This window comes from Coregonus clupeaformis, unplaced genomic scaffold, assembly GCF_020615455.1.
Source record: "Coregonus clupeaformis isolate EN_2021a unplaced genomic scaffold, ASM2061545v1 scaf0411, whole genome shotgun sequence".
Lineage (NCBI taxonomy): Eukaryota > Metazoa > Chordata > Actinopteri > Salmoniformes > Salmonidae > Coregonus > Coregonus clupeaformis.
Window position 1 is genome coordinate 96,639 of NW_025533866.1, and position 62,538 is coordinate 159,176.

Consider the following 62,538-nt stretch of genomic DNA (forward strand, 5'->3'; position numbering starts at 1 on the left):
TAGTAATCCTTTAACTAAAGTAGTGTTAGAAAGTAGTGTTAGAAAAACTAATGGCAGAAGTTAGTACACCTTTCTCACATACGGATTCAGCAAAAAGGAGAGCTTAGGGATGTTTATCCTCAGCTTTCAGTGATCATCCAGCAGGGTGATTGTTACATCAGAGATGAAGACGAATAATAGATAGAGGACAAGCAGAAACGACGATAAAGGTGAATCCAAAACTCCAGAAGGAAGAAAATGAGATGTCTGGAAGAGAAGAGTGAGGTTAAAGAAGACGAGGATGATGAAGATGAGAGTGATGATGAAGAGGTCATGCATGGGTGGATATGACTCTGTGATCAGATGGAAGTTGAAGGAAGAAGGATACACGAGATTTGATCTCTGATGGAAGTTGAAGATGAAGAAAGCAATGAAGATTTGGAGATTAAAGGTGCTTTATGTTCAAGAGGATTTTATCCTACAATGACTAGCAAAGAAGAAAGGAGATATAGACCGATGCTTATCATGCCTGGATAAAGCAAATAGTTTAGAAGTAACACAGCTGAAGATACAGAAGAGGAGAAACTGCTGAGAAAAGGATCCCAAGAATTGGAGAAGAAGAAAGAACAGGACGAAGGGATGCATTGTTTGGAGAAAACTCAATCATACAACTGGTGGAGAAGAGAAGCTTTGGTTATGAAGAATCAGAGTGAACCAAATCAACAATCACTGTTACAGCTTCAACTGAACAATATCAAATGCAACAAGTCGGGAGAAAACAACAGAGGAAGATAAAGGAGCAAGTGAAGATCACCTGTTAGTGCCTAGAAGATCCGGAAGGGGGGTATCAGCTGAGAGCATCGATTAGAGAAGAAGAGAAAATAGCTAACAGTTGAAACAACCGACCATTAGAAGTGATAGTGAATAGGGGAAAACTTATCTGGGTTCAGCCTAAAGAGGTTAAACATCTCACTAATTGATAACTAATTAGGATAGGGATTTGAGGTAGTAAAACAGTTAATTACTCTTAAGGTACTAATATTAGAAGATACTGTTATTGCAGTGTTGGGAAGAGATGCATTGTTTAAATTGAATTGTACAATAAGATGTACACTAGACGACTGTCTATTAGACAATCTGTCTGAAAAGTTAAAAGGGGTGACTGTTTATTCTGGGTTACATTCTTACACTAAGGGATTTCAGGCTAGGCTAAAAGGTGTTTAGTCGTTTTGCCAAGTCTGTGTGTAATGAGTCAGAAGCAGGTGGGGAACTTTCCCAATCACATATTCTAAAATTTGGTGGTAAAGGGATGTGTGAATAAATCAGGGGAAAATGTTTTTAAAAGGTTAGGAGAGAAAAGATTACATTAAAATAAGTTAGGAGGACTAGGTTGAAGGAACTCTAAGACAGTAAGCTAAGTTTCAAAGTTAGTAGTAAGAGAGAGAGAGAACAGTAGTGAATGACACTTTAGAGTAGGAAGATCAAGGTAATTATAGGTGTATTTTGTGTAATCAAAAGTTTGAAAGTCAGGGATTATAGAGAGGACTGAGATTTGGGGAAAAAAAGTGAGCACTAGTGGTGATAGATGGAAGTACAAGCAAAGACAACTTTTTTCTTTGGGGAAAAACTAGGAGTAACTAAGGACATTAACACTTCAGTCTATTATAACAACAGTGAGAAGCAAGTTAACTCTTTCAACATTGATAGTTATGAAAGCCATAAATATATCGCATTTGATTATAAGGGAACCAATAGCTCCAGTGCCAATTTTAGGGTTAGGATGGGGACGTTTCTTCCATATGGAGAGATAATTATGGCGAATAAGTATTGTTATCAGGACCAGAAGTAGAAGCTGTTGCACCTAGTTAAAGGAGGTATAGTTTGGAAGAGGTTAGGAGTGACTGTTCACTTATTTGGCGTAATGTTACAGAGAAAGGTCAGGGAGAATATATGTATACTTATCTAGTGCAAGCATTAGAAGATGTTCCGGGTAAGAATTATGGGTTAAAGGGCTATGTAATTCGTAAAGTGACGCTTATAATGGAAGATTTGAGGTCTGTTGACGTTTCCACAGTCATTGAGGGAGTTCAGGAGGAGTAGATTACAGTAGTCACTCCAACAGTAGATAATACACAGAGGATAATGGGAACTTTTGCACTAGAAGTAATTAGGGTTGATACAGCAATTAAGTCAACTACTTTAATGGTAACTTTGGAAGGGATTAATGATACGATGGCAATAAGCAAATGTAGGAAGTATGACACCGACAACAACTTTTCTGAAATTAAAGGGGGTAGCAAGACGAATAGGGTTAAAATAGGAGAACAGATAGTGGTAGAGAGAATATAGATCCATCATGGAGGACAGGATGAGGTCTTTGATTTTAATGACAGACAAGGAGAGGTATCTGATCAGTACCGCTCGTTCTTCTGTTGTGGAAATTAGAGATAGATTAACTCATTCTGTAAGATCAGTGAGGAATCTTGAGGGTCCATGTCTGTTGAGAATTCCAGCACCAAACGTGTTAGACGGTCGCGCGGCCTCTATCACGTATGGGTCAGTCTTATGCTTTGTCATGACTGTGGTATCAGCAACAGTCATTGACAGATAAAATAATGTCGTTGTCAGAACAGTGGTTTAAGCCTAGGGTTAAGTGTTCTTGGTTAAGTGAATTAACTTGTGTGAATTTGTTAGATGTGAAGTAAAATCAGGTAACAGCGAATCCTGGAGCATTTGAGGTGTAACCATTGAGGGTTAAAAGTTGTTTTTGTTCTAATAAAACATATGGTAAGGGGTATGTTTATGGGAATATCAGATTGTGATGTTATATGATGACTTTGGATAAGCACGGACAAAAGGTTAGAGAGGACAAATATGATGTTACTTTTTATGTTTCAGGTAGTAGGAACAGCAGGACTTTGATGGTTAAAAGATTAGCTTTTGCCTGACAATGTGACTATGGGGAATTTTAGAGATATTTGGAGGGGTTGTGGTGATAAAGCATATATATTCTTACATTATGGATGGATAGGATTTTGTTACATGTCAACGTTGAAGCTTCCATATGAGGTTTTTACCATTATAAGAGGGATAGCACCGGACACAGCTAAATCTAGGGTTAAAAGGGTGACATGGCGACATGTCATAGTCTTCAAGCCTATCATTGAAGGATGAATCTAAGGGAGAAGGGGGGACTTTTTCCATGGTATGGTGTAACATTTGGGAAGATCATATTGATAATAGTAGACACTTTGAGTCCAGAGAGTTCAGATATTATCACTAGGGTTATATATGCATTATAAGGGATGCGTTTGGGAGATCTGAGAGGATTTGGTTGCAATATCAATTAGGCCAGTAGGGGCAGTGATGGGTTACATTTTAATGGCAGCTTTGATAACACTGTGTGATGTTTGTAATATGTTACTGACTTTTGAGAAAGCTATGATATTGAGATAGGTTGGAGAGTGATGTCTGGTGACAAAACTCAGATGCCGGTGTTGACTGTTCCTGATCTGGAGGAAGATGGATGGACTACTGATGGATAAATATCATTTTTTTATGAGTTGATTATTTTTCATTTTTTTTCCAATATTAGGGTGATTTGTAGTATGATTTATGAATCAAAGGGGGGAATAGGTTTATGTGATTCATACATCATTTATATATCATTTTTAAATTCTTAGGTGAAATTGAGGTTTAATTTGAAAATGTTGTTTTGCAAAAGATACTGTTTGGTCGTTTCTTTTCTTTTCTTCCAGAAGCATTTGGGGGAACATGTGACTCAAACAAGGACAATATGAAGGGACAATATGAAACAATATGACTGGAGGAGATGAAACAAGGAGGGTGTGGCTGATTCCATCATCAACAAGTCCATTGGAAGAGGAGACTACAGGGAGATGAAGTGTAGTGGACTACATTCCAGTGTTTGCAATGAAATATAGACATGTGTAATACATAATTGTGTCATATTCTTAGGGATTAATTTTTGTAGAATGATGTTTGATGTTATTGAATACATGTGAGGATTTTAGATGTTTTTGTTTATTTCGTGAATGTTTAGGGACAGAGAGGCTAGGAAGGGAGAGTTTCACTGTACGGTCCAATGGGTTGACCAGCCTTACAATGGATGTTATTGGATAGGATTTTGTTTGCAGGGGCTTACATGTGTATTTAATTGCATCATACTTTCAAATGCATTTACATGGGTTATGAGTTTATCTGGAGTACCGAAGGTGGTTGCCTGGGGCAGAGGGACCGTGAGAGAATTTTACTGTCTTGATTGATGGATGGATATCTGAAAAGATGGCTGCCGGACAGTTTTTCGCTCTTACACTCCATAGAGATTTCTTCATATTTCATAGTAATGTATTCACACTTCATAAACAGTTATTCATATTTCATAGAAAGGTATTTACACTCTAGAGGAGAATGTGTTTGGTTTAATGTTAAAGATACTCAATAAGATAAATTGTTACTAGTCATAATCCTATTCTGTTTGTTTTCGAGACTGTTCGTCTCGAAGGGGGGAATATCGTATCTGAAGATTATGCCTTTGTTAAATGTTTTTCATGAAGAAATAGAATGTTGTTTGTGTTAGTATCAAGAGGGAATGTTTTGGGTGTGACGTCACATACAACAGACCGGAAGTGTGTTGTAGACAGGGAGACTGGTGATTGGCCAGAAGAGGGAGCTTCATTGTTTATAAATAGGGGGTTAAACGAAGAAGAAAGGAAGAACGAGCAGCCATTCTGAGGCGTCGCTCTCCGGGTGTCATGTCACCTGTCATTTATGCTGTAACCTCGTGATTTTAATAAAAGCCTCTAACACGATGCAGCATAGACGGACTCTTTGTTGACAGCAATAATGGCCACCATTCACCCGATACGACAATAGTTTTAATACACATCGCTGCATCCTGTATCAAAAGGTTGGCTGGTCCTCACTAAAATCCCATAGATCACTTCATTACTCCCTTCTTGTTTACAGAGCTCTTGTCCACAAGCTTCCAACATACCTCACTTCCCTGTTGAAATATAACAACATGAGATACCAAACCCGTTCGCAAGGTTGGTTAACTCTTGGGGTCCCGCTTGTCTCGACACATTTTTTGGTAAATCTGCCTTTAGTTTTAACGCACCACAGTTATGGAATACAAAACGAATCACCAATTCGATGATTCGAATCCATCTGGATTCCCAGGTGCTGATAGGGCAGTTTAAAACTCTGTTGTTAAATGAGTCCCACTGAAGTATGCAATTGTTTCAATTGACTATTCTAACTTGTAATCACCTGATGTCATGTATTTATAGCTGTCTGGTAGTTTCTCTTTGTCTTTTGTTGTTGTGTTGATGGAATTTTTGTCCTCAAGACACCATTACAAATGAGACACTGGTTTCAGTTGGGCTCCCCTGATTTTAAATTCAGGTAAATAAAGAAATAAACCATAAACAAGTAATTTCCATAACTTACCCATGAAGCGGCAGCCGCGGAGATGGACAGTGCATGGGTGCTGAAAGTAGGCTAATTCAAGAAGGCTTCATTCACTTAAACAACCTTCATTTTAATGTCGCTTTAGGCTACTAACAACGAGGGATTTGTGTTGCATATAGAATATCATTGGTTTGTCTCTATGACATTCAGAGGCTGTGCTACAACTTTCTATATTTTTACATTTTTAGTCATTTAGCAGACGCTCTTATTCAGAGCGACTTACAGGAGCAATTAGGGTTAAGTGCCTTGCTCAAGGGCACAGCGACAGATTTTTCACCTAGTCGGCTCGGGGATTAGAACCAGCAACCTCTCGGTTACTGGCACAACGCTCTTAACCACTAAGCTACCTGCCGCCCCATCCGGTGAGACAAAGGAAACAAAACATTGACTTTGCAAATTCATTGATGATCAAATACTTCAGTTGTAACTGGTTCTGTTGCACTTAATTTTTTACAGTTGAAATACAACTTTAGCACTGTTCCAAAACTTAGACTATCCTCTTTCTTAACAACAGCCTGAATAGAAATCAAAACGTCTCCGGTGCTGCAGCGTGCGCTCATTCGTTGTCATGCTCTGTTGTGGTATTAAAATAGATTTCTGCTTGTCTCCAGTCATGTAAAATGACAAAGAATTGCATGAAATGCCTTTTATAAAAGCTATCTTTTCTTCACCCCTACCATTGTCCGTGGTGGTCTGCGAATCCACAACCTTCTGGCTACTTTGCCATGTAATGGTTACAAAACAAAGAACAGTTTCTAAAACTCCATATCTAAAGGCTGTGGTCTGTCCTAGGAGTGAGGGTAATTTGGGGTATAGGGGAGGATCACTTTTTCCCCCTCATGTTTTACAAATTCACAGACACATAGATACATTCCATTCCTTTTAATTTAATCTATGACATGTATTTGACAGGGATACTGCACATCAATCAACATTTCAGTAAAGGTGTCAGATTTAGCCAGCTAGCTAGTTTTCAACTGTAGTCCCTGGGCAGGTAGATACAAAATAAAATCGCCCTAGCACTAACACACCTGATACAAAAAAATCAAGGGCTTGATGATAAAGTTTTAATTAGTTGAATCTAAGGTGTTAGTTCTAGGACCAAAAACTAAAACATGCACCTCCTGGGGGCCCTGGAGGAGAGCTTTGAAAAAGGCTGAGCCAGAATAACGTCATTCAAATGAAGTCATTATTTGTTAATGAACTAACTGACACGTTGTGTAGTCCTACATCAGTTGTACAACTTCAGTGTGGACTTTACAGGTCCCTATGGCTGTGTTTACACAGGCTGACCAATTCTGGGTTCTTTTCTTTCATTAATTGGCTTTTGACCAATCAGATCAGCTTATTTTGCCAATTAACAGGAAAAATATCAGAATTGGGCTGCCTGTGTAAAACGCAGGTGATCTGCCTTCTCAATGAGACAGTCTGTTATCCTCATCACATGACCATGAGGCATTTATAAGTTAGATTTTGGGTTCTGATGGGGTATGACAGTTGAACTGAGCTCATGAGGCATTTATAAGTTAGATTCTGGGTTCTGATGGGGTATGACAGTTGAACTGAGCTCATGAGGCATTTATAAGTTATATTCTGGGTTCTGATGGGGTATGACAGTTGAACTGAGCTCATGAGGCATTTATAAGTTAGATTCTGGGTTCTGATGGGGTATGACAGTTGAACTGAGCTCATGAGGCATTTATAAGTTAGATGATGGGTTCTGATGGGGTATGACAGTTGAACTGAGTTCATGAGGCATTTATAAGTTAGATTCTGGGTTCTGATGGGGTATGACAGTTGAACTGAGCTCATGAGGCATTTATAAGTTAGATGATGGGTTCTGATGGGGTATGACAGTTGAACTGAGCTCATGAGGCATTTATAAGTTAGATGATGGGTTCTGATGGGGTATGACAGTTGAACTGAGTTCATGAGGCATTTATAAGTTAGATTCTGGGTTCTGATGGGGTATGACAGTTGAACTGAGCTCATGAGGCATTTATAAGTTAAATTCTGTGTTCTGATGGGGTATGACAGTTGAACTGAGCTCATGAGGCATTTATAAGTTAGATTCTGGGTTCTGATGGGGTATGACAGTTGAACTGAGCTCATGAGGCATTTATAAGTTAAATTCTGTGTTCTGATGGGGTATGACAGTTGAACTGAGCTCATGAGGCATTTATAAGTTAGATTCTTCAAGAATCAATGGGTACACACTGTATCATTAATTTATAAGTCAAAAAATTGATTTAGCAACTGCCGATTACCTCATTAAGTTTCGTTTTGGCATCTTTTTACTTTCTGTTTTGTCACCAGCTTCAAACGGTTATTTCTCAGCGGTTAAGATGGTACCATGTTTTGTCACACAAACTGAAATTAGACAAACTATCAGCATTTTTGCAACCAGGCAAATGTCTCATAAAACTTTCCAGTAATCCAGTCTACTAGTTTCCCCACTGAACCTTTTAACATTTCCAACATCCAAGACACCCAGGTAGATTGACTTCTCAATGAGATAATCTGGGATTCTCATCATCATTTGGACTGAATCTATCTCCATGAAGGCCAACAGGACACACACACACACACACACACACACACACACACACACACACACACACACACACACACACATAGATGAAAACATTACAGGATAATAAACACAATATTTAACTTTTACTAAAAATATATTTTCATAGCGACTATGTACATGGTTTGGGTCAATTTCATTTGAATTCCAGTTAATTCAGAAAGTTAACCAAATTCCAAATCCAAATTGTCTTAATTGAAAAGCATTGAGGAGAATTGGAATTAGAATTTCAGTCTGCTTCCTGAATTGACTGACATTTTAATGGAATTGACCCCAACCCTGACTATGTATTGGTTTACCAACCTTTCTCAATATATTTTTCAATGATGAATTCTCACACACAGGGGCCATTTTGAGGCAGAACCATTCTGTGTCAGTTTTGAGCCACAGCACTTGTCAGTTGCACTGCAGAGACTGGGTTAAGATGTCAACAAACCTGTCTTGGGGTTGATGAACATGGCAGGTGGCATGTTGAGACAGTCAACCTGTCTCTTAAAGTCGTCCAGTTCAGCAGTGGTGAGCTCCCTTCACTTACCTGGAACATTAAGTCATTATAGTGAATACACATGACTTCATTTAGTGAATTACATGACTCATTTCTTTATTTTATTCAGTTCAATCCAATTCAATTAAACTGAATCCAATCCATTCAATTCAATTCAACAGAGTCCAATCAATTAAATTCAATTCCAATCCATTCAATATGATTCAATTCAGTTGTCCATGGATGGTGGTTGTAGTCTGGGTCAGATATTATTTCGGTTAGTAGGAGTCTGAGGAGGAGGAGGAGGAGGAGGAGGAGGAGGAGGAGGAGGGGTCTGAGCAGGAGGAGGAGGAGTCTGAGCAGGAGGAGGAGGAGAACGAAAAGAGGTTAGTTCAATACCTGCTGGCGTCCAGAAAGAAAACAAATACTATTTCGGTTAGGTCTGGCAAACACACGTCCAAAACACACACGTATGTAAATACCAACACAGCCTGTATCCGCAAAATCATCACACACAGGCAAGTCGATTAGTATTTAGTGTAAATGGAGAATATGATGGACAAGCTTATTCATAACAATAAAAAGGTTGATTACAAGATGCAATCATTTTCCGTTAGAGATAAAATATATTTCGTTTCTATGCATTTTAAAATAATTACAAATAGACATCTATTTCCTAGGCTATTATTTATTTCGTTTCCATGATCATTGCATAATAAATTCCTCACCTTTTCTGTGATGGTTTCATACTCACGTGGTAGCATATAGACCTACAACAAGGTTACTGTTCCAACCATCTCTCGTTTAATTGGACCCACTTCACAGCAGTAAATAGATCAGCTATTTCAAGTATTTTGCTCTATAATACCAGGGGTCTCATTTATAAACGTTGCCTACACACAAAATATGCAAGTGCCACTTTTCACGCAAAATGTTGTCATTTATAAAAACTGAACTTGAACTGAGAATTTGCTGCAAACTTTAGACCATGCGTGCGCACAGTTTCTAGTGGTTGAAGTCTTGCATATTAATAAGGCGAAAGTAGTCTAGTAAATTTTTGTGCAAATAGGGAATATATGACGAGACTCTTATTCATAACAAAACAACCGGTAGGCCTAGCTAAATACAATAACAAGATGCAATCATTTGCTGCTAGTGAAAATCCATTTATCTTTACATTCTAAAATAATTAGAAATAGGCATATATTTCCTGTTATTGCAGAATAAAGCCTATACTCGCCAAATAGCCTATAGGCCTACAATAAGTTCGGATTGACTACCATTCGTCCCATCTCTCATTTAATAGGACCCACTTCACAGTAGTAAATAGATCAGATACAGTATTTCAAGCAGCCTATTTTGCTCTATGCGATCCGATCCGAAGCGCAGTTTAACGTTAGAACAGACGTTTCACCTTTTCCATTGACGTTTGTAGGCGACGTCTGAATGATGTAATGTGACATTTCTTGCGTAGACAATATTTCATTTATAAACATAATACATTATCATAATCATTGCATAATACATTCCTCACCTTTTCTGGCCATGATGAGTTCATATTCCCGATGTAGCCATACAACAAATTACCATGCGCATTTCTCATTTAATTGGGCCTATTAGATAGGTCAGAAAGGCCTACAGCAAATGTCACTGTAAAAGAAAACATTCTGCCAACACCTCCAAAGACATTTGATCAAGTTCGCCATGGATATTTCCTTTAGATATACTGTCTGGGCCTAAGTCCAATCCCTCCAAAGTATACAGCAAATAAGGGCGTTATTGTCACCATAAAAGATTGATGATGGGTGTATTTCATAACGCTAGTTCATGCAGGCACCGTTTTACAACAGGTCTGATTTATAACTGCAAACATGAATGCGCCAAGTTTATACATCTCAATGCTTTTGTGCACATTTATCAATTTATAAATATTGTGTAGAAACTATCCTAAAATACTATTTATAAACGCTATTTTAAACGTTGGTATGCATAGAAAAAGTGTGATGTATCAACCAATCCTATGACGCAAACGTAGGAGGTCGCCATTGATAAATACCAGTTGTTCTCAGCCTCAGTTCTTGTGTATTACTTTGGCTATTTAGCATTTAGAAACGCCCCTAATTAACCAGATAAGGTAAAAATCATCCATTTAAAGCCCGTGGGGAATGTACAAAGCCTTACAATGAAATGAAACAACAAAAGCTAAGAAAAAACTTTTCCTAGACTGAAATAGAGGTGCTAGTGTCAGATATTTAATACAACCAAAAGGTTCTGCTGAATGAACAAGTCGTGCTTTCCACCTGGCCACCACATTCAGTAGCGTCTTTTGCACATAACATCACCTATCACCTGCTCATTAAGAGTAGAAGCCTTCTCTGTTCACATAGCCTAGTTGAACTCGTTTTGGGATGGTGCTTTTATGGCGATGTGGGGGCCGTCTATTTCTCCGTTCGTATTTGGGAACCCATTGATGGCAAAGAAACCCCTCTTAACCTGTTGCGCGATGGTGGGAATTGTATGTTACAGTACGTTTTGCTGATGATTGCATCCAAAACATTGGCTCATCGAGGGATGTGAGATGCCGCTGGCCGATCAGAAAGCTCCGGCTGAAAAGTGCCCGTTGCCAAAAACCCGAGGATGGATAACACTTTGACGCGCACCCGAATGGCATGGGTTTGCCTTTCTAAAGTAGGTCTTAAATCCTCGCAAAGATCCTATAAGATTGGTTTTGGGAAACGATATCTGATGAGCCAATCTGTACTTTCTGCTAAAAAGTCCCACCTGTCTCTAAAAACGTGCTATCTGTGAAATGCAGCGGTGCCAGATCTTCCAACAGAGCAGATCAGCCATCTCTCATTGGATTTCCATTATCTCAGTCTTTTATAGTATGTACACAATATTTTCACTTTCACACGTACCTCTAATTTAACAAATTACTGTACTTTATATGGATTATTATCGTAACAAATGCACTGATGTGGTCAAAATACACTGCTCCAAAAAATAAAGGGAACACTTAAACAACACAATGTAACTCCAAGTCAATCACACTTCTGTGAAATCAAACTGTCCACTTAGGAAGCAATACTGATTGACAATACATTTCACATGCTGTTGTGCAAATGGAATAGAGAACAGGTGGAAATTATAGGCAATTAGCAAGGCACCCCCAATAAAGGACTGGTTTTGCAGGTGGTGACCACAGACCACTTCTCAGTTCCTATGCTTCCTGGCTGATGTTTTGGTCACTTTTGAATGCTGGCGGTGCTTTCACTCTAGTGGTAGCATGAGACGAAGTCTACAACCCACACAAGTGGCTCAGGTAGTGCAGCTCATCCAGGATGGCACATCAATGCGAGCTGTGGCAAGAAGGTTTGCTGTGTCTGTCAGCGTAGTGTCCAGAGCATGGAGGCGCTACCAGGAGACAGGCCAGTACATCAGGAGACGTGGAGGAGGCCGTGGGAGGGCAACAACCCAGCAGCAGGACTGCTACCTCCGCCTTTGTGCAAGGAGGAGCAGGAGGAGCACTGCCAGAGCCCTGCAAAATGACCTCCAGCAGGCCACAAATGTGCATGTGTCTGCTCAAACGGTCAGAAACAGACTCCATGAGGGTGGTATGAGGGCCCGACATCCACAGGTGGGGGTTGTGCTTACAGCCCAACACCGTGCAGGACGTTTGGCATTTGCCAGAGAACACCAAGATTGGCAAATTCGCCACTGGCGCCCTGTGCTCTTCACAAATGAAAGCAGGTTCACACTGAGCACGTGACAGACGTGACAGAGTCTGGAGACGCTGTGGAGAACGTTCTGCTGCCTGCAACATCCTCCAGCATGACCAGTTTAGCGGTGGGTCAGTCATGGTGTGGGGTGGCATTTCTTTGGGGGGCCGCACAGCCCTCCATGTGCTCGCCAGAGGTAGCCTGACTGCCATTAGGTACCGAGATGAGATCCTCAGACCCCTTGTGAGACCATATGCTGGTGCGGTTGGCCCTGGGTTCCTCCTAATGCAAGACAATGCTAGACCTCATGTGGCTGGTCAGCAGTTCCTGCAAGAGGAAGGCATTGATGCTATGGACTGGCCCGCCCGTTCCCCAGACCTGAATCCAATTGAGCACATCAGGGACATCATGTCTCGCTCCATCCACCAACGCCACGTTGCACCACAGACTGTCCAGGAGTTGGCGGATGCTTTAGTCCAGGTCTGGGAGGAGATCCCTCAGGAGACCATCCGCCACCTCATCAGGAGCATGCCCAGGCATTGTAGGGAGGTCATACAGGCACGTGGAGGCCACACACACTACTGAGCCTCATTTTGACTTGTTTTAAGGACATTACATCAAAGTTGGATCAGCCTGTAGTGTGGTTTTCCACTTTAATTTTGAGGGTGACTCCAAATCCAGACCTCCATGGGTTGATAAATTTGATTTCCATTGATAATTTTTGTGTGATTTTGTTGTCAGCACATTCAACTATGTAAAGAAAAAAGTATTTAATAAGATTATTTAATTCATTCAGATCTAGGACGTGTTATTTTAGTGTTCCCTTTATTTTTTTGAGCAGTGTATATAGCCTGTCAAGACATGTTGCATGAATTCACAATGTCAATATAATTACATAATTTTTTTTCATTATTACTCTCACAATTTCACACATTTTCAACATACAGTATATACCCTGCCCCCACCACCCAACAGACTCTTACCCTGCCCCCACCACCCAACAGACTCTTACCCTAACCCCACCACCCAACAGACTCTTACCCTGCCCCCACCACCCAACAGACTCTTACCCTGCCCCCACCACCACCCAACAGACTCTTACCCTGCCCCCACCACCACCCAACGGACTCTTACCCTTCCCCACCACCACCCAACAGACTCTTACCCTGCCCCACCACCCAACAGACTCTTACCCTGCCCCCCCGCCACCCCCCAACGGACTCTTACCCTGCCCCCGCCACCCCCCAACGGACTCTTACCCTGCCCCCGCCACCCCCCAACGGACTCTTACCCTGCCCCCGCCACCCCCAACGGACTCTTACCCTGCCCCCGCCACCCCCCAACGGACTCTTACCCTGCCCCCCACCACCCAACAGACTCTTACCCTGCCCCCCCCACCACCCAACAGACTCTTACCCTGCCCCCACCACCCAACAGACTCTTACCCTGCCCCCACCACCACCCAACAGACTCTTACCCTGCCCCCACCACCACCCAACAGACTCTTACCCTGCCCCCACCTGCGCTGTTGGAGCCCAGAGCACAAGATTTTGCGTCCCTCTCCATGTGACTAATAAACTCATCTAATCTAATTAACGATGGGATTTTAAAGTGTTTTCTAAAATTGATTATTATAATATTATTATAATTATTATAATTAATAGTAGCATCATAAATAATGTTATTTGTATTACTGCTGTTACCATGACAACTGTCTAGTAATCATTACTTTCAATGCTGTTAACAAATGTCAGTGCTATAATATTATTTGTGCTATAAAGGCGGTTGACTTTATTGCTTTTTTCCATATTGTTAAACAACATTCTAAGTCACAATACATTCCTTTTAATTGACATGTACAACATGTATTTGACAGGGATACTGCACATCAATCAACATTTCTGTAAATGTGCCAGATTTAGCCAGCTAGCTAGTTTAACTGTAGTCCCTGGGCAGGTAGATACACATAGAAAAATACAACGTTATAAAACATTTAGTAAAACATTGTGTATAGATGGGGGCTGATTGGTCCTTCAGCCACTCTCAAGTCATTGGTAAAGGGGAGAGAGGTTGAACAGCTCCTTATATGTCCTTCAGCCACTCTCAAGTCATTGGTAAAGGGGTGAGAGGTTGAACAGCTCCTTATATGTCCTTCAGCCACTCTCAAGTCATTGGTAAAGGGGTGAGAGGTTGAGCAGCTCCTTATGTCTGTCAATGGTCAATGTGCTCTCACTGAGAAAACTGCTGATAGACTGAGGTGGTTGTGTTGATATCCAGCCCCTCTCATTAACCTCTATCAGGCCAACACTGTACAATATATTCATAAAATACATTTCTGTGGTTTTAAGTTGAATGCCAAATTCTCAGAGCCATTTTCCAGGACACATTCACAGTGAGTATGCAAATACAGTAAGTAAATTCCAATAACATCACAATACATGTTTACAATGCGTATACAATGAAGTTTAAAATACACAGACATCAGGTAGGTAGGTGTGTTGGTGTGAGAGAGAGACAGAGTTGTATCAACATGTTCTGCTAGATAGGGGTCCAGCTAGGTACCTAGTGGAGGACTAACTGATCCTCCTGCTAGATAGGGGTCCAGCTAGGTACCTAGTGGAGGACTAACTGACCCTCCTGCTAGAAAGGGGTCCAGCTAGGTACCTAGTGGAGGACTAACTGACCCTCCTGCTAGATAGGGGTCCAGCTAGGTACCTAGTGGAGGACTAACTGACCCTCCTGCTAGATAGGGGTCCAGCTAGGTACCTAGTGGAGGACTAACTGACCCTCCTGCTAGATAGGGGTCCAGCTAGGTACCTAGTGGAGGACTAACTGACCCTCCTGCTAGATAGGGGTCCAGCTAGGTACCTAGTGGAGGACTAACTTACCCTCCTGCTAGATAGGGGTCCAGCTAGGTACCTAGTGGAGGACTAACTGACCCTCCTGCTAGATAGGGGTCCAGCTAGGTACCTAGTGGAGGACTAACTGACCCTCCTGCTAGATAGGGGTCCAGCTAGGTACCTAGTGGAGGACTAACTGACCCTCCTGCTAGATAGGGGTCCATACCTAGGTACCTAGTGGAGGACTAACTGACCCTCCTGCTAGATAGGGGTCCAGCTAGGTACCTAGTGGAGGACTAACTGATCATCCTGCTAGATAGGGGTCCAGCTAGGTACCTAGTGGAGGACTAACTGACCCTCCTGCTAGATAGGGGTCCATACCTAGGTACCTAGTGGAGGACTAACTGACCCTCCTGCTAGATAGGGGTCCAGCTAGGTACCTAGTGGAGGACTAACTGACCCTCCTGCTAGAAGATCCACACCTCCAGGAGGCTGCAGAAGGAGAGAGGCTGTGTGGCTGGACCTTTGGTTAGTTTATTGCTATTATAGTGGTCATGTTTGATTGACATTTTCTGTACATTTTCGGGAGCCTGAATTAAAGCAACAGACACCAAGACAATGTTGAACCACCCTGGCTGTCTATTCTGCCTGGTCTCCCCACACCCAGGGGTTGGCTACAACTGTAGATCTGAAGCTGTGTACAAAGACAGAGAGTCCAGCTTCCCAAGAAGGTTGATCATCCTGGAACATGACTCAGTTCCTTTTCTCAACACCATGTCGATGAGGTCACGTGCCTTCTCTGCCCTCTCAGGTATCCCCTTTAGTGAGGCCATTTCCTCCCTTCCTTCCTTCAGACAGAGTGAGTTGCAATCCCATAAAGGATCTAAGAAGGTCAAGATGTCAACGTGGTGGTGTGTCTTTGACTAGCCAGCTTTATGCTTTAGCACTGGCTTGACGAGGTGAAGAAGTGTCTTTGTCTAGCCAGCTTCATGCCGTAGCACTGGCTTCACGAGGTGAAGAAGTGTCTTTGTCTAGCCAGCTTCATGCTGTAGCACTGGCTTGATGAGGTGAAGAAGTGTTTTTGTCTACCCAGCTTAATGCTGTAGCACTGGCTTGACGAGGTGAAGAAGTGTCTTTGTCTAGCCAGCTTCATGCTGTAGCACTGGCTTCACGAGGTGAAGAAGTGTCTTTGACTAGCCAGCTTCATGCTGTAGCACTGGCTTGACGAGGTGAAGAAGTGTCTTTGTCTAGCCAGCTTCATGCTGTAGCACTGGCTTGACGAGGTGAAGAAGTGTCTTTGTCTAGCCAGCTTCATGCCGTAGCACTGGCTTGACGAGGTGAAGAAGTGTCTTTGTCTAGCCAGCTTCATGCTGTAGCATATTCAGATCAGGTGAAGAAGTGTCTTAGTCCACAGACTAGGAGACAGGCCTCAGCATCTTCAGATCAGGTTCTACAAGAAAGAGGATGGAGGAGAAGGGAAGAGAGAGATCAGAAAGTATGGAGGAGAAGGGAAGAGAGAGATCAGAAAGTATGGAGGAGAAGGGAAGAGAGAGATCAGAAAGTAGGGAGGAGAAGGGAAGAGAGAGAGATCAGAAAGTAGGGAGGAGAAGGGAAGAGAGAGATCAGAAAGTAGGGAGGAGAAGAGAAGAGAGACATCAGAACGTAGGGAGGAGAAGGGAAGAGAGAGATCAGAAAGTAGGGAGGAGAAGGGAAGAGAGAGATCAGAAAGTAGGGAGGAGGAGGGAAGAGAGAGATCAGAAAGTAGGGAGGAGGAGGGAAGAGAGAGATCAGAAAGTATGGAGGAGAAGGGAAGAGAGAGATCAGAAAGTATGGAGGAGAAGGGAAGAGAGAGATCAGAAAGTAGGGAGGAGAAGAGAAGAGAGACATCAGAACGTAGGGAGGAGAAGGGAAGAGAGAGATCAGAAAGTATGGAGGAGAAGGGAAGAGAGAGATCAGAAAGTAGGGAGGAGAAGGGAAAAGAGAGATCAGAAAGTAGGGAGGAGAAGGGAAGAGAGAGATCAGAAAGTAGGGAGGAGAAGGGAAGAGAGAGATCAGAAAGTAGGGAGGAGGAGGGAAGAGAGAGATCAGAAAGTATGGAGGAGAAGGGAAGAGAGAGATCAGAAAGTAGGGAGGAGAAGGGAAAAGAGAGATCAGAAAGTAGGGAGGAGAAGGGAAGAGAGAGATCAGAAAGTAGGGAGGAGAAGGGAAGAGAGAGATCAGAAAGTAGGGAGGAGGAGGGAAGAGAGAGATCAGAAAGTATGGAGGAGAAGGGAAGAGAGAGATCAGAAAGTATGGAGGAGAAGGGAAGAGAGAGATCAGAAAGTATGGAGGAGAAGGGAAGAGAGAGATCAGAAAGTAGGGAGGAGAAGGGAAGAGAGAGATCAGAAAGTAGGGAGGAGGAGGGAAGAGAGAGATCAGAAAGTATGGAGGAGAAGGGAAGAGAGAGATCAGAAAGTAGGGAGGAGGAGGGAAGAGAGAGATCAGAAAGTATGGAGGAGAAGGGAAGAGAGAGATCATAAAGTATGGAGGAGAAGGGAAGAGAGAGATCAGAAAGTATGGAGGAGAAGTGAAGAGAGAGATCAGAAAGTATGGAGGAGAAGGGAAGAGAGAGATCAGAAAGTATGGAGGAGAAGGGAAGAGAGAGATCAGAAAGTATGGAGGAGAAGGAGGAGTTCCACCTGAGATAATGATGTGATGATGGTCCTATGATGTAACTACAATAAGATAACAGTCATTTATTACAGACAGAAACACAAAAACATGCTTCCATTTTGAAAAACAGTTCCTCTTTGATCTGGGTAGCTGTGTTTTTATTTGACCTATATTTAATCATTACACATATTCAAGGGAGGGAGCAAAGAAAACTGTCTTACCTAGATTCACTCAAGTCCTTAACCAGATGGTTTTCATGTTCAACGAGAGCTTTGAGACAAGCTCCCGTCACTTCTGGTCCTTTGGGGATGACTGCTTTCAGTAGTTTTCTCATTCGGTCCTGTTCAGTTGTTTCAGCTGTTATTCTGGAGTGCTCTTCTTCACCAATCAGGTTCTTTGACCACAGATCATCTGCTATTGGCATTGAGTTTTTGGTTCGCTGAATTAGTTTAGCCCAGTGTTTCTTCAGAAACTCCTCAGCAGGAATGTCAGGGAGTGTTAATGCTGAAGGGGGGGTCAATTAAATTAATATGGCTTTAGGGTTAACAGCAGCTGTTTCTACATCTTCCAGTCTCTCCAGTTATCGTTCCTCTGATAGTCATTTATTGTATAGAGCCGACTCCAGGGTTGTGGTCAATTCCAATTAAAGTCAGTCAATTTAAAATAGAAAATTTAAATAATAATTTTTCCTATTAGGTTTATTGAGAAGTCATTGAAAATAGATGCCCTTATTAAATGTTTTATCAACAATCTACTCAGAATAATCTAATGTCAAAGTGGACATGTCCCCCATACATTCAACATCTGGAAGGTCCCTCAGTAAAGTATTGAATTTCAAGCACAGATTCAACTACAAAGACCAGGGATCTTTTAGAAAGCCTCATAAAGAAGGGCAGTGATTGGTAGATGGGTAACAATAACAAATCAGACATTGAATATCTCTTTAAGCATGGTCAAGTTAATAATTATCCTGTGGGTGATATATTAAACCACCCAGACACATCAAAGATGCAGTCGTCCTTCTGAACTGAGCTGCAGGGCAGGAAGGAAACTGTTAGTGATGTCACCATGAGTTCATTGATGATATTAAAACAGCTACAGAGTTCAATGTCTGTGATGGGAAAAAACTGAGGATGGATCAACAACATTGTAGTGACTCCACAATAATGACTTAAATGACAGAGTGAAAAGAAGAATACAAAATAGACAGAATAAAAATATTCCAAAACAGAAATACCTTATCGACATAAGTATTCAGACCCTTTGCTATGAGACTTGAAATTGAGCTCAGGTTTATCCTGTTTCCATTGATCATCCTTGAGATGTTTGAACAACTTGATTGGAGTCCACCTGTGGTAAATTTAATTGATTGGGCATGATTTGGAAAGGCACGCACCTGTCTATATAAGGTCCCACAGTTGACAGTGCATGTCAGAGCAAAAACAAAGCCATGAGGTCGAAGGAATTGTCCGTAGATTGTGTCGAGGCCCAGATCTGGGGAAGGGTACCGAAACAGTTCTGCAGCATTGAAGGTCTCCAAGAACACAGTGGCCTCCATCATTCTTAAATGGAAGAAGTTTGGAACCACCAAGACTTTTCCTAGAGCTGGCCGCCCGGCCAAACTGAGCAATCGGGGGAGAAGGGCCTTGGTCAGTGAGGTGACCAAGAACCTGATGGTCACTCTGAAAGAGCTCCAGAGCTCCTCTGTGGAGATGGGAGAACCTTCCAGAAGGACAACCATCTTTGCAGCACTCCACCAATCAGGCGTTTATGGTAGAGTGGCCTGACGGAAGACACTCCTCCGTTAAAGGCACATGACAGCCCACTTGGAGTTTGCCAAAAGGCACCAAAAGACTCTCAGACCATGAGAAACAAGATTCTCTGGTCTGATGAAACCAAGATTGAACTCTTTGGCCTGAATGCCAAGCGTCACGTCTGGAGGAAAGCTGGCACCATCCCTACGGTGAAGCATGGTGGTGGCAGCATCATGCTGTGGGGATGTTTTTCAGCGGCAGGGACTGGGAGACTAGTCAGGATCGAGGGAAAGATGAATGGAGCAAAGTACAGAGAGAGCCTTAATGAAAACGTGCTCCAGAGCGCTCAGGACCTCAGACTGGGGCGAAGGTTCACCTTCCAAAAGGACAACGACCCTAAGCACACAGACAAGACAACGCAGAAGTGGCTCCGGGACAAGTCTCTGAATGTCCTTGAGTGGCCCAGCCAGAGCCCAGACTTGAACCCGATCTAATATCTCTAGAGAGACCTGTAAATAGCTGTGCAGCGACGCTCCCCATCCAACCTGACAGAGCTTGAGAGGATCTGCAGAGAAGAATGGGAGAAACTCCCCAAATACAGGTGTGCCAACCTTGTAGCGTCATACCCAAGAAGACTCAAGGCTGTAATCGCTGCCAAAGGTGCTTCAACAAAGTACTGAGTAAAGGGTCTGAATACATATGTAAATGTGATATTTCATTTTTTTTTTTGCAACAATGTCTAAAAACCTGTTTTTGCTTTGTCATTATGGGGTATTTTGTGTAGATTGATGAGGGGGAAAAAACGATTTTATCAATTTTATAATAAGGCTGTAACGTAACAAAATGTGGAAAAATTCAAGGGGTCTGAATACTTTCTGAATGCACTGTAACTCATGTTTACTTACTTGTTGAATGGGTGGCAGTGATGTATTCATCTGAAAGATAAACAAAATGAGGTTATATCACTCTAAATAGCATCTGTTACAAAAGTACAAAGTTATGATTGACATATGCTCCTACCTTGTGATACCACTTCTTTCCATGCAATCCTCTCATCATCACCGAATAACTCCATCTCAATGTTAACCCCTGTCATTTTCACAACCGCCCTGAAAAAGCTTGGTGTGGAGTCTCTATGTATGAGATGAATCTTCTGGAGAGAGATGGAGAGAGCGAGAGAGAGATTGCTTGCAATGTAAACATATGTTTCCCATGCCAATAAAGCCATTTGAATTGAGAGCCATCGAGCAAGAGAGAGCAATGGATAGAAATGTGATTTAAATGTCCGATTCATGTTCTTACTTTACTAAAACTGTACCTGTGGATTGATGGCGGTAGAACAGGGAATGTTCAGTCTGAAGAAACTATTCAGTTTGAAGGCCTGCTCTGGTCTTGAGATGAGAACCCTTGAAGACCCTTGAGACTTTTCCTGTTGTTCCACAGCCTGCGAAACGAGGCATGGAATACACAGCCAGTCAATGTATAGTCTTATTCAAACATTATTCAGAAAACTAGCAACACACTATTATCTTCATGTTATGAGTGTCAACATAAACCGTACCAATGCTTAGTTAAGGTCACCTCTAAAATAATGGTACCTCACCTGTATTTGGCTGGGGTTACTGGGGAACAGGTATAGGCGTGGAATTAGTGTTTGCTTTTTCACTGTCAGATAGAGCATCAGCTCACAGTGGACATCTATGTTCCGCCAAAAGATATAGCTCAGTATAACAGAGATAACTGAGAACTTGGGATGGAGAATTTTGGCATGGAATCTGGTGACCTCATGCACTTCCTCAAAAGACACTCCATGTTCCTCTACATGAAAAATCTTCATCTCATTCCTCAGGGAAGGGTTGGTCCCTGAACAACACAATAAAAAGGAGACAGAAAGACAAATATTGTATTATTCAAACAACTAAAACACAAAGAATATGTGGTACCAGATCACAGTAAACTCAAACTCCCAGAATATTCATTTATTCATTCAGGAAGTGAAACTCAGTTACATGGAAATGTCTTTCTGAATACTATGTCAATATGGTTTTACCTAAACAGACAAAGTGTGGCAGATGAACTTCCTCCAGTTCACCTAACTCCATAGTGATGTCCAGCAATGGACCACCTTGTCCGTACTGCATGTCTTTCAGAAGTTGACTGTAGGGTTCCCAGTTCCTGAAGTGATACTTCAGAATGACATCTCTCTCACACACCCAGCGGAGCCCAGACACTGTGCACTCATAACGCCCTTTGGGTGTCCTGTGCCTGAGGGCAACAACAAGATATGGTAGAGAGGGTCAATCGTCAAATGGAGAGGTTGGATTAGAAGACTACTCCCAAAGGTAATGGGGAAATACACTAGCAAATGGAATGAAATGTTAAAAGTAGTTATTTTACCTGAACATTGTCACTCCCTGGACAGTGGAAGTCAAGGGTTCAATCTGAAGCCAGTGTGTGGAGTCCTGAACAAGGACAAGCATGTCAGTTATACATATGGGGCCAGTTTCCTGGACACAGATTGAGTCTAGTGCTAGACTTTAAGCCTAGTCCTGGACCTTAAAGAACGTTCTATTGAAACTTCCATTGATCATGCTTTATCTGTGTCCGGGAAACTGGCCCATTAACCAAAGTAACTAATCTAATGTATTTATTCAATGTTACATGGAATGCTGGTATGACAACAGCTAAAATCCTGCATGCCTACAAGCAGAACACAGGACTGTCTATATCCCAGTATGAATGGTTGGTCAGTACACACCTGGCTTTCAGACTGTGTTTATATTACTAAAGCAGAACACAGGACTGTCTATATCCCAATATGAATGGTTGGTCAGTACACACCTGGCTTTCAGACTGTGTTTATATTACTAAAGCAGAACACAGGACTGTCTATATCCCAGTATGAATGGTTGGTCAGTACACACCTGGCTTTCAGACTCTGCCTGACTCCTGAAGGTATGTAAAAGTGAGAATTGACATTATGACTTACCTCAACATGGTCACAAGTCTTACAGCTCTGAGGAATCCCTGAAGTCAAAAGTAGTTGTTATTTAAAATGGACAATCTCATGTAATAATGAATTCATAATTATTAAATAGACTTGTAATAAAAATGTATATAAGTGAGCAACAGTCTCATTAGCACACATTAGTGTTATATTAATGAATGTTTGTGGAAGCAGGAAACAACATGGTTCTGGTCCATGTTTTGTAGATGTTGGGGGCCTGATTTCTGGTAGATCCCAGGATGAGAGCTTAAAGGTAGAGTCAGCTAAATGATGTTGTACGAGCAGCACCGCAGATATTGTGATGAGCAAGATGCCTGACTTCTCTTTCACACAGTATCTGCCCATGTGCACGGGTTCTCTTCACTCTTACAGCGTGGTAGCCACGGGACCAAAACAGAGAAGTTTAGCATCGCGCTCCAACACTCTTAGTTGTTGTAGAAATTTACCCACTATGATGTTTACTTTGTGCATCTACATCATATTGCTGACTCTACCTTTAAGTTTGTTTTGACCAAATAGATCATGATTGTGTTCCTTGCCTAGGACTCAAGAACGCTTTAATCGTATTTTGATTTTAAAACAATTATCAGTTAACACTCACATATCTGGTCTCTGGTGTTCTCAGGTCCAGGCTTGATACAACACTCTCCACCATGGTCTCTGCTGTTGGTAAAGCAGAAGGATAGACTGTGATTAAACTAAATACAACTTATAAAGGCTTTATATAGCATTCATACAGTCTTCATAAGCAATACAAAGGGTGTATAAAGGGTGACAGAACCACTCCCTATGTAGGGTGCATTGCCAAATGTGACATAACACTATGTCAACTTCCATGAAGTCAATACTGATGGTGACATTACAGGTGACATTGCTTATCTTGATGAAAGCCCCTAGAGACGTGAAGTCACCAGGTATCATTTTAACAGGTTCTGATGCCCTCTTGTGGTTAGAGTGAAACTGACACTACAGTGAGACATAGGAGAGGAAACATCTGTACATCCAACAGAACACATTAAAAACACACCACCGCCACTAATCTAACTGTCTGTAGGGCCAACAGAACACATTAAAAACACACCACCACCACTAATCTAACTGTCTGTCGGTCCAACAGAACACATTAAAAACACACCACCGCCACTAATCTAACTGTCTGTAGGTCCAACAGAACACATTAAAACACACCACTACTACTAATCTAACTGTCTGTAGGTCCAACAGAACACATTAAAACACACCACTACTACTAATCTAACTGTCTGTAGGTCCAACAGAACACATTAAAACACACCACTACTACTAATCTAACTGTCTGTAGGTCCAACAGAACACATTAAAACACACCACCACCACTAATCTAACTGTCTGTAGATCCAACAGAACACATTAAAACACACCACTACTACTAATCTAACTGTCTGTAGGTCCAACAGAACACATTAAAACACACCACCACCACTATTCTAACTGTCTGTAGGTCCAACAGAACACATTAAAACACACCACCACCACTAATCTAACTGTCTGTAGGTCCAACAGAACACATTAAAACACACCACTACTACTAATCTAACTGTCTGTAGGTCCAACAGAACACATTAAAACACACCACTACTACTAATCTAACTGTCTGTAGGTCCAACAGAACACATTAAAACACACCACTACTACTAATCTAACTGTCTGTAGGTTCAACAGAACACATTAAAACACACCACTACTACTAATCTAACTGTCTGTAGGTCCAACAGAACACATTAAAACAAACCACTACTACTAATCTAACTGTAGGAATGATTCCAGAGGAAAACACATGATGAAACATTGCTATGACTCACCTTTGAATGTGTTGGTCATTTATCTGACACAGGGTCACTGAGGAGGAGGAATAAACCCCAAACCCAGGATAGAGGGGTTCAGTGAATGTGGTGTGTTCTGTGTAAAGGTGTGTCAGTGTACCAGAGGAGGACACGCTATAGAAGGACAAAGTACCAGCTGGCCAGTCCAGATACACTCCAACGCTGTTAGAAACAGGACCAGGGATGGATCTGATGACTCCAGCATGGTAAAAGTGATAACCACTGTCATAGCAGAATAAACACCAGGACTTCCTATTGGCTCCAATCCAACTGTCATCCTCCATCTCTCCCTTCCTCTTCATTCCTTTGTACACCACACCAATATGAGAAATGTCACCATCCATCTCCACCTCCCAGTAATAACGAGATCCAGATAAGCCTTCTCTGCAGAGAACTTGGTAATGATGGTCAAATCTGTCTGGATGGTCTTCATAATGTTGCTTCTCCTCCACCCGTGTCACCTTCCTGTTCCCCTCAGACAGTATCAGGTTTGGGTTTGCTGTATTTGGGTCCAGGTTGATATGGCAGGCATCTGTAGACAAAAGGAGAGTTTAATCAAACCACATTTTCATATAAAATGTTGTTTTGTAGGTACAGAACAAGTATTGATTAGTTACTATATCACTATGGTTCTGAATATGTAGTTAATTAGGATTGAAGAGACTTACATTTCCTCACCCCTGATTTCAGCCTGAACTCTCCACCATGATCCACACTGTAGGAGAAACAGGTTATTGACTGACAAAGACCTAATACAGCAGTCAACATTTAAACCATATTGTTGTGTTCTGGTGCACTATCCAAGTTCATTACTAGAGACATACAGGTATTCTGTCCTACCTACTGCATACAGAAAAGAGTACAATTCATTACTAGAGACATACAGGTATTCTATCCAACCTACTCCATTCAGAACAGAGTACAATTCATTACTAGAGACATACAGGTATTCTAGCCTACCTACTGCATACAGAACAGAGTACAATTCCAACAGGATATCAGAGATGCAGAAGAAGAGTATTCATGTGGTGATGATGTATGCTGTGTTGGAGTGCTAAGCCTGCTGGGTAAACGTCTCCTGTATTCTACCATCATGTCCTCATGTTACTGAACCTACTACACTACATAGGACACAACCACTGCTCACACTATTAGGACATCTATTCTGACTTACTTCAGCTTCATCAGTTTATCTGTGGGATCCACCAGAGCAGCTGAAAGCAGTCCCCCTGCAGAGTCTCCTGGGTGATTGTAGCTCAGGTCCAGCTCTTTCAGGTGGGAGGGTTTTGACCTCAGAGCTGAAGACAGAGCAGCACAGCCCTCCTCTGTGACCAGACAGCCAGACAGCCTACAGAGAGACACAACAGCTGTCTAGGTTGGTGGACTGGTGTCAATCATCTTGTAGGACACCCATACATTTGTCCATGACACAAACATTGTGATGAAACATCAGATGTTCAGAGTATTTGTTTTACTAAGCTCAGTACCGACCTGACTGAAACAGCTGTACATACCCCCAGTGTGTGTAGTTTACAGTCTGGATCCTCCAGTCCAGCAGACAGCAGTGTAACTCCTGAGTCCTGCAGGTCATTGTCTCTCAGCTCCAGTTGTTTCAGTTGTGAGTTGGGTGAACTCAGGACTGAGGCCAGATCTGAACAGCAACCCTCTGTCAGACCACACTGACCTAGACTAGAGGACAGAAGAGCACATGATTAACAAATGTCTGAAACATCCACATAATAACTCATACTGAAGAATGTTAACTCACACTAGTGTCTGTATGTTGCAGAGTGGACTGGTTAGTCCAACACAGAGCAGCTCCACTCCTCTGTCTCCCAGGTCATTGTAGCTGAGGTCCAGTTCTCTCAGGGGGGAGTTTGGTGTCTGCAGAGCTGAGGCCAGAGTCTCACAGGATTCATATGTGAGTTTACAGCCAGCCAGTCTGGAGAGAGGAGATATAGTGATACACTGTTAAATATGCAAAGCTTTAAGAATAATGAGATGCATTAAGATAATAACAGAAGGACACATGATTAACCAATGTTAAAAACATACTAACTCACTCAAGATATTTACCTTAGTTTGATATATGTTGTTATGTACAGTGGGGAAAAAAAGTATTTAGTCAGCCACCAATTGTGCAAGTTCTCCCACTTAAAAAGATGAGAGAGGCCTGTAATTTTCATCATAGGTACACATCAACTATGACAGACAAATTGAGAAAAAAAATCCTGAAAATCACATTGTAGTATTTTTTATGAATTTATTTGCAAATTATGGTGGAAAATAAGTATTTGGTCACCTACAAGTAAGCATGATTTCTGGCTCTCACAGACCTGTAACTTCTTTTTTAAGAGGCTCCTCTGTCCTCCACTCGTTACCTGTATTAATGGCACCTGTTTGAACTTGTTATCAGTATAAAAGACACCTGTCCACAACCTCAAACAGTCACACTCCAAACTCCACTATGGCCAAGACCAAAGAGCTGTCAAAGGACACCAGAAACAAAATTGTAGACCTGCACCAGGCTGGGAAGACTGAATCTGCAATAGGTAAGCAGCTTGGTTTGAAGAAATCAACTGTGGGAGCAATTATTAGGAAATGGAAGACATACAAGACCACTGATAATCTCCCTCGATCTGGGGCTCCACGCAAGATCTCACCCTGTGGGGTCAAAATGATCACAAGAATGGTGAGCAAAAATCCCAGAACCACACGGGGGACCTAGTGAATGACCTGCAGAGAGCTGGGACCAAAGTAACAAAGCCTACCATCAGTAACACACTACGCCGCCAGGGACTCAAATCCTGCAGTGCCAGACGTGTCCCCCTGCTTAAGCCAGTACATGTCCAGGCCCGTCTGAAGTTTGTTAGAGTGCATTTGGATGATCCAGAAGAGGATTGGGAGAATGTCATATGGTCAGATAAAACCAAAATAGAACTTTTTGGTAAAAACTCAACTCAGTCGTGTTTGGAGGACAAAGAATGCTGAGTTGCATCCAAAGAACACCATACCTACTGTGAAGCATGGGGGTGAAAACATCATGCTTTGGGGCTGTTTTTTCTGCAAAGGGACCAGGACGACTGATCCGTGTAAAGGAAATAATGAATGGGGCCATGTATCGTGAGATTTTGAGTGAAAACCTCCTTCCATCAGCAAGGGCATTGAAGATGAAACGTGGCTGGGTCTTTCAGCATGACAATGATCCCAAACACACCGCCCGGGCAACGAAGGAGTGGCTTCGTAAGAAGCATTTCAAGGTCCTGGAGTGGCCTAGCCAGTCTCCAGATCTCAACACCATAGACAATCTTTGGAGGGAGTTGAAAGTCTGTGTTGCCCAGCGACAGCCCCAAAACATCACTGCTCTAGAGGAGATCTGCATGGAGGAATGGGCCAAAATACCAGCAACAGTGTGTGAAAACCTTGTGAAGACTTACAAAAAATGTTTGACCTGTGTCATTGCCAACAAAGCGTATATAACAAAGTATTGAGAAACTTTTGTTATTGACCAAATACTTATTTTCCACCATAATTTGCAAATAAATTCATAAAAAAATCCTACAATGTGATTTTCTGGATTTTTTTCTCATTTTGTCTGTCATAGTTGACGTGTACCTATGATGAAAATTAGAGGACTCTCTCATCTTTTTAAGTGGGAGAACTTGCACAATTGGTGGCTGACTAAATACTTATTTTCCCCACTGTAGCTGGACCCCTATCTAGCAGGAGGGTCAGTTAGTCCTCCACTAGGTACCTAGCTGGACCCCTATCTAGCAGGAGGGTCAGTTAGTCCTTCACTAGGTACCTAGCTGGACCCCTATCTAGCAGGAGGGTCAGTTAGTCCTCCACTATGTACCTAGCTGGACCCCTATCTAGCAGGAGGGTCAGTTAGTCCTCCACTATGTACCTAGCTGGACCCCTATCTAGCAGGAGGGTCAGTTAGTCCTCCACTAGGTACCTAGCTGGACCCCTATCTAGCAGGAGGGTCAGTTAGTCATCCACTAAGTACCTAGCTGGACCCCTATCTAGCAGGAGGGTCAGTTAGTCCTCCACTAGGTACCTAGCTGGACCCCTATCTAGCAGGAGGATCAGTTAGTCCTCCACTATGTACCTAGCTGGACCCCTATCTAGCAGGAGGGTCAGTTAGTCCTCCACTATGTACCTAGCTGGACCCCTATCTAGCAGGAGGGTCAGTTAGTCCTCCACTAGGTACCTAGCTGGACCCCTATCTAGCAGGAGGGACAGTTAGTCCTCCACTAGGTACCTAGCTGGACCCCTATCTAGCAGGAGGGTCAGTTAGTCCTCCACTAGGTACCTAGCTGGACCCCTATCTAGCAGGAGGGTCAGTTAGTCCTCCACTAGGTACCTAGGTATGGACCCCTATCTAGCAGGAGGGTCAGTTAGTCCTCCACTAGGTACCTAGCTGGACCCCTATCTAGCAGGAGGGTCAGTTAGTCCTCCACTAGGTACCTAGCTGGACCCCTATCTAGCAGGAGGGACAGTTAGTCCTCCACTAGGTACCTAGCTGGACCCCTGTCTAGCAGGAGGGTCAGTTAGTCATCCACTAGGTACCTAGCTGGACCCCTATCTAGCAGGAGGGTCAGTTAGTCCTTCACTAGGTACCTAGCTGGACCTCTATCTAGCAGGAGGGTCAGTTAGTCCTCCACTAGGTACCTAGCTGGACCCCTATCTAGCAGGAGGGTCAGTTAGTCCTCCACTAGGTACCTAGCTGGACCCCTATCTAGCAGGAGGGTCAGTTAGTCCTCCACTAGGTACCTAGGTATGGACCCCTATCTAGCATAACATGTTGATACAACTCTGTCTCTCTCTCACACCAACACACCTACCTACCTGATGTCTGTGTATTTTAAACTTTAGATTTTAAATTTCATTGTATACGCATTGTAAGCATGTATTGTATACGCATTGTAAACATGTATTGTGATGTTATTGGAATTTACTTACTGTATTTGCATACTCACTGTGAATGTGTCCGGGAAAATGGCTCTGAGAATTTGGCATTCAACTTAAGACCACAGAAATGTATTTTATGAATATATTGTACAGTGTTGGCCTGATAGAGGTTAATGAGAGGGGCTGGATATCAACACAACCATCTCAGTCTATCAGCAGTTTTCTCAGTGAGAGCACATTGACCATTGACAGACATAAGGAGCTGCTCAACCTCTCTCCTCTTTACCAATGACTTGAGAGTGGCTGAAGGACATATAAGGAGCTGCTCAACCTCTCTCCCCTTTACCAATGACTTGAGAGTGGCTAAAGGACATATAAGGAGCTGTTCAACCTCTCACCCCTTTACCAATGACTTGAGAGTGGCTGAAGGACATATAAGGAGCTGTTCAACCTCTCACCCCTTTACCAATGACTTGAGAGTGGCTGAAGGACATATAAGGAGCTGTTCAACCTCTCACCCCTTTACCAATGACTTGAGAGTGGCTGAAGGACCAATCAGCCCCCCATCTATACACAATGTTTTACTAAATGTTTTATAACGTTGTATTTTTCTATGTGTATCTACCTGCCCAGGGACTACAGCTAAATCTGGCACATTTACAGAAATGTTGATTGATGTGCAGTATCCCTGTCAAATACATGTTGTACATGTCAATTAAAATGAATGTATTGTGACTTAGAATGTTGTTTAACAATATGGAAAAAAGCAATAAAGTCAACCGCCTTTATAGCACAAATAATATTATAGCACTGACATTTGTTAACAGCATTGAAAGTAATGATTACTAGACAGTTGTCATGGTAAAAGCAGTAATACAAATAACATTATTTATGATGCTACTATTAATAATAATAATAATATTATAATAATAATAATATTATTATAATAATCAATTTTAGAAAACACTTTAAAATCCCATCGTTAATTAGATTAGATGAGTTTATTAGTCACATGGAGAGGGACGCAAAATCTTGTGCTCTGGGCTCCAACAACGCAGGTCAAAATAAATCAAATCAAATCAAGAGAAGTGAATGAGACAAGATAAAGATGATAATAATATGTAGACATTTACAACTGGGTGGTGGAGGGGGGGGCAGGGTAAGAGTCTGTTGGGTGGTGGGGGCAGGGTAAGAGTCTGTTGGGTGGTGGGGGCAGGGTAAGAGTCTGTTGGGTGGTGGGGGCAGGGTAAGAGTATGTTGGGTGGTGGGGGCAGGGTAAGAGTCTGTTGGGTGGTGGGGGCAGGGTAAGAGTCTGTTGGGTGGTGGGGGCAGGGTAAGAGTCCGTTGGGTGGTGGGGGTAGGGTAAGAGTCCGTTGGGTGTTGGTGGGGACAGGGTAAGAGTCCGTTGGAATGGAAATCCAACTATCTAGTAATCATTACTTCCTCGTTTACCCTACCCTTATTAATAGTAGCATTATAAATAATGTTTTACTGCTGTTACCATGACAACTATCTAGTAATCATCACTTCCTCATTTACCCTGTCCTGTTGTGTTCTAAAATACTATTCTGATACAACCCCCCAAACAATACTAATACATTTCTTATTAAACTTTATTTTCTAGTTTATTTTATGCACTTTGTTATTATTCATTACATCATTTATCAGTCATACGTAGGCGCTAATCTGTACGAAAACCATGCAAGGGATCATTTCCACGCAAAGTGTGAGATTTATCAATATAAATGTTACCTTGAGAGTGTTCAGCCCCATGACCACGATCAGTGCCAAGTGGTGGAATAAGGGAACTGATGGTCAAGCGTAGAACGGGGAAAATATACTGTATGTTGAAAATGTGTTTTATTGTGAGAGTAATAATGACATTATTTTATTTATTTAATTGTATTGACATTGTGAATTCATGCAACGTCTTGACAGGTTAAATATAATTGACCACATTGGTGCATTTGTAACGATAATAATCCATATAAAGTACAGTCATTAAATTAGAGGTACGTGTGAAAGTGAAACTATTGTGTAAATCCTATAAAAGACTGAGATAATGGGAATCCAATGAGAGGTGGCTGATCTTGCTCTGTTGGAAGATCTGGCAAAGCAGCATTTCACAGAGAGCACGTTTTTAGAGACAGGTGGGACTTTTTAGCAGAAAGTACAGTTTGGCTCATCAGATATCGTTTACCAAAACCAATCTTATAGGACCTTTGCGAGGATTTAAGACCTACTTTAGAAAGGCAAACCCATGCCATTCGGGTGCGCGTCAAAGTGTTATCCATCCTCGGGTTTTTGGCAACGTGCACTTTTCAGCCGAAGCTTGCCGATCGGCCAGCGGCATCTCACATCCCTCGATGAGCCAATGTTTTGGATGCAATCACCAGCAAAACGTACTGTAACATACAATTCCCACCATCGCGCAACAGGTTAAGAGGGGTTTCTTTGCCATCAATAGGTTCCCAAATACGAACGGAGAAATAGACGGCCCCCACATCGCCATAAAAGCACCATCCCAAAACGAGTTCAACTAGGCTATGTGAACAGAGAAGGCTTCTACTCTTAATGTGCAGGTGATAGGTGATGTTATGTGCAAAATACGCTACTGAATTTAGTGCTCAGGTGGAAAGCACGACTTGTTCATTCTGCAGAACAGCAATGTTGCCGATCCGCCTACAGGGGGAGCTGTTCAGGATGGATGGCGTATTGGTGAGTATTGCCTACTGCTAGTGTCAGATATTGAATTCAACCAAAAGGTTTTATTTGTCTCACTCAGTTGTGGTTTGATTAGTAAAAATAAAAAGCATAGCTACAAAGAGAGGACCATTAGAACACTTCAAAGTATATTTGTCATCGCTAAAGCAACTTGAAGTGTCCTAATGGTCTCTTTGCTAGCTAGGTTTTATTTTTACTCATCAAACCACTAAAGTACTATTTGTCTCACTCAGTTGTGGTTTGATGAGTAACAATGAGCGTTATAACTCCACGTGAAATACGCCCATCATTCACCCTTCATGGTGACAATAACGCCCTTATTTGCTGTATAGTTGGGAAGGATTGGAATTAGGCCAAGACAGTATATCTAAAGGACATATCCATGGCGAACTTCAAATGTCTTTGGAGGTGTTGGCAGAATGTTTTATTTTACAGTGACATTTGCTGTAGGTCTATCTGACCGTTTATGAAAGACAAAAACAATTGCAAATAGTTGTGGACCTGTAAACAGATCGTTTGGATAAAGTAATCCTTCTACCCCCAAAAAAAAAAATTGTAAAGTGGTTATCCCACTGGCTATAGGGTGAATGCATCAATTTGTGAGTCGCTCTGGACAAGAGCGTCTGCTAGATGACGTAAATGTGCCCTTGAGCAAGGCACTTAACCCTAATTGCTCCTGTAAGTCGCTCTGGATAAGAGCGTCTGCTAAATGACTAAAATGTAAATGTAAATGTAAATGTAAATGTTTGAATGAAGTAATGTTTTGCATTCACTTTTTCCCGAAACTAAATATGCTTCACTGCCCACAAATTCGGAAACGTTGTCTACTCGAAAAAATAAAAATAAACGAGTTTATTGGTAGCCTACACACTTCAATACAAAAGATCAGCTGTCTGTTCACCTGTTACATTCTGCTGTATGTTATAAACCGCGCCGCGCACCCTGTCATCTGCATAGAGCAAACACTTTAAATAATAGCCTCTCTGATAGGCCCAATTAAATGAGAAATGCGCATGGTAATTTGTTGTATGGCTACATCGGGAATATGAACTCATCATGGCCAGAAAAGGTGAGGAATTTATTATGCAATGATTATGATAATGTATTATGTTTATAAATGAAATATTGTCTACGCAAGAAATGTCACATTACATCATTCAGACGTCGCCTACAAACGTCAATGGAAAAGGTGAATCGTCTGTTCTAACGTTAAACTGCGCTTCGGATCGGATCGCATAGAGCAAAATAGGCTGCTGGAAATACTGTAGCTGATCTATTTACTACTGTGAAGTGGGTCCTATTAAATGAGAGATGGGACGAATGGTAGCCAATCCGAACTTGTTGTTGGCCTATAGGATATTTTGCGAGTATAGGCTTTGTTCTGCAATAACAGGAAATGTATGCGGGAGACCTCATGGGGCGGAGCGTCGTCCAGGGTAGGGGAGGGAATGGCCGGCAGGGGATATAGCTCAGTTGGTAGAGCATGGCGTTTGCAACGCCAGGGTTGTGGGTTCGATAAAATAATGTATGCACTAACTGTAAGTCGCTCTGGATAAGAGCGTCTGCTAAATGACTAAAATGTAAATGTAAAATGTATTTCTAATTATTTTTTAATGTAAAGATACATGGATTTTCACTAGCAGCAAATGATTGCATCTTTTGTTATTATATTTAGCTAGGCCTACCGGCTGTTTTGTTCTGAATAAGAGTCTCGTCATATATTCCCCATCTGCACAAAGCTACTAGGCTACTTTTGCCTTCTTAATATGCAAGACTTCAACCACTAGAAACTGTGCGCACGCATGGTCTAAAGTTTGCAGCAAATTCTCAGGTCAAGTTCAGTTTTTTATAAATGACAACATTTGCGTGAAAAGTGGCACATGCTTGTTTTGTGGTATATTTTTGTGTGTAGGCACTTCGCGTTTATAAATGAGACCCCTGGTATTTTGCATAGAGCAAAATACTTGAAATAGCTGATCTATTTACTGCTGTGAAGTGGGTCCAATTAAACGAGAGATGGTTGGAACAGTAACCTTGTTGTAGGTCTATATGCTACCACGTGAGTATGAAACCATCACAGAAAAGGTGAGGAATTTATTATGCAATGATCATGGAAACGAAATAAATAATAGCCTAGGAAATAGATGGCTATTTGTAATTATTTTAAAATGCAAAGAAACGAAATATAATTTTATCGCTAACGGAAAATGATTGCATCTTGTTATCAACCTTTTTATTGTAATGAATAAGCTTGTCCATCATATTCTCCATTTACACTAAATACTAATCGAACTTGCCTGTGTGTTGATGATTTTGGATACACGCTGTGTTGGTATTTACATACGTGTGTGTTTTGGACGTGTGTTTGCCAGACCTTACCGAAATAGTATTTGTTTTCTTTCTGGATGCCAGCAGGTATTGAACTAACCTCTTTTCGTTCTCCTCCTCCTCAGACTCCTCCTCCTCCCCCTCCCCTCCTCCTCCTCCCCCTCCCCCTCCCCCTCCTCCTCCTTACTAATACTTATTTTCCACCATAATTTGCAAATAAATTCATAAAAAATCCTACAATGTGATATTCTGGATTTTTTTCCCTCATTTTGTCTGTCATAGTTGACGTGTACCTATGATGAAAATTACAGGCCTCTCTCATCTTTTTAAGTGGGAGAACTTGCACAGTTGGTGGCTGACTAAATACTTTTTTTCCCCACTGTATATTTAATCATTACACATATTCGAGGGAGGGAGCAATGAAAACTGTCTTACCTAGATTCACTCAAGTCCTTAACAAGATGGTTTTCATGTTCAACGAGAGCTTTGAGACAAGCTCCCGTCACTTCTGGTCCTTTGGGGATGACTGCTTTCAGTAGTTTTCTCATTCGGTCCTGTTCAGTTGTTTCAGCTGTTATTCTGGAGTGCTCTTCTTCACCAATCATGTTCTTTGACCACAGATCATCTGCTATTGGCATTGAGTTTTTGGTTCGCTGAATGAGTTTAGCCCAGTGTTTCTTCAGAAACTCCTCAGCAGGAATGTCAGGGACTGTTAATGCTGAAGGAGGGGGTCAATTAAATTAATATGGCTTTAGGGTTAACAGCAGCTGTTTTCTACATCTTCCAGTCTCTCCAGTTATCATTCCTCTGATAGTCATTTATTGTATAGAGCCGACTCCAGGGTTGTGGTCAATTCCAATTAAAGTCAGTCAATTTAAAATAGAAAATAGAAATAATAATTTTTCCTATTAGGTTTATTGAGAAGTCATTGAAAATTGATGCTATTAATGTTTTATCAACAATCTACTCAGAATAATCTAATGTCAAAGTGGGCATGTCCCCCATACATTCAACATCTGTAAGGTCCCTCAGTCAAGTATCGCATTTCAAGCACAGATTCAACTATATACAAAGACCAGGGATCTTTTAGAAAGCCTCATAAAGAAGGGCAGTGATTGGTAGATGGGTAACAATAACACATCAGACATTGAATATCTCTTTAAGAATGGTCAAGTTAATAATTATCCTGTGGGTGATGTATTAAACCACCCAGACACACCAAAGATACAGTCGTCCTTCTGAACTGAGCTGCAGGAGAGGAAGGAAACTGCTTAGTGATGTCACCATGAGGCCATTGGTGATTTCAAAACAGTTACAGAGTTCAATGGCTGTGATGGGAGAAAACGGAGGATGGATCAACAACATTGTAGTGACTCCACAATAATGACTTAAAATAACACAAATATACAGAATAAAAATATTCCAAAACATGCATCTTATATGCAACAAGGTACTAAAGTAATACTGCAAAAGGAAACGGCAAAGGAATCCACTTTTTGGCCTAAATGCAAAGCCTCATGTTTGGGGCAAATCCAACACAACACATCACTGAGTAACTGCCTCCTTATCTTCAAGCATGGTGGTGGCTGCATCATGTTATGGGTATGCTTGACAATACTGAGGAGTTTTTCAGGATAAAAAGAAATGGGATGGAGCTAAGCACAGACTAAATCCAAGAGGAAAACCTGCTTCAGTCTACTTTTCACCAGACACTGGGAGAGGAATTCACCTTTCAGCAGGAGAATAACCTACAACACAAGGCCACATCTACACTGGAGTTGCTTACCAAGAAGACAGTGAACATTCCTGAGTGGCCGAGTTACAGTTTTGACTTAAATCTGCTTGAAAATCAATGGTAAGACTTGAAAACTGCAGTCTAGCCACAATCCCCAACATCTTGACAGAGCTTGAAGAATTATGAAAAGAATAATGGGCTAATATTGTACAATCCAGGTGTGGAAAGCTCTTAGAGACTTAGCCAAGAAGACTCCCAGCTGTAATGGCTGCCAAGGTGTTTCTAACATGTATTGACTCAGGGAGCTATTTCATTTCTATCAATCTAAATATATATATATAAATATTCTTACACTTTGACATTTCAGTATTTTGGTGTAGATTGTTGACAAAAATGACATAAATTAAATCCCCCTTTAATCCCACTTTGTAACACAATAAAATGTGATGCAGATACTTTTGCAAGGCACTGTGTTTCTGTCTGAATGTTCTGTAGCATTACACACCACTGAACATGACTCATGAAGACCTTCATCACACCACTGAACATGACTCATGAAGACCTTCATCACCCCACTGAACATGACTCATGAAGACCTTCATCACCCCACTGAACATGACTCATGAAGACCTTCATCACACCACTGAACATGACTCATGAAGACATTCATCACCCCACTGAACATGACTCATGAAGACCTTCATCACCCCACTGAACATGACTCATGAAGACCTTCATCACCCCACTGAACATGACTCATGAAGACCTTCATCACCCCACTGAACATGACTCACGAAGACCTTCATCACCCCACTGAACATGACTCATGAAGGTCTTCATCACCCCACTGAACATGACTCATGAAGACCTTCATCACCCCACTGAACATGACTCACGAAGACCTTCATCACCCCACTGAACATGACTCATGAAGGTCTTCATCACCCCACTGAACATGACTCATGAAGACCTTCATCACCCCACTGAACATGACTCATGAAGACCTTCATCACCCTACTGAACATGACTCATGAAGGTCTTCATCAGTGTCCTTCATCACAACTTGAAGAGACGTTCGATCTATAACCCGTTTTATAAACCTCGTCCACAAAAACAAACGTACCTATTGGATGAGAGTCTTTGCTGTATTCATCTAAAAGACAAACAAGAGAAAACATCATAAAAACATTTTAATAGCATCTGGAAGAAAAGTACATTTATGATTGACATACTGTTCATGTATAGTATTTCTTACCTTTTGATACCACTGATTTCCATACTGTCCTCTCATCATCCCCGATTAACTCCATCTCAATGTCAACCCCTGTGTTTCTCATAACCATCTTACAACAGCTTGGTGTGGTGTCTGCAGGTAACAGCTGAATCTTCTGTAGAAGGTCATATGGTGCAACGATTGAGACAACAGACAGAGAGAGAGAGAAAGAAATAGAATGATATTCCAGTTATTAATATATAATATGACAGATTCATGTCCTCAGCCTGCTAAAACTGCACATCTGGATTGATGGAAGTGGAATGGGGATTCTTGAGTGCAAACCAACTGTTCAGCTTTAAGGACCCGTTTGGACTTGACAGGACCAATTCTGAATATCCTTGGGACACCTGATGTTTCTCCCGGTCCCGAACAGCCTACAAAATGAGCAGTGTAGTAGTCAGTCTGAACAATGTAGTCTAATAATTCACACAACATGCAGCTCACTGAGCAATCCTTTTTTGTCAACATCAAAAAAATGTGTACACTATTTTTTATATATTTTACCCTTATTTTACCAGGTAATTAACTGAGAAGAGAGTCTATTTTACAGCAACGACCTCATGAAGTGTTACAGGGGAAAGGGGATGATTGAGCCAATTGGAAGCTGGGGATGATTAGGTGGCCATGATGGTATGAGGGCCAGATAGTGAATTTAGCCAGGACACCGGGGTTAACACCCCTACTCTTACGATAAGTGCCATGGGATCTTTAGTGACCACAGAGAGTCAGGAAACCTGTTTAACGTCCCATGCGAAAGACAGCACCTTACACGGGGCAATGTCCCCTTCACTGCCCCGGGGCATTGGGTTCTCCTTCGAACAGAGAGAAGAGTGCCGTCTACTGGCTCTTCAAATGAATGAGACAGAAATAGATTTTGTAACTTTGTAATCTATAGATTTTCAACAACCTATCAGCTTTCCTTTAGTAAGTTTCAACATACTGTTGTCACTTCAATGATGGTGCCTCACCTCTTTCTGACTGGAGTTTCTGAGGAGCATGTACAGCCGTGAAATTACTGTTGCCTTTTTACTGCCATATAGAGGACCACGTCACAGTGGACAGCTACGTTCCAAAAAAAGATATAGCTCAGTATAACAGCGATAGCTGAAAACTTGGGATGGAGAATCTTGGCATGGAATCTGGTGACCTCATGCACTTCCTCAACAGACACTCCATGTTCCTCTACATGAAGAATCTTAATCTCATTCCTCAGGGAAGGGTTGGTCCCTGAACAACACAATAAAAAAGGAGACAGAAAGACAAATATTGTATTATTCATCCAACTAAAACACAAAGAATATGCAGTACCAGATCACAGTAAACCAAACTCCCAGAATAGTTCATTCATTCATTCAGGAAGTGAAACTCAGTTACATGGAAATGTCTTTCTGAATACTATGTCTATATGGTTTTACCTAAACAGACAAAGTGTGGCAGATGAACTTCCTCCAGTTCACCTAACTCCATAGTGATGTCCAGCAATGGACCACCTTGTCCGTACTGCATGTCTTTCAGAAGTTGACTGTAGGGTTCCCAGTTCCTGAAGTGATACTTCAGAATGACATCTCTCTCACACACCCAGCGGATCCCAGACACTGTGCACTCATAACGCCCTTTGGGTGTCCTGTGCCTGAGGGCAAAAACAAGATATGGTAGAGAGGGTCAATCGTCAAATGGAGAGGTTGGATTAGAAGCCTATTCCCAAAGGTAATGGGGAAATACACTAGCAAGTGGAATTAAATGTTAAAAGTAGTTATTTTACCTGAACATTGTCACTTCCTGGACAGTGGAAGTCAAGGGTTCAATCTGAAGCCAGTGTGTGGAGTCCTGAACAAGGACAAGCATGTCAGTTATACATATGGGGCCAGTTTCCTGGACACAGATTGAGTCTAGTGCTGGACTTTAAGCATGATCAATGGAAGTTTCAATAGAAAGTTCTTTAAGGTCCAAGACTAGGCTTAATCTTTGTCCGGGAAACTGGCCCATTAACCAAAGTAACTAATCTAATGTATTTATTCAATGTTACGTGGAATGCTGGCGATTTGATCCAATTAAACTGTCTAATGACAAAAATATGACAACAGCTAAAATCCTGCATGCCTACAAGCAGAACACAGGACTGTCTATATCCCAGTATGAATGGTTGGTCAGTACACACCTGGCTTTCAGACTGTGTTTATATTACTAAAGCAGAACACAGGACTGTCTATATCCCAGTATGAATGGTTGGTCAGTACACACCTGGCTTTCAGACTGTGTTTATATTACTAAAGCAGAACACAGGACTGTCTATATCCCAGTATGAATGGTTGGTCAGTACACACCTGGCTTTCAGACTGTGTTTATATTACTAAAGCAGAACACAGGACTGTCTATATCCCAGTATGAATGGTTGGTCAGTACACACCTGGCTTTCAGACTGTGTTTATATTACTAAAGCTGAACACAGGACTGTCTATATCCCAGTATGAATGGTTGGTCAGTACACACCTGGCTTTCAGACTGTGTTTATATTACTAAAGCAGAACACAGGACTGTCTATATCCCAGTATGAATGGTTGGTCAGTACACACCTGGCTTTCAGACTGTGTTTATATTACTAAAGCAGAACACAGGACTGTCTATATCCCAGTATGAATGGTTGGTCAGTACACACCTGGCTTTCAGACTGTGCCTGACTCCTGAAGGTATGTAAAAGTGAGAATTGACATTATGACTTACCTCAACATGGTCACAAGTCTTACAGCTCTGAGGAATCCCTGAAGTCAAAAGAAGTAGTTATTTAAAACGGACAATCTCATGTAATAATTAATTAATAATATTAAATAGACTTGTAATAAAAATGAATATAAGTGAGCAACAGTCTCAGAATGTACACTCATTATCATACATATGACATTAGTGTTATATTAATGAATGTTTGTGGAAGCAGGAAACAACATTGTTCTGGTCCATGTTTTGGAGATGTTGGGGGCCTGATTTCTGGTAGATCCCAGGATGAGAGCTTAAAGGTAGAGTCAGCTAAATGATGTTGTGCGAGCAGCACCGCAGATATTGTGATGAGCAAGATGCCTGACTTCTCTCTCACACAGTATTTGCCCATGTGCACGGGTACTCTTCACTCTCTTACAGCGTGGTAGCCACGGGACCAAAGCAGAGAAGTTTAGCATCGCGCTCCAACGCCCTTAGTTGTTGTAGAAATTGACCCACTATGCTGTTTACTTTGTGCATCTACATCATATTGCTGACTCTACCTTTAAGTTTGTTTTGACCAAATAGATCGTGATTGTGTTCCTTGCCTGGGACTCAAGAACACTTTAATCGTATTTTGATTAAAACAATTAATCAGTTAACACTCACATATCTGGCTCGGGTTCTCAGGTCCAGGCTTGATACAACACTCACCACCATGGTCTCTGCTGTTGGAAAGCAGAAGGATAGACTGTGATTAAACTAAATACAACTTATAAAGGCTTTATATAGCATGCATATAGTCTTCATAAGCAATACAAAGGGTGTATAAAGGGTGACAGAACAGCTCCCTATGTAGGGTGCATTGCCAAATGTGACATAACACTATGTCAACTTCACTATGTCAACTTCCATGAAGTCAATACTGATGGTGACATTATCTTGATGAAAGCCCTTAGAGACGTGAAGTCACCAGGTATCATTTTAACAGGTTCTGATGCCCTCTTGTGGTTAGAGTGAAACTGACACTACAGTGAGACATAGGAGAGGAAACATCTGTACATCCAACAGAACACATTAAAACACACTACCACACTAATCTAACTGTCTGTAGGTCCAACAGAACACATTAAAACACACCACTACTACTAATCTAACTGTCTGTAGGTCCAACAGAACACATTAAAACACACCACTACTACTAATCTAACTGTCTGTAGGTCCAACAGAACACATTAAAACACACCACCACCACTAATCTAACTGTCTGTAGGTCCAACAGAACACATTAAAACACACCACTACTACTAATCTAATTGTAGGAATGATTCCAGAGGAAAACACATGATAAAACATTGCTATGACTCACCTTTGAATGTGTTGGTCATCTATCTGACACAGGGTCACTGAGGAGGAGGAGTAAACCACAAACCCAGGATAGAGGGGTTCAGTGAATGTGGTGTGTTCTGTATAAAGGTGTGTCAGTGTACCAGAGGAGGACACACTATAGAAGGACAAAGTACCAGCTGGCCAGTCCAGATACACTCCAACTCTGTTAGAAACAGGACCAGGGATGGATCTGATGACTCCAGCATGGTAAAAGTGATATCCACCGTCAGAGCAGAATAAACACCAGGACTTCCTGTTGTATCCAATCCAACTGTCACCATTCATCTCTCCCTTCCTCTTCATTCCTTTGTACGCCACACCAATGTAAGCCCTGCCCCCATCCCTCTCCACCTCCCAGTAATAACGAGATCCAGATAAGCCTTCTCTGCAGAGAACTTGGGGAATATGGTCAAATCTGTCTGGATGGTCTTCATAATGCTGCTTCTCCTCCACCGGTGTCACCTTCCTGTTCCCCTCAGACAGTATCAGCTCTGGGTTTGCTGTATTTGGGTCCAGGGTGAGATGACAGGCATCTGTAGACAAAAGGAGAGTTTAATCAAACCACATCTTCATATAAAATGTTGTTTTGTAGGTACAGAACAAGTATTGATTAGTTACTATGTTACTGTAGTTCTGAATATGTAGTTAATTAGGATTGAAGAGACTTACATTTCCTCAGCCCTGATTTCAGCCTGAACTCTCCACCATGATCCACACTGTAGGAGAAACAGGTTATTGACTGACAAAGACCTAATAAAGCAGTCAACATTTAAACCATATTGTTGTGTTCTGGTGCACTATCCAAGTTCATTACTAGAGACATACAGGTATTCTGTCCTACCTACTGCATACAGAACAGAGTACAATTCATTACTAGAGAAATACAGGTATTCTACCCTACCTACTCCATTCAGAACAGAGTACAATTCATTACTAGAGACATTCCAGGTATTCTTAGCCTACCTACTGCATACAGAACAGAGTACAATTCCAACAGGATATCAGAGATGCAGAAGAAGAGTATTCATGTGGTGATGATGTATGCTGTGTTGGAGTGCTAAGCCTGCTGGGTAAACGTTCCCTGAATTCTACCATCATGTCCTCATGTTACTGAACCTACTACACTACATAGGACACAACCACTGCTCACACTATTAGGACATCTATTCTGACTTACTCCAGCTTCATCAGTTTATCTGTGGGATCCACCAGAGCAGCTGAAAGCAGTCCCCCTGCAGAGTCTCCTGGGTGATTGTAGCTCAGGTCCAGCCCTTTCAGGTGGGAGGGGTTTGACCTCAGAGCTGAAGACAGAGCAGCACAGCCCTCCTCTGTGACCAGACAGCCAGACAGCCTACAGAGAGACACAACAGCTGTCTAGGTTGGTGTACTGGTGTCAATCATCTTGTAGGACACCCATACATTTGTCCATGACACAAACATTGTGATGAAACATCAGATTTTCAGAGTATTTGTTTTACTAAGCTCAGTACCGACCTGACTGAAACAGCTGTACATACCCCAGTGTGTGTAGTTTACAGTCTGGATCCTCCAGTCCAGCAGAGGGCAGTGTAACTCAGCTCAGTACCGACCTGACTGAAACAGCTGTACTTACCCCAGTGTGTGTAGTTTACAGTCTGGATCCTCCAGTCCAGCAGACAGCAGTGTAACTCCTGAGTCCTGCAGGTCATTGTCTCTCAGCTCCAGTTGTTTCAGTTGTGAGTTGGGTGAACTCAGGACTGAGGCCAGATCTGAACAGCAACCCTCTGTCAGACCACACTGACCTAGACTAGAGGGCAGAAGAGCACATGATTAACAAATGTCTAAAACATACACATAATAACTCATACTGAAGATATTTAACTCACACTAGTGTCTGTATTTTGCAGAGTGCACTGGTTAGTCCAACACAGAGCAGCTCCACTCCTCTGTCTCCCAGGTCATTGTAGCTGAGGTCCAGTTCTCTCAGGGGGGAGTTTGGTGTCTGCAGAGCTGAGGCCAGAGTCTCACAGGATTCATATGTGAGTTTACAGCCAGACAGTCTGGAGAGAGGAGATATAGTGATACACTGTTAAATATGCAAAGCTTTAAGAATAATGAGATGCATTAAGATAATAACAGAAGGACACAGTGAAAAACATACTAACTCACTCAAGATATTTACCTTAGTTTTATATATGTGTTATGTATGTTTCTGGATATGTCCCAAAATGTTAAAATAATTTTAAAAACATACACATACTAACTATACTGAACAGAAATATAAACCCAACATGTAAAGTGTTGGTCCCACGTTTCATGAGCTGAAATAAAAGATCCCAGATATGTTCCATACGCACAAAAGCTTATTTCTCTCAAATGTTGTGCATAAATTTGATTAGATCCCTGTTAGTGAGCGTTTCTCCTTTGTTAAGATAATCAATTTTGTTAAGATAATCCATTCACCTGACAGGTGTGGTATATCAAGAAGCTGATTAAACTGCATGATCATTACACAGGTGCACCTTGTGCTGGGGACAATAAAAGGCCACTCTGAAATGTGCAGTTTTGTCACACAACACAATGAAACAGATGTGTCAAGTTTTGAGGGAGCGTGCAATTGGCATGATGACTGCAGGAATGTCCACCAGAGCTGTTGCTAGAGAATTTTATGTTAATTTCTCTACCATAAACCGCCTCCAACATCGTTTTAGAGAATTTGGCAGTACATCCTACTGGCCTCGCAACCGCAGACCATGTGTAAACACGCCAGCCCAGGACCTCCACATCCGGCTTCTTCACCTGCAGGATGGTCTGAGACAAGCCACCAGGACAGCTGATTTAACTGTGGGTTTTCACAACCGAATACTTTCTGCACAAATAGTCAGAAACCGTCTCAGGGAAGCTCATCTGCGTGCTCGTCATCCTCACCAGGGTCTTGACCTGACTGCAGTATGGCGTCGTAACCGACTTCAGTGGGCAAATGCTCACCTTCGATGGCCACTGGCACGCTGGAGACGTGTGCTCTTCACGGATGAATCCCGGTTTCAACTGTACCGGGAAGATGGCAGAAAGCGTGTATGGCGTCGTGATGGCATTGTGTGGGCAAGCGGTTTGCTGAGGTCAACGTTGTGAACAGAGTGCCCCATGGTGGCGGTGGGGTTATGGTATGGGCAGGCATAAGCTACGGACAATGAACACGATCGCATTTTATCGATGGGAATTTGAATGCACAGAGATACCGTGACGAGATCCTGAGGCCCATTGTCGTGCCATTCATCTGCTGCCATCACCTCATGTTTCAGCATGATAATGCACGGCCCCGTGTCGCAAGGATCTGTATACAATTCCTGGAAGCTGAAAATGTCCCAGTTCTTCCATGGACTGCATACTCACCAGACATGCATGTTTGGGATGCTCTGGATCGACGTGTACGACAGCGTCTTCCAGTTCCCGGCAGTTTTCAGCAACTTCGCACAGCCATTGAAGAGGAGTGGGACAACATTCCACAGGCCACAATCAACAGCCTGATCAACTCTATGTGAAAGAGATGTGTCGCGCTGCATGAGGCAAATGGTGGTCACACCAGATACGGACTGGTTTTCTGATACACACCCATACTTATTTTTTTAAAGGTATCTGTGACCAACAGATGCATATCTGAATTCCCATTTATGTGAAATCCATAGATTAGGGCCTAATTAATTTATTTCAATTGACTGAATTCCTCATTTGAACTGTAACTCAGTAAAACCTTTGAAATGGTTGCATGTTGCATTTATATTTTTGTTCAGTATACAGTACATACAGAATATATAAACACTCACAGTGGATAATGAAGATATTTAACTCACACTAGTGTCTGTATGTTGTAGAGTGGACTGGTTAGTCCAACACAGAGCAGCTTCACTCCTCTGTCTCCCAGGTCATTGTATCTGAGGTCCAGTTCTCTCAGGGGGGACTTTGGTGTCTGCAGAGCTGAAGCCAGAGTCTCAAATGATTTATATGTGAGTTTACAGCCAGACAGTCTGGAGAGAAGAAATATATTGATATACTGTTAAATATGCAAAGCTTTAAGAATAATGAGATGCATTAAGACAATAACAGAAGGACACATGATTAACCAATGTTAAAAACATACTAACTCACTCAAGACATTTAACCTTAGTTTGATATATTTATCACATGTTATGTATGTTTCTGCATATTTACCAAGATGTTCAAATAATGTTAAAAACATACACATACTAACTACATACATAATATATAAACACTCACAGTGGATACTGAAGATATTTAACTCACACTAGTGTCTGTATGTTGCAGAGTGGACTGGTTAGTCCAACACAGAGCAGCTCCACTCCTCTGTCTCCCAGGTCATTGTAGCTGAGGTCCAGTTCTCTCAGGGGGGAGTTTGGTGTCTGCAGAGCTGAGGCCAGAGTCTCACAGGATTCATATGTGAGGTCACAGCGATCCAGTCTGGAGAGAGGAGATCATCTGTTAGATATACAAATCCTTCAGAATAATGATACTGTATACATCAACTCAATAGCAGAACTTACAGTGCTCTCTTGCAGGTTTTCACTACCGGCCGCAACCTCTGATAACCTTCCTCTGATGTGGTGTATGTCTTCAGGTCAAACTCCTCCAGCACCTCCTCTGACATCAGTAACAGGTAGGCCAGGGCTGAACATTGGTCAGGTTTTAGTCTTGTTTCTGAAAGAGTTCCTGATCGCAGGGAGGTTTGCATTTCTTCAACTAGAGAGTTGGCACCAAGTTCATTCAGACAGTGGAACAAGTTGATGATCCTTTCTGGTGAGGATTCCCATTTGATGTTGTCTGAAAGGTACCTGACTGTTCTCTCAACTGTTTCCTCATTGCTCTGTGTTGTACTTCCTGTCTGTGTCAGAAGGCCTCGTAACAGATTCTGATTGGACTCCAGTGAGAGACCCAGAAGGAAGCGGAGGAACAGGTCCAGGTGTCCATTCTCACTCTCCAAGGCCTGGTCCACTGCTCTCATGTGTAAGTCAGACAACTGGATTGACTCCTCATCTTCATCGTCAAAATGTAAATGTAATCATAACCACTAGTGACTGCTTGGGGAAAAAACGTTTTCCTTCTTGTCCAGATATGATTCTAAAGCATGCACTGCTGCTAGAAACTCCTGAATGCTCAGATGCACAAAGCTGTAGACCTTGTCTTGGTTCAGCCCAGATTCTTCTTTAAAGATCTCTGTACACAATGCTGAGTACTCTGATGCCTCTGTGACATCAAGGCCACACTCTCTCAGGTCCTCCTCATAGAAGATCAGGTTGCCCTTCTGCAGCTGTTGGAAAGCCAGCTCTGCCAGTTTCAGGATCATCTCTTTGTCTGACTGAGACAGTTCCTTTGGGTTTGTCTCTGTGGCTTTGTTGTACTTCTTGTTCTTCACAATGATTTGGATGAGCGTGAAGTGTGAGTACATCTGGGTCAGAGTTTTGGGGACTTCATCCTTCTCTGCCTCTTTCAGCATCATCTCAAGGACAGTGGCTGATATCCAACAGAAGACTGGCATGTGGCACATGATGTGGAGGCTCCTTGATGTCTTCATGTGTTTGATGATTTCATTGGCCAGATTCTGATCTGTTATTTTCTTCCTGAAGTACTCCTCCTTCTGTGGATCATTGAACCCTCGTACCTCTGTCACCTGGTCAACACACTCAGGAGGGATCTGATTGGCTGCTGCAGGCCGTGAGGTTATCCAGAGGAGAGCAGAGGGAAGCAGATTCCCCTTGATGAGGTTTGTCAGCAGCACGTCCACTGAGGTTGGCTTCGTGACATCACAGCACCTCTCATTGTTTTTGAAGTCTAGAGGAAGTCGACACTCATCCAGACCATCAAAAATGAAAACAGTTTTGGTTTCCCATCTTCAATGCTGTCAATCTCTTTCAGCTCTGAGAAGTAGTGGGAAAGAAGTTGCATCAGACTGTATTGGTCCTTTTTCAGGTTCAGATCACGGAAAGGAAGAGGAAACATGAAATGAATGTCCTGATTTGCTTTTCCCTCTGCCCAGTCAAGGATGACCTTCTGCACAGAGACTGTTTTTCCAATGCCAGCGATTCCTTTTGTCAGCACAGTTCTGATAGGTTTGTCTTGTCCAGGTAAAGGCTTGAAGATGTCGTTGCATTTGATTGGTGTCTCTTGTGTGGTTTGTTTCTTGGATGCCATCTCTATCTGTCTCACCTCATGTTCATTATTGACCCCTCCACTTCCACCCTCTGTGATGTAGAGCTCTGTGTAGACGTCCTTTAACAGACTTTGGTTTTCCAATTCCTTCAGATATGTGTTGATACTTGTGTTTCAGTTTAGCCTTAATGTCTTGTTGGACTGTCAGAAGAGTTTGACCTGTAGGAAAACAATGAGAGTTGGGACTCATAAGTTTGTGTGAGTGTGTGTGTGTGTGTGTGTGGGTGGGGGGGGGTTTGTTAGAGGGGCCTTTGTCCCGTTCATTGTAATATTGTATGAAACACAGTCTTACTTCTTCTGTCCAGAAGGTTGTGTGTGATCTTTAATGCATCCTCACTGTCCAAACTCTCCACTTCCTTATTGTCATCTGGTAATGGTTCCTGGCTGAAAGCAGGTGGCTGATCACTCTTCATTGATAGCAGGCTGGGGGCAGGTGACTCTGCTCTGGGCTTCTGGACACTGAACAAAACAGGGAGGCAGATCACCTCATCAATATCTCATCAGTACCTCATCTACATCATTTCAACAACTGTATAGCTGAACTCATAGAAGTACTGATGTTTCTTTATAAAGCTACAGTCTGCAATTGGTAAATCGGTTTGGGGACTTTTAAATTAATGATGTAGAACTACATTTGATGTAATTTGGGAAAACTTTTCCCTTTAGTTTTATATCTTTAAGAGAACTGTATATTTTACATGTCATCTCTTACCTCTTAGAACTGGTGTCTTGAGTCATTTTAGAGGCAGTGGTCTCCTCCTCTCTCTCCCCCAGAGAGACTCATTTTAGAGGCAGTGGTCCCCTCCTCTCTCTCCCCCAGAGAGACTCATTTTAGAGGCAGTGGTCTCGTCCCTCTCTCCCCCAGAGAGACTCATTTTAGAGGCAGTGGTCTCCTCCTCTCTCTCCCCAGAGAGACTCATTTTAGAGGCAGTGGTCTCCTCCTGTCTCTCCCCAGAGACACTCATTTTAGAGGCAGTGGTCCCCTCCTCTCTCTCCCCAGAGAGACTCATTTTAGATGTAAGTCACAGCTCACTCAGCTACAATAAGAAATAACAGAACAGTCAATATTTCTGAACATTGTTGAAGAACCATTAACAATGACAACACTTTTACTGTCTGTGGTCAAAGTTCAAACAGAGACTTCATGTTGCATTTAAACATGCACAGTCATGTTATTAATTTGATTTGATTTGACTTGGATCCCCATTAGCTGACGCCATAACAACAGCTAGTCTACCTCGGGTACACACAACTAAAAATACGTTACAGCTTAGATTGACAGACATTATAAACATTTACCAAGTAGACATTACATACAGTTAAAATAGCTGACAGGTATTTATTCTATACCAAGGGAAGCCAGGCTATAATGTATCTTTCGTCTCTCTTTGCTTCATAATTGTCCTTTAATTCGCAAGAGGCTGAATGTATCTCACAGGAGAAAGCATCCGAGCGAGCTAAACAGCGCCCCTCTGTCTCTCTATGTGTAGGCCATCTATCTGATGCTGTCTGGTCCAAACGAGTATGACATTGTTGCCCGTAGTATTGAAGACAAGGGAAGCCTCGCGAGCATTTGGCCTTTGATTTAAAAAAGCTCTGTATGACAGAGTGATAGACCGTGTACTGTATGACAGAGTGATAGACCGTGTACTGTATGACAGAGTGATAGACTGTGTACTGTATGACAGAGTGATAGACCGTGTACTGTATGACAGAGTGATAGACCGTGTACTGTATGACAGAGTGATAGACAGTGTACTGTATGACAGAGTGATAGACCGTGTACTGTATGACAGAGTGATAGACCGTGTACTGTATGACAGAGTGATAGACCGTGTACTGTATGACAGAGTGATAGACCGTGTACTGTATGACAGAGTGATAGACCGTGTACTGTATGACAGAGTGATAGACCGTGTACTGTATGACAGAGTGATAGACCGTGTACTGTATGACAGAGTGATAGACCGTGTACTGTATGACAGAGTGATAGACCGTGTACTGTATGACAGAGTGATAGACCGTGTACTGTATGACAGAGTGATAGGCCGTGTACTGTATGACAGAGTGATAGACCGTGTACTGTATGACAGAGTGATAGACCGTGTACTGTATGACAGAGTGATAGACCGTGTACTGTATGACAGAGTGATAGACCGTGTACTGTATGACAGAGTGATAGACCGTGTACTGTATGACAGAGTGATAGACCGTGTACTGTATGACAGAGTGATAGACCGTGTACTGTATGACAGAGTGATAGACCGTGTACTGTATGACAGAGTGATAGACCGTGTACTGTATGACAGAGTGATAGACCGTGTACTGTATGACAGAGTGATAGACCGTGTACTGTATGACAGAGTGATAGACCGTGTACTGTATGACAGAGTGATAGACCGTGTACTGTATGACAGAGTGATAGACCGTGTACTGTATGACAGAGTTATAGACCGTGTACTGTATGACAGAGTGATAGACCGTGTACTGTATGACAGAGTGATAGACCGTGTACTGTATGACAGAGTGATAGACCGTGTACTGTATGACAGAGTGATAGACCGTGTACTGTATGACAGAGTGATAGACCGTGTACTGTATGACAGAGTGATAGACCATTTTGTCAACATGAAAGAGAGGAGGGTGTCATTGGCGTTTCTCTACAAGTAGGGTGAGTCAACATGTTTTTTCTACTTGCACGATCGCACGACGCCCCAACACACACATAAATCAGGACCATGAACCACTCTTTGCAATTTGCTGAAAACTCTCTGTGGTTCTAAATCAATAGTTGTTTAGTGGTCCGAAAATGTCGGAAACATTAACTTGCTTGACCATGCTGTAGGTCATGTAACTGTCTGTTACATAGAATATGCATTGTGGACTTAACTGGACAGAAGTTGCTCTCCGGTTTTGTGATAAAACAAAGGTGTAGTTGAATTTATTCTGCCACTGTGTCTTCTTATTGTCTCGGCCTTTAGGCCTAAAGCCTATATCAGGGTCACAAGGCATATGAATTAACAGGTTATAGAGCAAAACAAATATTACAACACATAGATTGTATTGTATTTTTCTGTCTTCCCCAGTGATTTTCCGCACGCACCTCTACTGGTGTGACCTCATAATAGGCGTGGATGCAATTTGGACACCCAAGCTTTAGGCTTCTGTAGGACTGAACCTGCCGAGTTGATGTATGAGCTTCGGAATGTTTTAATTATAGGCTGTGCCCGGGCTTTTCTCCGTTTATTTTACCATTTGTATCATGTAAATATAAACCACTATCGACAGCAACCGTCAGTAAAACCCACATACATTTATAACTGTCACTTTAGTGTTCGTTTTCTTCCATTTGAAGCTTAGATTTTGCATCATTTTTGCATCGTGTGTAAAGGTTCTCCAAACCAGTTTTTTTAATGATTCATACATACTTTCCTAACCCTAAAATGTGCCTAAATAATCTACAAAATCCGAGTATTTTTAATATTCTCAACCCGTTCTCTCGATGTATTCTAGTCTGTCGACAAAAATCTAATTAAAGGTACACCGTACTTAAAGGCTTAAAATATATGTACTGAAAACGCTATTTAATGAAAACTCCACCAGAAAATCTGTTGGCCAGCAAGTGGGAGTGTTTTCAGCGGTTGAATTACATTTATTCAGCGCACGCAAGGGAACCACGCCTGCAAAGCCCGTTATGCAACTTAATAAGGTAAAGTCTGAATAGAAACGACGAGCAGTCCGTAGGAAAGGCGTAATTTCATAAATTGGAATAGTGCCCTTAGTGAATACACCCATGCACTGCTCGAGTTCACATGAGGTGCGATCAGTTTATCTCGTCCGTTGCACCGGGGCATGTATTCAGAAGAAAGGTGTGCCGATAACGATTGAACCAGTGGGTAACATTATGCAACGGTGCGCCGGCCAAGTTATATCGAGCGCACAGCAGTGAGCAAAACGGACCACCACCTTTCTGATCCATGTCGCCAGAAAGCATTTTCAACTTGAACTTTGATTTATCCCAACATTTATTTAGTTTCTATGCTATTGTTGCACGTCATTTTTACTTGACTGACTTGTCGAAACAGACTATTTTCTTTATTTAGTGACATCTTTACATAATTCCGATGCACGTCTTCTAACGTTGTTTCATCATGCGGATAATAATCACGATAATGTGCTGTCAGTCGCCTTTACCAATAATACCCTACCTCATAGCCCTGTAGCCTATAACATCACATTGGATCATATTGATTAGGCTAATTAATATGAATCAACACCAATATACAATTGTCAAAGACTCCAGCCACCCTAGTCATAGACTGTTCTCCCTGCTACCGCACGGCAAGCGGTACCGGAGTGCCAAGTCTAGGTCCAAAAGACTTCTCAACAGCTTCTACCCCCAAGCCATAAGACTCCTGAACAGCTAATCATGGCTACCCGGACTATTTGCACTGCCCCCCCACCCTATCCTTTTTACGCTGCTGCTACTCTGTTAATTATTTATGCATAGTCACTTTAACTCTACCCACATATACATATTACTTCAACTATCTCAACTAGCCGGTGCCCCCGCACATTGACTCTGCACCGGTACCCCCCTGTATATATAGCCTCCCTACTGTTATTTTATTTTACTTCTGCTCTTTTTTTCTCAACACTTTTTTTTGTTGTTGTTTTATTTTTACTTATTTTGTTAAAAATAAATGCACTGTTGGTTAAGGGCTGTAAGGAAGCATTTCACTGTAATGTCTGCACCTGTTGTATTCGGCGCATGTGACCAATACAATTTGATTTGATTTATAAATAAGACTAAACTCATCATTCTTGAAAGTTGAAATCAGTATTGTATTAACTTTATAATTCTGCAGACGTCTTACCCTTAAATCATCTGTCTCTCTATAATAGCCTAACTTCTCCAGAACACTTTTCTACATTAAATTGTAAAAGAAAGCTACAGACCTCTGATGTTTTTGTCTTCTACCTGTAAAGTCCATTTCTTCCTCTACTTCCTTATACTTCCTATGTTGGGAGATGAGGTGGAGGGAGGGGAGAGGTAGAGGGAGAGGTGGCGAGGTGGAGGGAGGGAGATAGAGAGGGAGGGAGGGAGGAGACAGGGAGAGGTGGCGAGAGGGAGAGGTGGGGGGAGGGAGAGGTGGGGGGAGAGAGGAAGAGGGGGGGGGATGGGATGGAGGGTGGAGGGAGGAGGGGGTGGAGGAGGAGGTAGGGAGGAGGGGTGGAGAGAGGGAGGAGAGGGAGGGAGAGAGAGGTGGAGGGGGGAGATAGAGAGGGAGGGAGGAGAGGTGGAGGGAGAGGTTGCGAGAGGGAGAGGTGGAGGGAGGGAAAGAGGTGGAGGGAGGGAGGAGGGAGGAGGGAGGGAGGAGGGAGGGAGGGAGGGAGGGAGGGAGGAGGGAGGGAGAAGAGGTGGAGGGAGGGAGGGAGGAGACAGGGAGAGGTGGCGAGAGGGAGAGGTGGAGGGAGGGAGAGGTGGGGGGAGGGAGGAGTGTGGGAGAGGTGGGGGGAGAGAGGAAGAGGTGGGGGGGATGGGAGGGAGGGTGGAGGGATGGAGGGGGTGGAGGGAGGGAGGTAGGGAGAGAGGGATGGAGAGAGGGAGGAGAGGTGGAGATTGAGCATAGTGCAATATCAAAAGTAGTGCACTATATAGGGAAAAGGGTGTCATTTGAGAGTACGTACTCTATACACTGTGTAGTAACATAGGACCTTAGAGCTTATTGACATAGGATCTGTCTCTCTCTCTAACACACACACACAGAGACACACACAAACACACACACACACACACACACACACACCTTAACAGCGGTGACTACACTACATTTACAACTTGCGGTAACTCTCTGTGGTTCTAAATCAATAGTTGTTTAGTGATCGGAAACATTAACTTGCTTGACCATGATGTAGGTCATGTCTGTTACATAGAATATGCATTGTGGACTTAACTGGACAGAAGTTGCTCTCCGGTTTTGTGATAAAACAAAGGTGTGGTTGAATTTATTCTGCCACTGTGTCTTCTTATTGTCTCGGCCTTTAGGCCTACAGTCTATATCACGGTCACAAAGCATAAGAATTAACAGTGATTTTACGCACGCACCTCTACTGGTGTGACCTCATAATAGGCGTGGATGCAATTTGGACACCCAAGCTTTAGGCTTCTGTAGGACTGAACCTGCCGAGTTGATGTATGAGCTTCGGAATGTTTTAATTATAGGCTGTGCCCAGGCTTTTCTCCCTTTATTTTACCATTTGTATCATGTAAATATAAACCACTATCGACAGCAACCGTCAGTAAAACCCACATACATTTATAACTGTCACTTTAGTGTTCGTTTTCTTCCATTTGAAGCTTAGATTTTGCATCATTTTTGCATCGTGTGTAAAGGTTCTCCAAACCAGTTTTTTTAAATGATTCATACATACTTTCCTAACCCTAAAATGTGCCTAAATAATCTACAAAATCCGAGTATTTTTTAATATTCTCAACCCGTTCTCTCGATGTATTCTAGTCTGTCGAAAAAAATCTAATTAAAGGTACACCGTACTTAAAGGCTTGAAATATATGTACTGAAAACGCTATTTAATAAAAACTCCACCAGAAAATCTGTTGGCCAGCAAGTGGGAGTGTTTTCAGCGGTTGAATTACATTTATTCAGCGCACGCAAGGGAACCACGCCTGCAAATCCCGTTATGCAACTTAATAAGGTAAAGTGTGAATAGAAACGATGAGCAGTGCGTAGGAAAGGCGTGCATAAGAAAGGCGTAATTTCATAAATTGGAATAGTGCCCTTAGTGAATACACCCATGCACTGCTTAACTTCACATGAGCTGCGATCAGTTTCTCGCCCGTTGCACCGCGGCTTTATTCAGAAGAAAGGTGTGCAGGCAACGAGTGAACCAGTGGGTAACATTACGCAACGGTGCGCCGGCCAAGTTAGACCTTTCTGATCGGTGTCGCCAGAAAGTATTTTCAACTTTGATTTAGCCCTAAATTTAAATAGTTTCTATGCTATTGTTGCACGTCACTTTTACTTGACTGACTTGAAGCAACAGACTATTTTCTGTATTTAGTGACATCTTTACATACTTCCGATGCACGTCTTCTAACGTTGTTTCATCATGCGGATAATAATCACGATAATGTGATGTCAGTCGCCTTTACCATTAATACCCTAACTCATAGCCCTGTAGCCTATAACATCACATCACATTGGATCATATTGATTAGGCTAAGCAATATGAATCAACACCAATGTACAGTAAAATTATCATTCTTGAAAGTTGAAATCAGTATTGTATTAACTTTACAATTCTGTAGATGTCTTACCAATAAATCACCTATCTCTCTATGATAGCCTAACTTCTCCAGAACACTTTTCTACATTAAATTGTAAAAGAAAGCTACAAACCTCAGATGTTTTTGTCTTCTACCCATAACGTCCATTTATTCCTCTACTTCCTTATACTTCCTATGTTGGGACATGAGGTGGAGGTAGAGGGAGAGGTAGTGGCAGAGGTGGGGGGAGAGAGGGAGAGGTGGAGGGAGGGAGGGAGGAGGAGAGGTGGAGGGAGGGAGAGGTGGGAGGGAGGAGAGGGAGGGAGAGGTGGAGGGAGGGAGAGGGAGGTAGAGGTGGAGGGAGGGAGGGAGAGGTGGAGGGAGGGAGAGAGGGAGGGAGAGGTGGAGGGAGGGAGGGAGAGGTGGAGGGAGGGGAGAGGGAGGGAGAGGGAGGGAGGGAGGGAGGGAGGGAGGGAGGAGGGAGGGAGGGAGGAGGGAGGGAGGGAGGGAGGGAGGGAGGGAGGGAGGGAGGAGGGAGGGAGGGAGGGAGGGAGGGAGGGAGGGAGGAGAGGGAGGAGGGAGAGGTGGAGGGAGGGAGGGAGGGAGAGGAGGAGGGAGGGAGAGGGAGGGAGAGGTGGAGGGAGGGAGGGAGGGAGGGAGAGGTGGAGGGAGGGAGAGAGGGAGGGAGAGGTGGGAGGGAGGGAGGGAGAGGTGGAGGAGGGAGAGAGGGAGGGAGAGGTGGAGGGAGGGAGAGGTGGAGGGAGGGAGAGAGGGAGGGAGAGGTGGGGAGAGGGAGGGAGGGAGGGAGGGAGGGAGGGGTGGAGGGAGGGAGAGGTGGAGGGAGGGAGAGAGGGAGGGAGAGGTGGAGGGAGGGAGAGGTGGGGGGAGGGAGAGGTGGGGGGAGGGAGGGAGGGGTGGAGGGAGGGAGAGAGGGAGGGAGAGGTGTCAAAGGACACCAGAAACAAAATTGTAGACCTGCACCAGGCTGGGAAGACTGAATCTGCAATAGGTAAGCAGCTTGGTTTGAAGAAATCAACTGTGGGAGCAATTATTAGGAAATGGAAGACATACAAGACCACTGATAATCTCCCTCGATCTGGGGCTCCACGCAAGATCTCACCCCGTGGGGTCAAAATGATCACAAGAACGGTGAGCAAAAATCCCAGAACCACACGGGGGGACCTAGTGAATGACCTGCAGAAAGCTGGGACCAAAGTAACAAAGCCTACCATCAGTAACACACACGCCGCCAGGGACTCAAATCCTGCAGTGCCAGACGTGTCCCCCTGCTTAAGCCAGTACATGTCCAGGCCCGTCTGAAGTTTGCTAGAGTGCATTTGGATGATCCAGAAGAGGATTGGGAGAATGTCATATGGTCAGATGAAACCAAAATAGAACTTTTTGGTAAAAACTCAACTCGTCGTGTTTGGAGGACAAAGAATGCTGAGTTGCATCCAAAAACACCATACCTACTGTGAAGCATGGGGGTGGAAACATCATGCTTTGGGGCTGTTTTTCTGCAAAGGGACCAGGGACGACTGATCCGTGTAAAGGAAAGAATGAATGTGGCCATGTATCGTCAGATTTTGAGTGAAAACCTCCTTCCATCAGCAAGGGCATTGAAGATGAAACGTGGCTGGGTCTTTCAGCATGACAATGATCCCAAACACACCGCCCGGCAACGAAGGAGTGGCTTCGTAAGAAGCATTTCAAGGTCCTGGAGTGGCCCAGCCAGTCTCCAGATCTCAACCCCATAGAAAATCTTTGGAGGGAGTTGAAAGTCTGTGTTGCCCAGCGACAGCCCCAAAACATCACTGCTCTAGAGGAGATCTGCATGGAGGAATGGGCCAAAAATACCAGCAACAGTGTGTGAAAACCTTGTGAAGACTTACAGAAAACGTTTGACCTGTGTCATTGCCAACAAAGGGTATATAACAAAGTATTGAGAAACTTTTGTTATTGACCAAATACTTATTTTCCACCATAATTTGCAAATAAATTCATTAAAAATCCTACAATGTGATTTTCTGGTTTTTCTCATTTTGTCTGTCATAGTTGACGTGTACCTATGATGAAAATTACAGGCCTCTCTCATCTTTTTAAGTGGGAGAACTTGCACAATTGGTAGCTGACTAAATACTTTTTCCCCCCACTGTATGTAAAAAAAAAAGTATTTAATAAGATTATTTCATTCATTCAGATCTAGGATGTGTTATTTTAGTGTTCCCTTTATTTTTTTGAGCAGTGTATATTTGTTTTTAAACATTTAATCGCAGTGGTGTCAATATACATATTTTTTCTTCATTTAGTGAATAACATGACTCATTTCTTTATTTTATTCAGTTCAATCCAGTTCAATTCAACTGAGTCCAATCCATTCAATTCATTTCAACAGAGTCCAATCAAATCAATTCCAATCCATTCAATATGATTCAATTCAGTTCTTACTGGCGATTTCCAGAGAGGTGTAGGTGTGTCCGCAAATGTTGTCATTTATTAAAACTGAACTTGACATGACAATGTGCTAATCCTCCTGCAACCTTTAGACCATGCGTGCTCACAGTTTCTAGTGGTTGAAGTCTTGCATTGCAAGAAGGCAAAAGTAGCCTAGTAGCTTTGTGCAGATGGGGAATATATGACGAGACTCTTATTCAGAACAAAACAACCGGTAGCCCTAGCTAAATATATTAACAAGATGCAATCATTTGCTGTTAGTGAAAGAGCGAAAATCGATGTATCTTTACATTCTAAAATAATTAGAAATAGGCATATATTTCCTGTTTTTATTTCATTTCCATGATCATTACAGAATAAAGCCTATACTCGCCAAATAGCCTATAGGCCTACAACAAGTTACGATTGGCTACCATTCGTCCCATCTCTCATTTAATAGGACCCACTTCACAGTAGTAAATAGACCAGCTACAGTATTTCCAGCAGCCTATTTTGCTCTATGAGATCCGATCCGAAGCGCAGTTTAATGTTAGAACAGACGATTCACCTTTTCCCTTGACGTTTGTAGGCTACGCCTGAATACTGAAACGTGACATTTCTTGCGTAGACAATATTTCAATTATAAACATAATACATTATCATAATTATTGCATAATAAATTCCTCACCTTTTCTGGCCATGATGAGTTCATATTCCCGATGTAGCCATACAACAAATTACCATGCGCATTTCTCATTTAATTGGGCCTATCAGAGAGGCTATTATTTAAAGTGTTTGCTCTATGCAGATGACAGGGTGCGCGGCGCTGTTTATAACATACAGCAGAATGTAACAGGTGAACAGACAGCTGATCTTTTGTATTGAAGTGTGTAGGCTACCAATAAACTCTAGTTTATTTTTATTTTTTCGAGTAGACAATGTTTCAGAATTTGTGTGCAGGGCAGCATATTTAGTTTCGGGAAAAAGTGAATGCAAAACATTACTGCATTCCAACGATCTGTTTACAGGTCCACAACAATTTGCAATTGTTTTTGTCTTTTAGAAACGGTCAGATAGACCTACAGCAAATGTTACTGTAAAATAAAACATTCTGCCAACACCTCCAAAGACATTTGAAGTTCTCCATGGATATGTTCTTTAGATATACTGTCTGGGCCTAATTCCAATACTTCCCAACTATACAGCAAATAAGGTCGTTATTGTCACCATGAAGGGTGAATGATGGGCGTATTTCACGTGGAGTTATAACGCTCATTGTTACTCATCAAACCACAACTGAGTGAGACAAATAAAACCTTTGTGAGTTTGATGAGTAAAAATAAAAATATAGCTTCAAAGAGACCATTAGAACAATTCAAGTTACTTTAGCGATGACAAATATACTTTTGAAGTGTTCTAATGGTCCTCTCTTTGTAGCTATGCTTTTATTTTTACTAATCAAACCACAACTGAGTGAGACAAATAAAACCTTTTGATTGAATTCAATATCTGACACTAGCAGTAGGCAATACTCACCAATACGCCATCCATCCTCAACAGCTCCCCTGTAGGCGGATCGGCAACATTGCTGTTCTGCAGAATGAACAAGTCGTGCTTTCCACCTGGGCACTATATTCAACAGCGTCTTTTGCACCTAACATCACATATCACCTGCTCATTAAGAGTAGAAGCCTTCTCTGTTCACATAGCCTAGTTGAACTCGTTTTGGGATGGTGCTTTTATGGCGATGTGGGGGGCCGTCTATTTCTCCGTTCGTATTTGGGAACCCATTGATGGCAAAGAAACCCTCAACCTGTTGCGCGATGGTGGAAATTGTATGTTACAGTACCTTTTGCTGATGATTGCGTCCAAAACATTGGCTCATCGAGGGATGTGAGATGCCGCCGCTGGCCGATCAGCAAGCTCCGGCTGAAAAGTGCCCTGTTGCCAAAAACCCGAGGATGGATAACACTTTGACGCGCACCCGAATGGCATGGGTTTGCCTTTCTAAAGTAGGTCTTAAATCCTCTCAAATATCCTATAAGATTGGTTTTGGGAAACGATATCTGATGAGCCAATCTGTACTTTCTGCTAAAAATCCCACCTGTCTCTAAAAACGTGCTCTCTGTGAAATGCAGCGGTGCCAGATCTTCCAACAGAGCAAGATCAGCCATCTCTCATTGGATTTCCATTATCTCAGTCTTTTATAGGATTTACACAATAGTTTCACTTTCACACGTACCTCTAATTTAACAAATTACTGTACTTTATATGGATTATTATCGTTACAAATGCACCGATGTGGTCAAATTATATTTAGCCTGTCAAGCCGTTGCATGAATTCACAATGTCAATACAATAAAATAAATAAAATAATGTCATTATTACTCTCACAATTAAACACATTTTCAACATACAGTATATTTTCCCCGTTCTACGCTTGACAAGCAGTTCCCTTATTCCACCACTTGGCACTGATCGTGGTCATGGGGCTGAACACTCTCAAGCCAACATTTATATTGATCAATCTCACAACTATCTAGTAATCATTACTTATAATGCTGTTAACAAATGTCGATGCTATAATATTATTTGTGCTATGAAGGCGATGGACTTTATTGCTTTTTTCATATTGTTAAACAACATTCTAAGTCTGCTAACATTTCCTAATTAAATGTTACGAATTTCAGTATAAAAGAAATCACTATCATCATTGATCTACAATAAGAGGTAGACCCGTTCCTCTACTTCATTATAAATGGACTTCCTGTTTCAACACAGTGGGAGGATTCAACACCCATAGGTTCATGTAAAGTCTTCATCCACTTAATACAAGTATTCAGCCTATAAGTTAAGATTCTATCTAGTAAAACTGAAATTACATTCTTTAATTTAAAAAGGTGATGTTTTGCAGTGCTACCAGGAGGGGGCAGTGTGACACAACAACCAGGTTTGGCAGAAGGACTCCAGACCAGTGGTTCCCAACCTGTGGTCCTTGGGGGGTGGTGCAGGTGGTCCTCAATTACTTTTAGATTGTAGTATTTTATTATTCAAAAATAATAACAGTTGGGAGTATTAATAGTATTATAAGCAATTTTACATTCCTTTTCACAATGCAAATACTTTATAATAATATTAATAATAGACCTTTACAGGCTTTGTTACATTGCAATATATTTGATGTGAAAAAAAATCAGCGACTCCGTGAATGGTGGTCCTCAAGAGCTTTGGACGGTGATTTGATGGTCTCCAGAATGGGAAAGTTTGGGAACCGCTGAGCTAGACAGTCACATCTGTGTGGTAACATGATAGGATGGAAAACCAATGATATACAATGATTCTGCTAACCCCAAAACAGACTGATTATAATGTATAGTATATGACGTTACATTGAACTAATCACAGTAATCAGAGACCAACTCACACACAGTATATACAAAGACACACACACACAAAATAAATTCCTTTTAATTGACATGTACAACATGTATTTGACAGGGATACTGCACATCAATCAACATTTCTGTAAATGTGCCAGATTTAGCTGTAGTCCCTGGGCAGGTAGATACACATAGAAAAATACAACGTTATAAAACATTTACTAAAACATTGGGTATAGATGGGGGCTGATTGGTCCTTCAGCCTCTCAAGTCATTGGTAAAGGGGAGAGAGGTTGAACAGCTCCTTATATGTCCCTTCAGCCTCTCAAGTCATTGGTAAAGGGGAGAGAGGTTGAACAGCTCCTTATATGTCCTTCAGCCTCTCAAGTCATTGGTAAAGGGGAGAGAGGTTGAACAGCTCCTTATATGTCCTTCAGCCTCTCAAGTCATTGGTAAAGGGGAGAGAGGTTGAACAGCTCCTTATATGTCCTTCAGCCACTCTCAAGTCATTGGTAAAGGGGTGAGAGGTTGAACAGCTCCTTATATGTCCTTCAGCCACTCTCAAGTCATTGGTAAAGGGGTGAGAGGTTGAACAGCTCCTTATATGTCCTTCAGCCACTCTCAAGTCATTGGTAAAGGGGAGAGAGGTTGAACAGCTCCTTATATGTCCTTCAGCCACTCTCAAGTCATTGGTAAAGGGGAGAGAGGTTGAACAGCTCCTTATATGTCCTTCAGCCACTCTCAAGTCATTGGTAAAGGGGAGAGAGGTTGAACAGCTCCTTATATGTCCTTCAGCCACTCTCAAGTCATTGGTAAAGGGGTGAGAGGTTGCACCGCTCCTTATATGTCCTTCAGCCACTCTCAAGTCATTGGTAAAGGGGAGAGAGGTTGAACAGCTCCTTATATGTCCTTCAGCCACTCTCAAGTCATTGGTAAAGGGGTGAGAGGTTGAGCAGCTCCTTATATGTCCTTCAGCCACTCTCAAGTCATTGGTAAAGGGGTGAGAGGTTGAGCAGCTCCTTATATGTCCTTCAGCCACTCTCAAGTCATTGGTAAAGGGGAGAGAGGTTGAACAGCTCCTTATATGTCCTTCAGCCACTCTCAAGTCATTGGTAAAGGGGAGAGAGGTTGAACAGCTCCTTATATGTCCTTCAGCCACTCTCAAGTCATTGGTAAAGGGGAGAGAGGTTGAACAGCTCCTTATATGTCCTTCAGCCACTCTCAAGTCATTGGTAAAGGGGAGAGAGGTTGAACAGCTCCTTATATGTCCTTCAGCCACTCTCAAGTCATTGGTAAAGGGGAGAGAGGTTGCACCGCTCCTTATGTCTGTCAATGGTCAATGTGCTCTCACTGAGAAAACTGCTGATAGACTGAGGTGGTTGTGTTGATATCCAGCCCCTCTCATTAACCTCTATCAGGCCAACACTGTACAATATATTAATAAAATACATTTCTGTGGTTTTAAGTTGAATGCCAAATTCTGAGAGCCATTTTCCCGGACACATTCACAGTGAGTATGCAAATACAGTAAGTAAATTCCAATAACATCACAATACATGTTTACAATGCGTATACAATACATGCTTACAATGCGTATACAATGACATTTAAAATCTAAACTTTAAAATACACAGACATCAGGTAGGTAGGTGTGTTGGTGTGAGAGAGAGACAGAGTTGTATCAACATGTTCTGCTAGATAGGGGTCCATACCTAGGTACCTAGTGGAGGACTAACTGATCCTCCTGCTAGATAGGGGTCCATACCTAGGTACCTAGTGAAGGACTAACTGACCCTCCT

At 42.3% G+C, this 62,538-nt stretch overlaps 2 protein-coding genes and 1 pseudogene across 2 annotated transcripts; all 3 read right to left on the reverse strand.

Moving 5' to 3' along the window:
• Positions 1 to 16,381: 16,381 nt before the first annotated feature.
• Positions 16,382 to 23,175, reverse strand: LOC121561645 (NACHT, LRR and PYD domains-containing protein 1 homolog). The gene is made up of 10 exons (XM_045215262.1): positions 23,120 to 23,175; positions 22,501 to 22,538; positions 21,909 to 21,973; positions 21,562 to 21,776; positions 21,115 to 21,374; positions 20,830 to 20,955; positions 20,532 to 20,664; positions 20,417 to 20,446; positions 17,979 to 18,261; positions 16,382 to 16,555 (listed from the first exon to the last, which is right to left on the reverse strand). Exons 3-10 carry the CDS (start codon positions 21,914 to 21,916, stop codon positions 16,549 to 16,551), a joined length of 1,062 nt encoding a protein of 353 aa, XP_045071197.1. The 5' UTR covers positions 21,917 to 21,973; positions 22,501 to 22,538; positions 23,120 to 23,175; the 3' UTR covers positions 16,382 to 16,548.
• A 15,231-nt stretch (positions 23,176 to 38,406) lies between these two features.
• LOC123484703 (NACHT, LRR and PYD domains-containing protein 1 homolog) lies at positions 38,407 to 40,110 on the reverse strand. The gene is made up of 5 exons (XM_045215268.1): positions 40,079 to 40,110; positions 39,120 to 39,184; positions 38,773 to 38,987; positions 38,470 to 38,584; positions 38,407 to 38,419 (listed from the first exon to the last, which is right to left on the reverse strand). The coding sequence occupies exons 2-5, from the start codon at positions 39,125 to 39,127 to the stop codon at positions 38,407 to 38,409; spliced, it is 351 nt and encodes a 116-aa protein (XP_045071203.1). The 5' UTR covers positions 39,128 to 39,184; positions 40,079 to 40,110.
• A 1,240-nt stretch (positions 40,111 to 41,350) lies between these two features.
• Positions 41,351 to 48,402, reverse strand: LOC123481206 (annotated as a pseudogene).
• Between the last annotated feature and the right edge of the window lie 14,136 nt (positions 48,403 to 62,538).

Bases quoted from the DNA above. Each gene is read 5' to 3' on its own strand.
- LOC121561645 (XM_045215262.1), bottom strand. The intron at 20,956-21,114 runs GTGAGGTACCAT...CTCGTTTCGCAG, and splicing joins GTAACCCCAGCCAAATACAG to GCTGTGGAACAACAGGAAAA. The intron at 18,262-20,416 runs GTAAGTAAACAT...CCCCCCCTTCAG, and splicing joins CACTGCCACCCATTCAACAA to CATTAACACTCCCTGACATT.
- LOC123484703 (XM_045215268.1), bottom strand. The intron at 38,585-38,772 runs GTAAAACCATAT...TGTGTTGTTCAG, and splicing joins GCCACACTTTGTCTGTTTAG to GGACCAACCCTTCCCTGAGG.